At 26.2% G+C, this 72,089-nt stretch overlaps 4 protein-coding genes across 12 annotated transcripts in view; 2 read left to right on the top strand and 2 right to left on the bottom strand.

Annotated features, from left to right (window-relative positions):
• Positions 1 to 25,190: 25,190 nt before the first annotated feature.
• On the bottom strand, positions 25,191 to 32,630 carry LOC129606331 (uncharacterized). Its single transcript, XM_055516597.1, has 6 exons — positions 32,457 to 32,630; positions 27,910 to 29,289; positions 27,719 to 27,851; positions 27,486 to 27,628; positions 27,080 to 27,424; positions 25,191 to 26,027 (listed from the first exon to the last, which is right to left on the bottom strand). The coding sequence occupies exons 2-6, from the start codon at positions 29,264 to 29,266 to the stop codon at positions 25,480 to 25,482; spliced, it is 2,526 nt and encodes an 841-aa protein (XP_055372572.1). The 5' UTR covers positions 29,267 to 29,289; positions 32,457 to 32,630; the 3' UTR covers positions 25,191 to 25,479.
• Positions 32,631 to 36,069: 3,439 nt separating this feature from the next.
• On the top strand, positions 36,070 to 58,820 carry LOC129606265 (protein charlatan). 5 transcript variants are annotated; one of them, XM_055516492.1, is made up of 8 exons: positions 36,073 to 36,273; positions 51,683 to 51,912; positions 51,969 to 52,173; positions 52,243 to 52,426; positions 52,601 to 53,518; positions 53,623 to 53,748; positions 55,227 to 55,484; positions 56,700 to 58,810. In XM_055516492.1, exons 2-8 carry the CDS (start codon positions 51,721 to 51,723, stop codon positions 58,450 to 58,452), a joined length of 3,636 nt encoding a protein of 1,211 aa, XP_055372467.1. In that variant the 5' UTR covers positions 36,073 to 36,273; positions 51,683 to 51,720; the 3' UTR covers positions 58,453 to 58,810. The 5 variants fall into 5 exon arrangements, with proteins under 5 accessions (XP_055372468.1, XP_055372467.1, XP_055372464.1 ...); XM_055516489.1 differs by having other exon boundaries at positions 51,969 to 52,426; positions 56,700 to 58,806; XM_055516491.1 differs by lacking the exon at positions 36,073 to 36,273 and adding an exon at positions 44,243 to 44,265 and having other exon boundaries at positions 51,969 to 52,426; positions 56,700 to 58,806.
• Positions 58,821 to 58,983: 163 nt separating this feature from the next.
• Positions 58,984 to 60,389, bottom strand: LOC129606267 (DNA-directed RNA polymerases I, II, and III subunit RPABC4). The gene is made up of 3 exons (XM_055516494.1): positions 60,166 to 60,389; positions 59,243 to 59,335; positions 58,984 to 59,164 (listed from the first exon to the last, which is right to left on the bottom strand). Exons 1-3 carry the CDS (start codon positions 60,224 to 60,226, stop codon positions 59,142 to 59,144), a joined length of 177 nt encoding a protein of 58 aa, XP_055372469.1. The 5' UTR covers positions 60,227 to 60,389; the 3' UTR covers positions 58,984 to 59,141.
• Positions 60,390 to 69,756: 9,367 nt separating this feature from the next.
• Positions 69,757 to 72,089, top strand: part of LOC129606294 (glycosyltransferase-like domain-containing protein 1-like) — an 8,958-nt gene continuing 6,625 nt past the window's right edge. Inside the window, exons 1-6 of one of the 5 annotated variants that reach the window (XM_055516538.1) lie at positions 69,757 to 69,874; positions 70,011 to 70,366; positions 70,422 to 70,546; positions 70,632 to 71,430; positions 71,481 to 71,594; positions 71,652 to 72,089. The exon at positions 71,652 to 72,089 is cut by the window's right edge and continues 137 nt beyond it. In XM_055516538.1, coding sequence (XP_055372513.1) covers positions 70,474 to 70,546; positions 70,632 to 71,430; positions 71,481 to 71,594; positions 71,652 to 71,778 — 1,113 coding nt within the window. In that variant the 5' untranslated portion in view covers positions 69,757 to 69,874; positions 70,011 to 70,366; positions 70,422 to 70,473 and the 3' untranslated portion in view covers positions 71,779 to 72,089. Of the gene's footprint in view, positions 69,875 to 69,924; positions 70,367 to 70,421; positions 70,547 to 70,631; positions 71,431 to 71,480; positions 71,595 to 71,651 lie in introns of those variants that run through there. The other 4 variants (XM_055516541.1, XR_008696759.1, XM_055516540.1 and 1 more) reach the window with 4 other exon arrangements.

The raw sequence follows: 72,089 nt of genomic DNA, 5'->3' as shown, positions 1-72,089 counted from the left end.
CATGCTTATTGACAATGACGAACTAATTAAAATAAAACTGAAAAGAATAAAGAGAAAAAGCATTTATTCTAATAGACCTTTTTATTGCTGTTAATCATTTCTAATTTTCTTATGCAATTTTCTACATTGTCTAACAAGCAATTCCTTATAAATATTACTTTCAGTCATTACGTGTAAAGTATTCCTTGCATATGATAACAAATTTAATTCAACATTCAAGATATCAAGCAGTTATCACGGGCAAGTGGAACTTTTTAAGACTTGTTATTAAATTTACAAAATTTTCTGCGAAATCACACTAGAATATTTTAAAGCGGAACACTGTATTAAAATATTTTATTAATTACTAAATACCAGTTGAACACTTATTGAATACTAAAATATGAATGTTGAGAATTTCTATATTGAGAATAAAAATTTTTTTATAGCATCTTGTTTCAGGTATAAATTGTCGACATATTTTTTCATAAGCGTGTGAATATATCATGTATAGCATGCAATTGGCAAAATGTTGAATAGGTGAATGTGACGTTTTAAATTTATACTACCACTTGCCAGCAATTAAAAAGGGTTGAGTTAAAAAAAATACAAACGTAGCTATACAAGTGTGCACAAACCTTAAGAAGAACAAGTTTACTTCACCATTCGAATTATCAAAGTATTTAATTTGATCGTACAATTTTAAATGTTCAATGTATGAAGCACACATCAGTGACAAATTTAATACTGTAGTAGATAAACTCAAAACTAAGGTTCCAGAAACGAAAATTTTATTAGGAACTTACTGCCAGATTGACTTTTCAAGTTGATTGTAAGCTTACCAATATATCACAAAACGAGCTCTGTTTGTTCATCTTGTACACACTAACCAAAAACAAAATTATATTTTTTTTCATTTTTTTTTCTGTTTTTAATAAACATTATTGTAATTTTTAGATAAAAAATTTCAATTTCCTTTATATTAGCTGATATGTTGTTAATTTAAGAAGCATCATAAAAATCTCAACACCATCAGATTATGCGCCTTTCACATATTTCTACCAGAAAATCAGTAAAAATAAAATTATATTTTCCTTTTATATTTGAAAAAAAAAGATTCTTTAACTGAGCTTTCCTTTTGTTGTCGTGTCTCTTTTTATTTTTGTAATTCAGAGGAAATGCTTCTTTTCATTTTATGGAATGGCAAAAGATTTTCCATTTTTTCTTTTTTTTATTTTTGCAAAATAAAAGAAAAATTTTTACTTTAACAATTATGCCTTCTCTATTTTTAAATCTAAACTCATTTTTCTATTATAAATTTTGAGTACGTTGTAGTCTCAAAATAGACCAAAACTTGATAATCAAAGGCTTAAGGTAATTAAAGCGATATGCTTATCAAAAAAAAAGCAGAAAATAGAAAATTTACTTAATTAAAACAAAAAAAAATATTTTTAACAATTTAAATTTTCTTCTCCTTCTGTTTTGTACTCCAAAAAGTAGTAAAATTTATGAATTTAAAATCCAGCTATTTGCATTGGAAGATGAAATCAAAGTGTAGAAGAAATTAAATAATTTGGTTAAATAAAAAACCAACGAACGTAATTTTACTCAAATCTTAATAATTTAAATATTCTGAAGTACTTTATAACTTGGAGTTGCTATGCATTTGAAATATTCAAAATTTGACTACGCACAAAAACAGCGGTTACTAGCATTTCAAATCTAAGATTTTATTGTAAATGAGTAGTCTCCCATTTATGTGCAAATTGAATAATGTTAACCAATAAAATTCGAAACTAAATTCTCAAAAAAGCTTTTTCAATTAGAGTTAGGACGAATTTAGAAAAAGAGTCATTTAAGTTTCCGAATATATCATATGAAACTGTTATTGGCCCCGTGTCAATAAAAATTATTTAATTTACATATTAACAAGTTCTTCTTACCTTAAAAACTCCGTGAAGTATCTGAAAAAAGAGTTTACTATGAGGCGGATCGTCGAAAAATTCTGTGTGATCCGACATCCAGCAGATATAAATATTCTGCATTAGCTTTATTTTACACGGTTTTTATTTTATTCTTAATTATATATTTAGAATCAGACTAACAATGGATCACATCCTCTACACATTTGCAGGGAAAATAAAGTCAGTTCGTTAACTAATCGTTAAGCAAAATTTACACTCGCATATTTTAACAAAAATGTTTCAAACAATATTCTGTAACAATTCTGCGAAACCTTTATTTTATTTAATATTAATTATTTTGCAAAAAATTTAGTTTTCCAGAAATTGCACAACTTTCGTTTTGCCTTAATTGATAAAAACTAACGGTATCTATTTGGGAAATTCCTTTCTTATTGAGTAGTAGATTGAAGTCAAGATAAACTCTCACTATTATTATATATCGAAAGTTATTATTAATTATTTGAAAATGCAATCCTTAAATTTTTAAAATTTTAAATAGACGGCATCTCTTTTTTCTCATATTTATGATGATAAAATATTTATATTGTAATAATAGGTATAAATTAATAAGCAAACACAAATGTAATGAAAATTTATATGAATACCCAAATGTAAGTATCCAAGGATATCGTATAAAATACAAGTATGTACAAAAATATAAAATTCACAGGACGCTATTTTTGTCAGTGCTTTTCGTTTTAGGTTTTTTGTTTTTTTAGAGAACAATGAAAAGTAAAAACCAAAAATGCTCCTTGCATTTCAATAATTTCTTTTTTTTTCTTTATTCTATATTTCTTTCGTTAAATTTTCTATATAGGAGAAACAAGCCCAAGTTTATCCTACACAGAAATATTCCGAAAAAAAATTTATTTTCATATTTGCTTTATGAAAAATTACAAAAAAAAAATTATTTAAGATTTCGTTGTTTTTCACAATCTTGTCGGTTCATCCTTTTTTTCCTATTTTTGTTTTTTTTTTATTTTTTTTAAATAAATCCCAAATATAAAAAATTATAAAAGCCTTTTCGAATCGTTATTTTTGTTTTTTTCCTTACCTTTTTTTTTGTGTCCTCCTTTGTTCATAATTTTATTTTAATTTTTCTTTTAAAGCCACGAAAAAACAAAAAAGAATCAGAAAAGAAAACAAAGTTACCAAAAAATACAAAAAAATAACATAAGAGTACAGACGGATGAAAATTCAATCAAAGGTGGGTGAAAAAAGGCGAATATTTCAAGGACAACAAAAAATTGAAATAAGGAAAAAAAGCGAAACAAAGCAAAAATAACCCCGAAAAAAACAATTCGTTTTTTGGCAGTTTTTAAAGATTTGGTTTGGTTGTCGTTCTACAAATTAATATGAAACAAATTTCGTGGTGTTTGTATAAAAATTTTTTTGACAATAATACAAAAATAAAAATAATAGAATTACTAACGTATGTTTTTTATATTTTAAGGTTGCTATCATAAGAGGAAGGCACATTCGTCTTCATATAATTTTAACAATTAAAAAATCAGATACCACCAACTAACGCTGACGTAGGTATAAGGAACAAACAAAAAACCAAAATACAAAATAAGAGAACATCAACTTTTGTTCTCGAGATTTTGGCTAATTACATGAACGTTAAAATTAACAAAAAAAAATATTGTTAAATTGCAACCATTAATCAAAAGGATCCAGAAGTGTCCTTAATAATGATTAAAAACGGAATATAAGTAAGAACAAAAAAAAGGTAAAAAATCTTATATATTATGAACAGATTAATATGGAAAATAATTCTCGCGTATTAAGTGTATTTTTTGCGGTTAATTAACCTGTAAAAATGGATTTTATTTTTTGTTTTCTTTTTTTTTTGCATTTATTTCTATTATATTTCCGTGTGCAACAATATTCACATATATTTATATATTATTCTGCTCCCTGTTAAAATTTGCAATTTTCACCACACTCTTCTTGCTATTACAATTGAATAAAAATATTTAAGGGAAAATATAAAAAAAATTAGGCAAATCATTTCTTTAAACTTATTTTAAAGAATAAATTCAACCAAAAATTTTTAATAATAAATCGAAAAAATTTAAAGATTCGACAAAGAAAAACTTTAAAACATAATTTTTTTAGGCAAATCTTATGCAAGAAAATTAATGTCATGGCAAAATTAGATAAATAATTTGCATTTTAAAGTTTATTAGTTCATATACAAAGCCGATTTTAGCACACTAATTAAACTCATATATATTTTCTTACGGATTTGCTTTTAGTGAAACCATATCGTTGAAATCCGTTATTGACAATTTATATATTATGTACATAGAAATATATGTCAAAACTGTGCACTCTTCTTCGCACTGCCGAACCATATTAACAGAATGAGCTCAGACGAATAAAAAGTAGTGAGGAGAATTTTTGTTTTCTTGCCGTCCTTCAGTACGTGAGTAGGCCTCAAAACTTTCTGAAAAGCGAAAATTTTTCTTCTAATTTTTAAATTTTCTTTTATAACTGGGAAACATAACAGGCAATTCGGTGAACTTTTTTAACGCTCATACGATTCGTCATTTAAAGACCACATCGCTTTCAGGTCATCAAAGACCTTTTTGTTTGGGAAATATTTAATTTCTGAATAGTGCTGCTAAGCGATAATTTCAAGAGGCGATAACTTGAGAGGGGGTGGAGATGGAAAAGAAATTTGTTCTAACGAAATAAAGTATTTATTAGTGTCTACAAGCTGATGATAAAAATTTCAAGCTCCTACAACCTGGGGTCTAGAAGAAAAACGACATCAAAAATTTGGAAAAAAACGGATTTTAGATAACGATAAATTTAAACGGCCATTTTGTTTCTTTAAAGTTTGACTATAGTATACCGCGATAGGAGAAGCAAGCCACTGTCTTTCTGCGTTTACAAAATTTCTAAAATGCTTATGGTTGCATTGCAACAAATAGTTAAAAAATGCCATTTTTAGGGTTTTGGGGGGGTATAACTTTTAGAGGGGGTGAGATAGGTAAAAATTTTGTTCTACGGCAATAAGTCTCTAGTAAAGATCTATGTACATATAAAATTTCAGCTTTCTATCCTCAAGGGTGTAGAAGTTTTGTAAACAAACACACGGACAGACGGACAGACGGACGGAACGACGGACTGAATGAAACTAATAAGCATTTTTTTTTCAAAATTTTTTGGAAAAATGCTAAAAATGAAAATATTGGATAGAAAAAACATTATCGAATATATCGAATAAATTCAATTTTACCTATTCGAATATTTAAAATGTATAAATTTTTCGTAATTCGAATTATTCGAAAGTGGATATTCGATAGTTCTCATTACTAGGAAAAATTTAATTCTAACTAGAATATCTACCATTTTAATCAATATATTTTGACGATTTTTTATAATATTTACATATGTAAATATTAATAAAAGCACATTTATTCATCGAAACCCATCAGTTCCCCTATACACTTTAAATTTATTCTAGTTTTTTTCGATAAAACGCATTTTTTTGGATGTTTTGAATAAATCATATGTTCTTATACCTACCTATAATCAAAAAAATAAAATTAAAACAGGATATGTACCTTCATATGCAAATTAGATTTCCGATAGCACATTAAAATCCGAAAAGTACATACCCTTACGGCATATCAATGTATTCATATATAATATATTAGGTACAAGTATGATCGAAGCATTAATTTGAAAACTGATTAATCCTCTAGTCTAAACATATATGATCCTAATTTTCCATATATGTATATTAATTTCAAAGAAAAAAAATGAAACAAACGAACGAGCAAAAAATAAAAGGTATTGCAATAAAAAAATTTAATGTCTATAATAAGGAAATGATTTTTAAATTAAAATACAAAAAAAAAAGTAAATTGAATACTTCTACAATTCTAAAGCAGATGTTTGAAATCTACATGGATTTTTTTTTTCCTTCTCTGTTATGTCAGAATAAGTTTAGGCTTGTAGGATTTCTGTACACATTTAGTTTTAATACAATTAAAATTTTAATATTTTTTTAAGAAAATCGCATTAATACGAAACGAGCTGAAATTCATAGTCCGAACAAAGTTTATTGCTTATTTAGAATGAAAAAATAAGCATTTAGAACATAATTCTTAAAAGCATTTGAATTTTTAAATTCTACATCTTGCAAAAGTTTTTAAAGGATAAAAAATTTATTAAAAAATTATCAAATGCTCGAGATTGTTTTGTACAAGAAATGCTTTCTTCTTTTTAAAATTTATACAAAATAGAGATTTCCATATTCCTTACGAAAATATTTCCCAATATTCTCGTACAAGTGTCCGGCCACAGGACTGCATTGGTCCTAACAAACCCGTCAACACTATAATTTTCCAGTATCGTGCTATATGTCTAGGAAACAAAATACAAGGTAACCCTATATAGAATGAAAATTAACCGCAATTGCACTTCCCTCGATGTGACTCATCAAAATACGGCTCAAAATCAAGTCCGTTTCTTTGAACTAAACCAGTACATCATAAATTAGAAGAATATAAAGCGGTGAAAGGAAATATAAAGCGGCAACCTTCTTGCAGAAATACAATACATTTGCATCCTTTCTTAAGGCAAACTCTTTTTTTAAATTTAATAGTCTACTTTATAAGCTTTGAAGAGAAAAGATCATATAAGTTTTTTAAAAACTACCGACGCTATCGAATCGTATGGCAAACTCGACATAAAATATTACATAAATACAAAAAACAATCAAAAGCACCACTACGAGCAAAAATGATTCTCAGAAATTTTAAAAAATGAAACGCATAAAGGTAATCTTAGAAACGTTTAAAGATATTATTCTAGAATCAAAAAAAACGTATATGCACTCAAACAAATGCACAAACCATTTACGTATATATAAATTATTTATGCACATAATATGTATATTTTTTTAATTAATAATTTAATTAGAACTGAAATTTTATGTAATTCATCTGAAAAAAAATTTTCAAAAATATTGCAAAATTGAAAATTTAAAAAAAAAAGGACAAGGTACTAGGCCTTTCCTGAATTATTAGAACAAATATATATACGCATGTATTCATTTTACATATACAAATAGGTATACTACAAGTTTCTATATTGGTTATATTCACTTCTTTCTATCTTTCAGTTTTGAATTACTAATCACCAAAATATTCAAATTTTAAATATCAAAATACGATAGCTTTGTCCACAAATACAACTACAAAAATGTATATACTTTTTTAAAAGAAAGTTTTTTATGTAAATAGTGTAAAATACCTAGACGTTGTTTAATAGTGCTATATACATTATTTTATTAAGATATTGAGTTGATAATTCTTAATTTTACTTCTTTATAATTATTACTAACATAAACAGGTTTTTTTGGTAATAACATCATAATTTAAATTTTGCAAAGCACTTCAAATACAATTTACCCAAAGCTATATACTTTTTTAAAACCCTACAGAATATATTTAGTTTTTACCGATCTAACGTATAAAGCTCGCAAAAAATAATATGCTTGTAAAACCAAAATTTACATACATAATATTTGCGATATTTATGAACGCCATTTAGTAGAAATGGTCACTCTAAATAGATAAATATAATATATTTTGTTCTGCATAATAACGTATGAGAGATCGGAATTTTCATTCTGTTTGTTCTTCGAAAAATTTTCCTAAATAATAAAGTATTTCAAGAATAAAGTATGTATAACATTTTTTTTTTAATATTAAGAAATGCAAATATGTAAACAAACATATGTATATATGTACATAGTGTATGTATCAATATAATGTTAGGTATGTATTTATAAATTATAAATTATAATAGTACGTAAAACTGCCATCTATACCCTTATTACCCTGCACAAACACATACGTTCGAACTCGTCTAACTTCGGTGAGTAGAGAGAATAAGAAGTAAGTTTAATAATAACAAACAAAAAAAATATTCAGTAAATTTAATGAACCTTTTGAGTAAGTAGTTAAATAGTCTGAATAACTTTTATAAATATGTATTACAAAAACAAATCAAAAAATACAAAAAACAAAAATAAATAATAAAGTTAAAAAATAAAAATTAGAAATAAAAAAAATTAAAGAAAAATTATTTTCATAACTCATTTGTTTTTTTTTATATCTTTTCGTCGTAATCTGAAATTAAAATCATTTTCTTATGAGTAAATTTATGTAAGCGTATGTACATACATACATTTTTTTGTTTTTGCATATTTTCTACTCCATTAGAATGGGAACCCTTAGTCAAAACTCAATTACCACCCATAACCTGTATTTTTTCTATTCTTGTTTTATTTATATATATATATATATATATATATAAAAAATATAATAAGTAAATGTAGAAAGAAAAAATGTTATAACATGAGAAAAAGTTTCGAAACAGTGGAAAAAAAATTAAACTAACATGCATAATTGCATATTCAAATAAATCATGTATTTTGGGTATTTAAAAATAAAACACACAAATGAAAAAAAGCGAAGTTAAAAAAGTGAAAATAGAAATAAGTAGCAATAGAAAAGAGAGTTAAAATATGAAAATTCATAACGTGAATTATTATTCGAAAAATTAAGCACCCTTAATATATTTTGCAGATTTTTATTTATAAAACAGACGAAAAATAACAAAATAAGAAAGCAAAAATGAAAATTAACCAAAATAAAAAAAAACTTCAAGTTGTTCATGTAATCGTTCACTTTTGTCCTTAAGATTGAACAACAGAAGTTTCATTTTTATATAGTTAAGCAATATTTTGTTATATGAATTGAACCAATTTACAAATGAATACATATACTTCGGTTTTTTATAAGTTCATAAATTTATTCTCAACCATACAGTATGAAAACACAGAAAATTAGGCTCTTCATTAAATAAAAGCACTCTTTTATTCAATAAAAGTTAATGCCATCCAAATTATGTATATAGAGCATTCTATAATATATGAAATTAGCTTTAGTATGCAGGAGGATATATCAAAACAAAAGTTAATCTATGAAATACGGTAAGCTCTTTTATATAAATACATAATACTTAATAATTTCGTTTAAAATTTTAACAACAGAATCAAAATTACAAGCATTTAAGTACTCTAAATCAACAAGCCTTTATACTAATTTTCAAAGAAATTAAACTTAAACTACCAAATGTATTTTCATTTTGTGTGTTTTTTTTAATGTAGGTTACGTTAATAAATTTTGACTTTATTAATATGGTAGTATATTAGGCCGAAATTGAGCCTTTTCATAGCAGAATCATTAAAAATATAAATCAAATTTCTGAATAGGTACACTACAAAAAAAAAACAGTTGATCAGTTTGTATTAGAATATTTAACATTAATAAACAAAAAATAAAATTTTTAAGACTGCTTTATAGAAATTTTAAATAAAATTTCTATTTTAGCACAATTTGATAACAAATGTTTAAGATTTTCAAAAAATTTTTTTTTGTGCAATTTATAAAAAATGTTTTTCGCTAACAAAAATAAAATCAAATACACAACAGTTTAATATGAATTTTTCGCATAACCGAGTTGTATCGTACCAAGTATATAGTTGAATTTAATATAATGTAAGACTTTTTAAACCAATAGATATATAAAATATATACATATATCGTACATGATTGTGTTTGTGAAATTTTTTAAGATATTTATAAAATATATAAAATGATAACTTTATACACTCAACAGACGCTTACTTTTTACATAAATACTTAAATATACATAATTAAGTATATTAATTACTTGATTAATTTGTCGTTGTAAACAATTTCTAAATTCTATATTGCCTCGGTTAAACTTGATAGTTCTTAATTTATAAATATCTCTTCATAAAATTTTATCCCCATTCTATCAAGATTTAATTAAGCACATGGAATTAATTAGTTTTGAAGCAATACCCAAAATTCTGAAACTAAACCAAAACTTCAAACTTAATTTTAATTTTAACTAAGCCCAATTTCCTAATGTATATCGGAAATAGGTTTCAAAATTGTGGATAAGAATACAAAAATTTATTTTTTTTTTTAAATTAAAAGTTAGCTTTGAAAGATTTAATTTATTTTAAGCACGATTTTTCGAATTACACAGTATGATTTTCGATAAAACTGGCCAATTTTCTTTACAATATTTTATTAAATTTAAAAACTAATATTTGGAAATGTTGTTTTATATCACATACAAGTTGAAAACTGTTTCCTTTTATACCCAAAAATGATCAATGTATTCATATTTCCTCACTTTATTAATAGAGAACTAAATAAAAAGAATTGTTTACTAAAATAAAATTAAATTACAAGTACACAAAATATTTACTATTTTATTGATTAAAATGACTTAGTGAATTTACAATAAATCAAAAAATATAACAGTCACATATTCCAATTTAAAAACAAAACCAAATCATGAATATTTATTAGTCTAATTATCAATAAGAATAATAAAAATATCTACCAGCAGAAAATAAAAAACAGCAAAGAAAATAAAATAAAGGATATACAGAATAATTTGAAAATACTATAAAATTCAACCGAACATAGAAACGAAATGCTTTTGTATACATACGAGTATAATATCAATCTTAAGTATTGTAAAATATTAACAAACAAAATTTCACATATTAAATATGTACATGTATAAACGTACATATGTATCTTTAAGGAAATAATATTTATACATGGCCATACATATATAAATATTGTATGAAATAATATTTTTATGTGTAGAACAACCTATACCTTTTGCAACTTTAAAAATAAGGATATTAATATGTGGTTTTTACTTTTTATTTTCTTTTATTTTTATTTTGTAGAACATGCAATAAATTTTATGTTGAAATCAGCTTTCTCTCTATCAAAATATTTTCATTAATATCATTATTATTATTACTTCAAGGATGTGTTCATTTTATAAAATTTTTGTTGAAAAGGTAAAAAAAAAAATTTGAAAATTACTTTCAATATTATTTGACATTCATATCACAATCACATATGCTCTTATTTATGCTTGTTATTATTCTGTACTCTATTGTATTGAATAAAACAGACAATCATATAATGTCGTTACAGTTGTGCTTGTTTACATAATACTTATTTACATCTATGCATTTAAACATGTTAAGGTTACCAAACAAAAAGGTTTCAAGTAATTGTGGTAAAAATTTCAATATTTCCAAAATCTCTTTTAAAAATTCGTAATGATTTTACCTTCAACATAACATTAGAAGTATTGTAATTTATATAGTCTGAATTTTATATATAGCCTGATATGCGTATTATATAGTCTGAATTCAAAACTATGATTAAATATTAAAACTTATTGAGAGCCTGGAAAAATGCAATAATACGCATATATACAAGAGGCTGAGAGTGAACAAAACAACATTACGTTGTTCAAAAATATCCCTGAATTGTGGAAGAGATGCATTTTATAACTCGTCATGAACTTTAAAAAAAGCACTTCAAGAATTAAAATAGCGTTAATAAAAATATTAATCTTAAATTTGACCTTATTACTTAGAAATTATGAATGTTATATTTGAATTGTTGAAGCACTTTTTCATCGTTTCAAAATGTTCCTCTTTATTCATGTTTCTTTCTGTATTCATTTGGCAACTCTAACACATATGTTCAACATGTATGAATTCTTTATAAAACTTTTATCCTTTTATAATTTTCATTTCTCATTTTATTACTTATTTTAATGAAAGCAAAATAATTTCGAGATTCTTTAAAATAAAGAACAACATTTTCTTATATAAGCCAAATTCAAATATGTGTATACACAATTTGAAATGACTAGGGGTAAAATAAAAACTTTACGAAATCACCCAGACGTCAGTTACTTGTTTGTCGAATTGCTTTTCTTTTTTTGCCTCATTTTCTAACTTGAGACGTAATAATAATAGAAATACGTACGAATAATTTTTCATATTAAAATTTAAAAAAAAAATCAAAATTTACTTCTGCTTTTTTTAAATTTTTGAGGTTACAATAATATGTAAGAAAAAAAGAATTGTAGGTACTTATGATGAATCATAAATTATGTACAAGCCCCATGTATAAACCATATAAGTACAGTAAATACGTACACAGCCTACACATATCGTACACAGGGTTTGAAACGAAAAAAATAGAAAATAACATGTATGTGTATGTACGTACATATTATTTGGAATAGCAAAAAAGAAAGAATTGTTCAAAATATCACATGAGATACGAATATGTTTATTTAAATTAAAACATCGTCCTCTCTTCATATACATTTATAAGGACTTTGATATTTTTCATTCTCTGTTTGAATTTTTATATATTGTATATTAAGTATGTAAGTACGTTCATAAGAAGTGTAATGTATTAACTTTACATACATTCATATGTGTGTTATGTTTCTAAGATCTCTAACGTACAAGAGGTGACTTCAGATACGTGCAGCTGGAGTACGTTTTGGTATGAGTTACCAAAAAAAAAAGAAAGGAAATCGGTTTTTCTTTTTTTGTTTTTTTCACTCATATGAATAAAAATTCAAAAGAGGAACTCCACACTCATTCATTCATTCATTTTATTTTTTTTACTCATAATATTTTAAAATTAAAATAAATGTATCTGTACATACATACGTATATGTAAATACACTTGGTTTTTGTTTTTGCCTCATATTCATTTTCTTATTTTATACGAAAACGACCCCAATCTCTTGAAAAATTTCATTCGGAAAAAAAATCCTGCTGTAAAAACTTGCAAGAATTTCTTTCCAGTAAAATAAAATTTAAGAAATAAAAAAAAATTCAAAGACTTTTATTATCCTTATATGCTCAACTTTTTTTAGAAAAGGAACAAAATAAAAAAAATATCCTTTTATTCAATCGGTACTTATTATTCTCATATCATCAGTTTGTCTACATGGGTATTTATTTTACATTTTAATAAAAAAAAACAATTTTACATTATATGTCACATTGAGTATATCGCGCCATCCGCTAACTCCTTATTTTGATGATAACGGTTATTTTTTTCATATAAGAGATCTGTATATGCAGGTATATAAGAGATATTTTATTCAAGTCAGTTATTTCAAACAATAATCTATGGGCATCTTAATAAATCAAGTTGAATTACCAAAATTAATAATTTGTCGGTATATGATTTATCGGTAACAAATGAATTTTGAATCACGAATTAAAATTACAACGTTCTCATAATTAACACAAAAATTTTGTTTTTCGTTTCGTCTATATAAAATTTTTTATAGAAATATTGTAGCTACTTACATATATTATTTTACAACAAAATCCATATATATATATATAATAAAATTTATTACGTCATCCACAAAACTTAAAAACAATTTAATGAAACAAATTGCTTTTAAATTCACGTTAAAACCTCAGAAAGTTTTTATTCAAAATTGACCAAGTTTTATAATTTTCTATGAAAGTGTAATGGCTACTAATGTTAATTTTTTACTGAAGACTAAGATAATTCCATATCCATAATTGTAAGTTGAATAATTTGGAAAATATGCTTTTACCCATATCTATAGTGAACTTAATACTATAGAGATTTTCATAAACACAATAAACCATAATGTGATACATACGCAATATATTTTCAACAGTTATATAAAAACTTTTGCTGTTTTGAACTCGCAGTATTGTGTTCATGAACAAAAAGTGTCTTTAACAAAAAAAAATTATTAATTTTGGGCCAAATAGTGGAAAATTTTATTTCATCCAAAATAAAAATTAAGAAAACCAAAAAAAGAAAACTAAAACAAAAGGAAATTTTGTTATGTTTAAGTACAACAATTAACAAACGAATTCCTAAAAAAAATGCAAAGGCTACTAAAAAAAAGTACAGCTGATTTGACTGCGCTAGCCGTAATAATTAAAATATTTTAATGATAGGTTAGCTATTCATAAACTTGATTAGCAACATTTGTTTATGAACACAAATATGGCGCACTTCTCGCTATATATCGCGATATACTGAGTTTATGAAAAGGTCTTATATATCTCAGAAGCACTAGTTATAAAACGTTTAATATTTTAGTTAACTATATTTATTAAACGTATAAGGACCAATAAGGTGTTGGTCCTGGTCACTCGGCACAAAATAGAATCAAAGTCTCAACTGAACTATTATTATTATAGATTTTCAAGATTTGACAACGCAATTTCCGATTTCAAAACCCATTATACATTACTTTGAAATCTTCTTTATATACTCGTATAATTGAATTCAGCATAAAAAAATTATTCTGCTTGTAAGAAAAGTCCAGGTACAAGAAATAGAAATCGTGCAACTTTACGATCTGCTCATGAGTAACTGTTTATCTGGCAAAACAAATAGATGATGAAATTTTAGTATATTAACCTAAACCGGCATGCGGGCAATTAGACCGGAATATAAAGAAGTTCCGTAACTTTAATATTGCAGTAAAACTATTGCTTTTACACAATTTCCTAGGTGTATGAATCATTACTCCGATTTTTGTCAAGTAAAAAATAAATAATTGTTGTAATTTTACTAGATTTTAATATACATATGTTTATATGTATTAAAAAGTGTATAACAGCCACTTACCATTTTTCTCTCTTAATTTGCAAATAATATCCATATCGTGAAAATTTGAAATTCCTATTTTTCTTCGTCTAAAAGCTACCATCTTTAAACTTTACGATATTCTGTACTTTTGTTTACGTATGCATATGTACATATATATATATATATATATATATATATGTATGTTTATCTCCTTATTCTTTCCTTATAACGCTCCTATATTTCAGGAATTCAAGAATTTCTCCTTCTTCCGCCCGCCAATTTAGTTTTAAATGGAACAATTACGTAAAGCAAACACCAATAAAATTTTTAATGCAAATTGTCAGTTTCCTAAATTTTCATAAAAAATACGTACATTATGTACATATTCTAAATTAAATTTAAATAAAATTAAATTAATAAATTCATGGCCGCCTTTAATTTTAGTATTTCTTTTTATACATATTTATATTTTTTCTACTAATTTGCGTTGATTTACCTTATTCGATGTTTTTTTGACTACTTCTTATTTAGAAAATGAGAATTAATAACCATTCTATCAAATAAAATTATTTTAATAAGAATCGGAAAAAAATTGCAATGAAATTTGATGTCTACATAATAAAAGTAATGTAACTCTATAGAGTATAGATGACTACATCTCATTCATTTGCTGTAGTGCTTTTGGTGCGCGTCTAAAATAAAAATTGTAAAATAATTATGAGTAGATTCAAAATACAATTTAGGATTTAAATATACCCATTTTCGAGCTACAGCCTGTTAAATAGAAAGGTCAACCTCTCAATCAATCAACCATGATTGATTGCTCTTTATTTTCGGTCTTATAATCCATTTAATTTGAGCTATAGTTTTATGTACATACATACATACATATAACGCTCGTCAAAGTCAGAATGTCGGTTCTTTTGGCGCGTTACGATGTGGTCTAAGTCTTGTCAGTTAAACCTGTTAATTGTGTTTACACAAATTCTTTATTAAACTAAACTAAAAAAATATTTGTGAATATTGTTTTAAAATTGAAAGAAAATTCAATTAAAATTTAGGTGTTTCATTTTTTCATAGTTAAATTTTTTTAATAAAATAAATATTAAAATTCTTTTCGGTATTTTAAAAACAAAAATTATGAATATTGTGAAAAAAAACTACAAAGTATATACCATTAGATCAGCACTCAATAAAATATTCAATTTTATTCCCAATAAAGGTCATGACACTAATGAATATCTAAAATATAATAATAATTTATTTGAAACAAACCCAAACAATAAAATATCGAATATTTAAAACAATAGTCGTAAAACTTTTAAGGATTTATGAGAAAAATGTTAAAAATATCCTGGATTTATTAAAATATTTTTGTTTTCCTTTCATATCTAAACTAACCACTTTTCCTTAAATAAAACTTGATGAAGAGAATTCAGATCTCATAATATACATACATACGTATACGATTCTGCCCCTTTAAAATTAAATATCTGTAGACGATAAACAATTGCAAACCCTGAGAAAAAGAAAGAAAACGGAAATATAAAACAAAATATTAAAGAAATTTACAAAAATAAACAATATGATTCCAAAATTTTTCCACTCAATCCTTAACACTAAAACTAAGCTATAGTAAATATTAAACAAAAAGGGGTTATAAGGATATAGAATTTATAAAGAATCATAGTGTGGACATTGTCCAAATTTTAAGATAAGAGAATAACCTCAAAACATAAATCAGAAAGAAATTTCTTAATATCTGCATTCATGAGAGGGTTTTTTTCTAAAAAGGAAAAATGCATAACCACATTTTCTTGTAACTAAGAAAATTTAATAAGACATTCCTTAGGTTAAGGTAAGAAAACAAAATTTTATTTTTATTTCAGAAATTCATTCCATTTACATAGAAAAATTTCATAAGTAACAAAAGTAACATTACATGAATACTATATACGAGTACATACATCTGTACATATGTATTGTAGTATTTACCAAATTGAAAAAGAGCAACACACTAAGTGAAAATTTTGGAAATTAATTTTCCTAATGAATTTGGTTTTTATCCAATATTTTTAATTTGACAGGAGAATATAAAAATTAAAAAAAAAATATTTTAAAAGCCATTTATGAAAATTATTTTAAATTTTTTTTTTTTAAATTTGTTTTCATTTTAAGAATTGAATTTTATTTTATATGTACGTCACAGGTAAAACGAAAAATTAGTAAACTTACAAAACTTACTAAGAACATTTCTTATTCAAACATAAAGGGAAAGTTTAGATAATAAATAGAAAACTATTGTTTTACGTGTGTACGTACATATGTACATCATGATGCACAAGTTAAATCAATGCTTGTATAATTACAAAATTATTTAATATTCTACATATGTATGTAAATCATATTACCACGTGTCCTTCTATTATCTTCCTCATACGATGACTTCATAATCAAATTTATTTAACAATATATTATTCCCCAATTTCACATAAATTACTCAACTGATACAACACAGTCCAAATTATCATAAAAATCTTTAAACGTTCAAATGTTATTTTTGAAAATGATCTTTTCATTTAAGACAAAATTTATTCCCTTCAGAAAGTTCATGTCTTCTTCAAAAACTATTTCTTTCAAATTTGTTTTAAATATTAATTTTAGAAGTTCTATGTGGTTATTTTTAGATAACATGGTTTTCGTACCTTCTCATCACATGACCATACCACCTTAATCTTTTCTCAACAAGTTTTTCCCGAATGTCAGCTACTTTAAAGGTACCGCGTAGTAGTTCGTTTTTAACTTTGTTATCTTAGCATTTTCATTTCGGCAACGTGTAATTTTCGCTCGTGAGCGAGCTGTATTTGAATCTCAGCGCAGATACTAAAATGATGCTGTTATATGTAGTGGTATATTGTCTATTTTAAATGTATTTGTGGGACCAAATAGATGTAGGATTTGTGAACGATAGATAAATATTCGGTTTTCTCTCGGCTGATTTTGAGTTTATTTCCTTCTAACGCTTCACTCCACTAATTTATTTTCTATTATAGACATTTCAAGGGTGTTGCAGCGATCGTAATATTGTTTACGTACCTAGTTGTCTATGTCCACCTTGTATGTTGCGACTGATGTAATCGAGCGCCGTAATAAATAAGAGTGGGCTCAAGACTGATTTTTGATGAAAATCCCCATTTTCCTTCTTCATAATTGAATTCTTCTTCATAATTGAATTATACATCAGATGAAGATGACAGTCTGTGTGTCAGTTTATTGTTAATCTAATGCTAATTTAAAAATTTAACAGCTAAAGGTTTTAAATTTTGTTCATTAACAGACTAGAATAACAAAAATTTAATGAAATTAAAAACTAAGGTCTGCCAACATGAAGAACGGCTTTATAAAGTTGCAGTTAAAATATTCTTGAACAGTTTTACGACAGTTGTTCTAGAAGTTTTCTGAAAATGGATCAAGTAGCCCTATTGAAACTTTTTATAAAAATTACCATCACTCCAAAAAATGATTCGCAAAAGGACCTTAACAAACATCATCGATTAAGAAAAACCCCTTATCTTATATGCGCCGAAATAAATGAAAATTTATTTGCCGAAGCCTAGCTCCTGAAAAAGCTTTATGTAATGATATTATTTTGGTAAAAAACTTTGACATTTCGTCAACCACTGATCTTTGTTGTCTACTTTTTAACAAATATTTCACCCGTTTCAGTTATCTAAAATCTAAACGAAGGTTATTCTTTATACACAATCATTTCAATATTTATGTAACAGTAATATGCCATCTATTTAGTTCTTATTTTATTATAAGTTTAAAAAAAAACTATTTAAAATATAAAAGGTTTACATGTGTTACATCATCAAATCGATTAAATTTTTGATATTTAAATGGTATCAACCCGGTATGAGAGTTGTAATAGCAGTTTCCATTATGTTTGCATTCAATCTAAGCATTTTGACCTAAATTCTAAGGAATGACCTAAACAAAATGACCTCAATTAAAAGGAGAATCTCATTTCTAAATTAGCACCGATTACAAAACAAAATCTGACAAGCTCAATTAAATACTATCCCTTTTTGTGATAAAACAAAAAGAAACACATAAAGGTTAAACAGAACTTTTCCCAATTTCTTATTCTTTTTAATACGTATGTACCATTTCTTTCAAATCACATTTTACCCACCATTTGACTCCTCCATTTCAATTACTTAGCTTCGTTTTGAGATATATTTGTATTATAATATATTTGAAATAATATAAAGAGTTGGGAATACACAACGCTGTAAATTTGAAAAATATAGAAAAAAGCCTTTTCTTCTATTTTTTAAGTTTCTATTTCATTTTCTTTCATTCATTACTTAATGTTCTTAATCCTTGAAGCATATTCAAAGTGTTTAAACATTATCTATTATTATTATTATCGACCACATTACATACAATGAGGAAAGCTATATGAGGGCACTGAATTTCACATTTCGAGTTTCCGCCGGAAATGTGTTTCTCCTAACTAGGAATAAATGAACAATTTTGAGAGAGACGCCTGTTGAGGGTCTGTCCGTATGTCTCTCTCCCTCTCAGTCTGTCTCTCTGTCTGTATGTCTGTCTGCCTCTTATTTTGTCTGTCTACCTCTAAGAATTTTTCAAGGAATTTGGATGGTATAATGTGGCCTAAAAGTTTGAAAGTAGCATTTGAAAAGTGTTTTTGTAATGTGAAACATTATATAAAATTCTGAACTAGACAATACACCTTGCTGTCGGTTATGTGCTGACCACAACAGGTTTTATTTGCTTTTATATGATATATAAATCATAATGAAATTTTTTTCAAAAATTGCATTTAATGGCACTGTTTATGTTAATTTCAACTCACAACAGATTTATATCAAACTGAACTACACATAACATTTATTTTAGCATTTAAAGTCGAACCAAAGAAACTCATTCTGCTCATTTACGTTTTTATTCTTGTACTTTCTCTTTTTTACATGTATGCACCTTATAATAACAACAGCAAGTATGTATTCAACGAAGAAATATTTTAAAGGACTCATACAAATGACAAATTGTTTTGAATTGCATCTTTTGTATAGAGTACTAAAACTTTAACTTGCTTATGCAACTGATAAAAGGCAAAATATTTTAAACTGCTAAAAGATTCAGCTTTTCAACATTCTCCACAATTATCATTATCATACAAATGTGATGTAGACATAAGTATATTATTTTGACTTACTTAGACATGTAAGTATCCATGTGGAATACGTTCTGCACTTGACGAATGAAATATACCTATGTGTGTATTTGAATTTCCTTTCATATATATTGGTAATGTTTTTTAGAGATAATTCTAAACAAAATTCATATTATATGTTAAGAAATTTTTTAGGTATTTTATTTTTGAGAATTAAAATTCGAAATTATGAGACATTATGTCAAATCATTGTTAAATACATATAATAGATTATAGGTTAAATTCAAAAAAAAATGATTATTAAATATCCTTTTGTTTCACGGTTTATATTCTAAAATTGATATAAATTTATTAGATAACAAATTAAGCTTTACAATATTAAAAGACATAATATTGTGGAATACTGTATAATTAGACCCCGTTTGTACTGAAAGTTTATTTATAGTTCGTTCAAATCTGGTATTATTAAACAAAGATTGTTGTATTTTTAAAAATTTAATAAATATTCATTATTGGTGAAAATGTCATAAAATTTCAATAAAATTTTAAAATCAGAAAACTTTGATTTATTACAAGAACAAGTAATCAGCTCTTGAGGCTCTTCGACTTTGGCATTCTAATCTTAACTCATTAATATTTGATTAAGATTTCTAGAAGTTTTAGAATTAATGACTAATAAATGTTTAACATACGGTAGTTGAATAATAATCAGATTACAGAATGTGATTTTTATGCTATTCAGCAAAAATTTTCTTATATAACATTGCACTAATTAATAATACTAATAATATTACTATTCCATGCAATGTGATACTTTAAACGACTGAAAAGCGAAATTTGACTACGATTAAGAAGAGAATAACTTCTGATCGTTGTACTTTTTCTAAGATATACGCTACTTTCGAAAGACTACAAAAGCATTTAGATGAAAATAACATGTCTGAATCTACTATTTTAAGTAATACGTCCTTTTGAAAGTGAAATATTAAGCAAGAAACAGAAGAAAATAATGAAGCGCCAGAATTTCGATTAAAATTCTTGTTATAAATACTTTAAATCGTTTAGGATTTCAGTTCCTTTTAATCTTGCTTTAACAAATTATTGAATCGAAAAGAGTCAAGTGTCACACAAAAATTATATCGATATAACTTGTCTGTCCTAACATAAATAATAACGTACTTAACTTTTGGAATAGCTGAAAACGAAATCCGCACCACAAAAAGAAAGAACCAAAAGCAGACAATAATGCGAAACTACTCAGTATATTTCTCCAACATCATAAAAATTAAAAAAAACACATATCCGTACGCGATACGGTCCTGTATATTGTTCCAAATTTAAAAGTAAAATGTGATGAGCAGAATCAGCTCATAAAAAATTCCTTAAAAAAACAAAAAAACACTTCTTGCTCTTTAATTTTTAGTTTAAACAAAAATTCTGTTCAAACCAAAACTAGTAAAATTTCTCTTGCAAAAAGCAACATCCAGTCATGATTTTGACGCTTTTATATTTGCCTGTACCTACAATATATCTGCTACGCAAATTGACCATTAAAAATTCAGTAATAACTTCAGTAACAACTTTATTTTCAATTATATTAAAAACTATTTTATTAAACTATTAAAATAATATCAGAACAAATATAAAAATACAAGGATAACATACCACATAACAAAAAAAAAAAAAATAAAGAAAAAAAAATTTAATTCATTTTCTTTATTTTATTATAGCATGTTGACCACTTTTAGAAAAGTAACGACCCTTTTTATAGAACCTATAACACTTGTTTAAGTAATAAAGCCCACTATCAATTTGAATAATAATAATTTAGTACGTACTTCCACTTATGTATAATTTACAAAAAAGGGTCTTCTTAGCACTTTTCCAAAAAATTTTTGAAAAAAAGTGCTTATTAGTTTCACTCTGTCCGTCTGTTCGTGTGTCTGTTTACAAAACTTCTACACCCTTGAAGATAGAAAGCCTTTTACTGGAAACTTATTTATGTAGAAGAAAATTTTTACGTATCTCGCCCCCCCCCCTCTAGAAGTTATAACCCCCCAAAACCATAAAAATTCCATTTTTTAACTATTTATTCCAGTGAAATCATAAGCATTTTTCAAATTTTGCAAACGCAGAAAGCCAGGGCCTGCTTCTCGTATCGTGGCATATTATAGTCAAACTTGCGTTTTTTTTTCAAATTTTTGATGTCGTTTTTCTTCTAGACCCCAGGTTGTAGGAACCTGAAATTTCAGCAGCTTTTAGACACTAATAAATACTTTATTTTGTTAGAAGAATTTTTTTTTCCATCTCCACCCTCTCTCAAGTTATCGCCTCTTGTAAATTTGTAAAATTTGAATTTTTCACGCAAGTTTTTTCAAATTTCTATAAACGCAAAAAGCTAACGGTAAATTCCATGACATTAAACACTATTAAAAATCGAGCATTATGTTAACCCCACTTTATATTAATTTTTTCTTTATTTCAAAGACTGCATAAATTGTTCATCCTAAATATATGCAATCCTAGGAATACTTCGTTTATGAATGAAAATAATTTTAATAGTGCGGTAGGTGTAATAAAAGCAATATTTTCATTTGTTGAAGGGAAAAGTGCTCCAATATAAACCATTGGTTTGACCCAACTTTATTAAACTTTACAAATTAGTTGAATCAGTTCATTGCTTTTTGCTGTTTTATAATAGGCGTACAAACTAATTGAAATGTGAAAAACACAAATATAAAGGAAAAAATACGCTATAAAATTTTTATCAAACTTTAGTGTGAAAAAATGCTTTATTATCTAACAAAAAAAACATTCACAAATAATTCCGAAAAGTAAATCCTTATTTAAAGATAAAATAAAATATTCTATCTTTTAAAGCTCTTTAAATATAGAATAAATCCAAAATATATAATTGCTAACACCTTTGGCAATTAAAAAAATCATTTCATATTTTTTCATAGCTTTTCAAAAATTCGTAAAAATTTAATACGAAAATGTTAACGGTTATGTTATAAATGTCATAGAAAACTTTCATAGTTTTAATATACTAAAGAGCAACAAGTAAATTTTTTGCATAACCTAGACTAAATTATAAAGAATTGAAATATGAATTTATTGATATTAAGAGTTTTCGAATTCAAGCAACAAAATTTTCAGCGCTTTTCAAATAAATTTGACCGTTTGCGTGTCTGTTTACAAAAGTTCTACACCTAGAAAGGTAAAATTTTATACAAATAGAGGTTTACTAAAAACTTATTTCTTTAAAAGAAAATTTTATCTATCTATCTCAACCTCTAATTTCAAAGTGCTTCTTCTATAGCAAAAAAATATAGTTGAACATTGAAATGGCAAATTGCATTTCAAATTAACCATTATCTAAAAATCGTGCTAGCGTTCCCAAATGTTTGTTGTCGTTTTCAGCACTTTTCCAAAAAATTTTTTAAAAAAAGTGCTTATTAGTTTCATTTTGTCCGTCTGTCCGTGTATCTGTTTACAAAACCTCTACACCCTTGAAGATAGAAAGCTGAAATTTTACATGTACAAATTTTACATCTTTACTAGAAACTTATTTTCGTAGAACAAAATTTTTACCTATCTCCCCCCCTCTAAAAGTTATACCCCCCCAAAACCCCTTTTTAACTATTTGTTGCAATGAAACCATAAGCATTTTTCAAATTTTGCAAACGCAAAAAGGCAGTGGGTTGCTTCCCCTAGCGCGGTATACTATAGTTAAACTTTAGGAAAACAAAATGCCCGTTCAAATTTACCGTTATCTGAAGTGCTTTTTTTCCAAATTTTTGATTTCGTTTTTCTTCTAAACCCCAGCCTGTAGAAGCTTGATCATCTTACGTAGCTATCATAATCATACCAAATCCGAGACCTATAATTGCTTTTTATCAAACTTAATTAATTCAATTTAATTACAAAACAACTGAAAGAAAAGTTAATTTTCTTTCTCTATACAAAAAATTATTCGAACAATAATGTTTATCTCTACTTTCTAATTTTCTTTATTAAGCTAAACAATGCCTTATACATTTTTCTTAGCAATTTCATTATTGACAAACTCTCGTTATACCATATTCAGCATCCGTAGGTAATTATATGGCTTGTAAAAAGACTAGGAAGCCAATTTTTTTACTTTAGGTCATATTTTCTTTGAACATTTTTAAATTATTTTACGAGTTATTAATATTACGAGAATACGACTTAAAAAATTTCGTATTATTCTATATATAATTAGCAATTATACAGTCGAACATTAAAATTAAATATAAATGTTTTATGCTCCTCTCATTTTTTATTAGATATCAAATTGCTCACTAGATTGCTTACCGGTGGCCTAAATAATATGAGTTCACATTTACTGAAATTAAGTATAGGTAAATCAATATGAATATTTGAGAATCATCTAATAACTTCTGTAATCTTGTCTTAATACTTAATGTAAAAAATTTACTATTATACATTAATAAATAACAAATAACTTTTAAAACCTATATAGCTACAAAAATATCTATTTATTATAAAAAAATATAAACGATTAATTCTAATTTAATCTTATAAAATTAAAATAATTTTTAATATAAAAGATTATAAAAATTTGCAAAGTTTTGGTTACGTGTGCTCTAAATAAAATTGAAAAAGTATTAAAAACTAATATAAAATGTAAAAATTGTAAAAGTAAATCACCTTCACCAAAAATATGTACATATATTATGTTTAAAAAAGTTCACTTTGTTTTCTTCTACAACATAAATGAAAAGTTAAAATCGTTATTATAATAACCAACATTGCAACTGGTATTAAAAATGCGACACTATGCAGTGGATTATAATGATAATTTTCATAACAGCCAAAATTTTTACTTTCTATTAAAAAACCACCATCTTCTTCAAAACAATTAAAATCCACATCCGACTTAGCAAACTTGTCAAAATCATCACGCTTTATAATTCTAATTGAGATGTACAGTGATGGACAAGCATGAAAATTATAATAACCTGAACACAAATCTTTAACATTAATGTCAAATATTTCTGATCTGTTAACAATATTGCATAAAATACTTGTAGTACTAGTATTCGAATCCAATAATTTCGAACTTTGTAAAAATCTTGAAGTACAAACATTTAATGTTGTTAAATTTAAAGCCATTATGGTTAATTTTCGAGAGTTCTCTAATTTATAAAAATATCTTGATGCAATTCTGTATTGATAGAAATTATTAGATTTTCCACACTTCTTCAAAACAAATTTGGGTAATAGATGTTTATCTTTGGCACACGAACCATAAAACATTGAATGTGATACTATAAAATAAATTTCGTTTTTATAAAATAATCTAGATTAGATGAAATGGGCTCCTTTTAAAGAACATTTAAATAAAATAACGCTGAAGTGATAAGTAAAATTAATAATAATGTGTTTTCTCATTAAATTTATTTATTTCGTTCTCTCATATAAAATAATATATAATATGTATGTATAATATAAAATAATTAAAACTTAAAATTAAACTTTAAAAACAAAAAATAAGATGCATTTTTGTGGTTGAATATTTCAAATTTTTTACTTGTATGTTTTTCTTTAAATTTATTTGTCATTTTCTGAAAAAAAATTATTTTATGAAGTTAAAAAAGGAAAAACAATTTCTACATAGTTTAAATAAAACTATTAAATTTCTTTTTAATCTTCTTTCTTTTCAAAATAATTTTCGCTAAATATAATTAGTGAAACATTAAAAAAGCAATATTCATTAAAATTAAGAACGATAGCTTATTACCAAAAAATATGAAAATAAAATAATTAATAAATAACCATTTTTAAGTAAACGATCTACACCGCTATGACAAGTTAAATGTTCTGATGTTATTTTAAATGGAATGTCATTTGGATTCTTACAATCTGGGTCTGGTAACAAATTTCCATTTCCTACATCTTCACTTGCTTCTACTGATATATAGTATGGATCACATTTATTAATTTCATAAAAATCATAACATGGATTCCTCAAATCCAATTCAAATGCATTTGTAATGATTTGTTTACAGTCCAAATCATCAGGTTTATCGATTGTTACATTAGATCTTGGATTTTCTCTTCGACGTGTCACACAAACTGTAATAGTTGATGTACCTGCTGGTGATTGAATTTTCAATTTACGATTACCGTTTTCACTAAAGAAATAGTTTGGTATTAATCGATAATATTTTGTAGAACCAGGTGAAACGCATTGCTTTAATGATATTATACCAGTTTCTGAACTATCCCAGGTAACTCCACAACGTGGATTAATAATACGACGAGATACTGAAAGATAAACAGATTTTATTTATTTTTATTTTATAAATTTTTCCCAAATTATACAAAAGATTTTGTCCAATTTTTAATTTTGTCAAATTAGATAATTCAAACTATGAGCCAAAAATATAAATTGCTCCTGCTGAACTAGAAAATTGAAACAATGACAAAAAGGTGCCTAAGTCGCCTTAGCATATCTAGTAAAATTTGGAGAATTCTAGTCAAATTCAAAAGAGTAATACACATTTCAAATTATTTTTATTGCAACGCTTATCACATTTACTTTTAAAAACATAAAAATTGAAAAGTTGTAAAGTGAGTATAATCAAAGAAATATTCATGCAACCTTAATTAAATTTACTTTAAAAATGTCTTTGAAATTTTTGAACTTAATTAACTCGAAACTAACAATTAGGACTAAGGTTAATTTTCCTTCCCCACATGCATATTATATACGTATGTGTTTTTTTTTATGATTAGGAATACTTGAATGTTTAGCAAATTTTTATTTTTGATACGAATACAAAAGAAAAATATGTACGTACATTATTTCTACAATGTAATGCCAGTTTTCGGGTTATGGTACTTCGTGAACATAGAAATATTTTCTAATGCACATAACAATACAATATTTTCATATACTAAGAAAACGGAAGCATTTTTCTCTTGTTAGAACAAATTAATTTTAATTTTCAACAAAAATTTTCGAACATTTAAATACATATTAATTAAAATAAAAAATTTCATTAAATGAAATACGATTTATATTATTATTTACCGTACATTGGAAAAAATCATTGGAAAAAATTTGTTTATCCAAAAATGTTTGGATGGTTTCTTGAATTAAAAATTATATACTATTTTTTAGCTTCTTAAAATTTCAATCAAATCAAAATTAATTGAAAAATACCCTATTTATAAAAAATGATTATATCTTCTTTAATTAGAAAAAGATTATATTTAAAGTGTGGCTTGCAAATTTATATAAATTTAACCATTTTCACTAATTTATTTTAAAAGGAGCTCATTTGATTTTAATTTTACTAAATTTTTATACTTACATTCTTTAATTCTATCAATAATTGGTTTAGCAACTGAAACGGGATCACTTGAACTTTGAGCTGGTATTAAATCCTTTTTTTTATCGATAACAAATCTTTCAAATCGTGCTACAGGTCCTTGTGAAAAAAATAATATTCTAACATCAGGCACAATGTCCCTTAATATTTGCAATCTTTCCCATGCTGAATTTGAATCACCTTCATTAATACCACTAGTATATGGAATAATAAGGCCAACTAAAGAACTTCCACCCGCAGATGAATTACCTTTTTCGTAGTTTAAATAGTCGCTTGTTACATTCAACAGTTTTGTGAAAACTTTAGACAAGCTAATACCTTGACGTCCTAAAATTCAAAAGCATAATATTTCCATATTTAATTCATTAATTTTAAAATTTTAATTTACGTCTTTGATAATCTTCAGCATTCCAAGATTCAAATACAGTCGAAAGGTCAGAGGTTGTTGATGATATATTATTAGCTTCACTAGCATCGAACATTGCTACACTTGATGCTTTTACATTCAAATTAATTTGAGTCAATATGTATCTAAATATTGATTTAAATTTATTAAAGTTTGTTTATACGATTTTGGAATATTTATTTAATTATATTTGTTATGTTATGTCTGCTATTTACCCGACCAAATCTTTAATTTCTTTATAGGGCCAAGCCGTATCAATAAAAATAATTAAATCAGTTGATATTTCAGTGTCAATCAAATTTGGATTTGGTGTACTTGATTCGCATGATACATCATTCAAAGATTCAGCTATAAATATAATAATTTTAAAAGCAAATCGTGCATTAAAACAGGAAAATTTACTTACAAACATATTTTAATAACGCATTTACAGCTAAATCAGAGAGCTGACCGAAGCCATCATCTTTTATTGTGACACGTGCGACGAAATCTTGTAAAAGTTTGGCAAATGCTGCTGTTTGTTTTTTCAGTTCATCTGGTTTTACCATTGCAAAAGACTTTTTGCGATCACATGCTTTTATACCACTATCTAATACACCTTTTTGTGAATAGTACATTTCTAATACTTGACTTAATTTTAAATTTGGAGCTTTGCCTTGCCACTCTTTAATATTTTGTGCTATTATTAAACCATCAATTCCACCACGAATTTCAGCATCAGTCATTTCATATTTTTCCCGTTGGGTTAAGAAATACCACTTTGGTAAAGCGCTACTATTCCAAGCTCCAGGTGCACCAATATTTATGTTATTTGGATTGGGAGCAACTTGACGCAATAAGACTTCTGCTAAATCGCCAGATAGTGTTGAAGCCCATCTATTATCAACATAAAAGTTTTGCTGGTTAGAACGCCTCTTTCCACCCATCAACAAACTGAGTGGTACCTTTTGATTCTGCAAACCAGTTGCAATACCACTTATTACATTTCCCGGAGAAATAGTACCCCAAATAGTTTTAACAACCCCATTTTCAACAGGGCATTCGGATATATCTCCAGCAGCAAAGTTAATTGTATCAACGTGTTCTTTTGTGTCTACATTGGTATCATCGTACTCATCTCCATAATCTTCATTTTCATCCATCCGAAGTTTGTCGCTATTTCTTGGTTCCCTTTCCCATTCATTATCGTCTAAATCTCCAAAAGCAACTTTTTTTAAATATTTTGATTGTTGAATTTCTCTCGGGACTCGAAGTGCTCTATAATTTGCCAACTTATTACATACTTGTCCTTCATCACCTCGTCGATAATAATTTACTGAAGACGACAACATTGAATGTAACGTACAGCGTTCAACAGCTGATAATGTTACATTTGGAAAATTTACAGCATTTCCAGGCAATAATTTTTTCAATATCAAGTGATGTTTACCCCATTGGTATTCTGATGCACTATATGGCAGAACAACACTGCTAGCACTGACATCTTTTTGCTGAACAATACCATCCTGACGAAAACGGTGAAGTAAGCTTACTGATAGCTGAGATATGCTTTCAGTTGATCCTGGAGCGTTTTCAACTTTACGTATTAATTCGATTAATGTCTCAATCGTATGTGGTAATAAATTATCTTTAATTGATAGATACGGATCTAGATAACATTCTATTAAACCTGGTGCAATTTTGCGTTCAGCATTTTCTTGAGCTTTTGAAGAACTGAATAACACTGTTAGTAACACCAAAAATTTTGAACTTGCCCAATACATTTTAAAGTAAACCTAAATTGATACTTTTGAAAATAAAAAAAAAGAATTATGTATTCTAATTTACAATAAAGAAATGTATTTCATTTAATTTAAATTAAATTACAGGGAACCTATATTATAAAATCAGTTTGCAAAAATCAAATGTTAAATAAAATTATAGCATAGTAGACTAATTAATATAAGAACAAAGAGATAATACATTAGTAAACTTCAATATTAGCGTATGTGATTATGCTCGTTATTTGTAGTTCATAAATTTTTCACTTAAATGTTTTTTTGGTCTTTATATGTGAATTGCTACAATGCGGTACATAGAACTGCATAACTTTTTGTTTCTCTTAATTATGAATGAAGCTCGTCTTATTCTATTTTAGGTTCTTTCAATTTTCATATTTTATGCTCTATATTTGAGGAAACTTTTGCTGAATCAATTTTAAATTTGACTTATTCTATATTTTTCCTATTTTTCCTCCTTATTTCACTATTCTTAATATTCTTTCTTGCCATTTGTAAATGCATACATATACATATATATGCCAAATATTTAAATTTAATTTATTATTTAAACAATTTTAATAAAATAAATAAACAAACTAAAAAATATGTTAACCCTGTTTTACATTATTCGTATTAAATGCTTGCTTTTTTATTGATTTAACATAGTTTAGCACCACAAAAAAAATTATTTTAGGATTTATTTGTGTATCCGTGAATTCTTTCCAACTAAAAAAAAAGGCAAGCGAAAGTTGGGACTTTTGCTCTTTAAAAGTCAATTTTCTGAAGCTTATATCTGTTTTAAAGGATCAAAGTTAAATTAAAAATAATTTTTATACATAATTTGTGATAAAAAAGTAAGTTTTTTAATTTTTATTATCATGATTAAACAATATGTTGGGTATATTGACTAAGTATTTTTGATTTTTAGCAATTTGGACAATTATTTGACTTACTGAATGCGGTATTATTAACGTTCTCTCTTGAATATTAAGTTAAAATATAGAAATTATAATCAACTTGAATGTAGAATCATTCGCGATCTACTTTCCCCGATATGTAAAAAATTTTTATTATATATTGTTTTAACAAAAGTTTTCATGAAATTAGGAAACTTCCTGCTAATTGAAGTTATATCTAATAATTTAGTACGTTTTCGAAATTCGGTAAAGAGTTACGTTCATAAACATGACACTTAAACTGAAAGTAAGTCCTATTTTAAATTAAGTACAAATTTTTGATAAGATTTTTACTTATGCACAAATAAATTTTAAAAACAACTGCCTGTGTTAACTCAATTTGGTCTATCTCTGTTGAAATCACATTTAATTATTGATAATCAAATACAGATGAAATTAAAATCCAATTAAAAAATCAAACTTGGGCAAAAACCATTTTCAATATCAGTCAAAAGTGTTCAACAAATATTTTATTAATCCTGATAAATAAATGACAAAATACGATACGAAATAAGTGACAAAATATAAATAAGAATATTTGAAAACTATATGGAGTTAAAAAAAAACTTCCATATTGTAATCTTATTCTTATCTAATCAAATCACATTTTAATATTTATTTTTAAAATTGTTTTCTCGACATTATTCTTTTTCATTGTGTCTAAATGAAATTTATTAAGTTAAATTCAATTATTTACACCTGAAATATTTTTTTCTAAGTAACAACACCTTAAATGAATTGGAGTGCCTACAATTAAACGAATTATATTTTTAATACAAAATAGCTATGTTGGAATTGTAAAAAAAAAACTGATATTTCAGTTCAATATAACCACATAATTGGTTTCTTACTTAAATAAATATATAAGTTAAATTTTACCTAAATTATAAAAAAAAATTACCCCAATGTAATTTATTTACTCTAAATTGACATGATAATTGGGAAAAATTTATTAGAAAAAACTATCTAGATTTAATTTTTAATTATTCGTTTAATATCGAAGCGGAAAAAGTAATTTTTTAATATACCTTACATTTTAGTTCCTATGCAATGAATATGAATAATTAGCTTAATGTTAACTTGTATTATTGATCAACAAAATTTTAACAGCTCTATTACTCTGAAAACTATTTTTATTTAAAATTTAATTAATGAATTAATTAATACTTTTTTCTATACTATAAGAATTTTGTCAACTTGAAACAATTTAATTTATTAGCTAATACAAAAGCCCTTTACATCTCAAATATAAAAAACAAATTTACAATTTAAAGTAAAATTACAGCTACATTTAGAAGAAAAAGAGGAAAAGTGTGCTTTCTTGCGAAAAGGATAAACTTACAATTTTCTTTATTGTGCACATAAAAACAAAAAAATTAAAATTTTTATGCAACTTCTCTACCATTTCAAATTAAATTCAATCATATTAAACTGAAAATCAACAGCGGTAAGAGAATATTTTATATTGTCAATATTGACCTACAGTACAATGTATTAAACTATATAGTCATTTCTTTTTAACATTGACATATGTATGTACATCGGTAATGTTAATTTTCAAATATCGTAATTGCAAAAATTTTTTATGTACAAATTTTTCCTCGCAGCAATTAAAGGTTTCTTTTTTTTAAGTAAACAGTCGTTGGAATCCTCGTATGCAGTAATTTTAAAAGTGTAAATTATTTTTTATTTAATAAACTTTTTTAATATCAAACATAATCCAATATTTTTAAACTATATTTAGTGATAGTGCTTTAAAAAATTTTCAAGCTTTCTAAAGTTTAGCTGCATTTTCTTCACAAAATAAAATTCCACAAATTTCTTAACAAAAAGTATATTTAATCGGAATCTAAACACTTTTTTTTTCGATTTATTATCACAATATTTTGGTGATAAGATATGTAATCACACATATTATTTTATTGAAAATGAATAACTTTTGGATATAACAGGTTAAATTTTTTCAGTAAATTTGATAACAGGTGAAAAAATTAATTTTTCAATATAATTTTCGTTCTTAAATTTTAAATAAAAAAATATAAATAAAATAATAAATTTTTTTCAGTTCAGTTTGATTTTAGTAAATTATTTATATTTCAATAAACCCTGCTCTTTTTTTTTCTCTAAAAGTAAAATTTTTTTCGGCATATCGCCTTTGTTCTATGGTCTTCTCAAATGGCAACCATTATTAAATTTAGCATTATATAATAATCTTTTGAATATTTTGTACTATTTACCGTTAAGTGATTTAAAGTCGTTTATTACTTCTTATGAAAATTTGAAAAAAAAAATTTATTATTTAGAAAATTAATTGTTATATAAAATCCAATATTTTATCATATTTTTAAAATTTAAAAAATTTTAGTTTTTTAGTAATTCTTTATCGTTTTTAACGTTTTCGCTTTTAAATTAAAACTGTCTGACCATACTTACTTAATATTTTATTTTAGTACAAAATCAATGATATGAGCAACTCTAGTATAGAGAGAATCTTTAATCTTATCATTTATTAAGCAGGTTATACTCTCCAATTTACTAAACAATAGATAAGATAACAATAATTATATGAGATATGTATGGCATGCACATAATTAAATAATCTTTGGAAACGCTAAAAAAACGACGAGAAACAACAAGTGAAAGAGGGAATAATTTACAATACATAGATAATTTGAAGAAAATAAGTACAACATTGTTTTTATTTTCGTGATGACTAATAATTTAACAAGTTTTTATTGATTTGATCTATATATGTATATGTATATAATTGGTGGCACATGCTATGACTCATAAATCTCTAATCAAAAAGTTTCTTTCATATGAAAATATAGGTTTAGCACCTTATCCTTATTTAATGAGATTATTATTATAATGTTAGTGTTTGTCCAGTGTAAAAATAAACATAATTGTTATGTACAACCGCTGTTACCTATCCACAATAAACGCATTTTCAAATTCGTAATTATTCTTCATTGACTCATATTTTAAGAAAAATAATTGAAATATAACTTCCGAAGTGATTCAAACCATGGCTTTACAATTTACAGGTGTTGCAGGATAAGTATTTATTAAATTACTTTATGTTCTATTTACACAATATTATTTTAATGTTCTATTGATTTATTTCATTTCTATCAATTTATTGAAATTTGAACTAAATTTTATTGAAATTGACTGATTTTTCTCAGAACCTTACCCTAATGTAATCTTGTAAAGGGTCCTGGATCTTTCTTAAAATGATCATAGGTTTTTAAGTTTTATTTTCCACCTATATTTTATGTTAAAAAAAAATCACTATTTGGTCAGCCATCTATTAGGAAAAAATAGCGTTACTGTCGAAAACTAACTCAGCGGAAAAGAAATTTGATGTACATAATTACATAGAACTCTGCAACCGACCGATAGATGGTACTGTTTGACAAAAAAAAATTTATAATTATTTAGACCTTTTATTTCATTGTGAAAAAATAAACTTATTTGTTTTCTACATATTCTACAAAATTTTTTTTTATTTTGTTTTCATAAGATAATTTAAAAAATTTTGAATTTCAAAAAAATTCAAATATTTATATTTATAGTTCCTTTAGTTCATTTTTGGTAATTATAATTTTATTTTATAAAATTACTCAAATTTAAATTCGCTCATATCCGAAATTAAAAATAATTATTTTAATCACAAACCATATTTATCCATTTTTTTGTGTTGCTCGCATCTAAAATAAAATTATTGAAATATTGTGTAAATTGGTGTATATTTAAATCGGCGCCACCTGACACCATTTTAATATATTTTCCCAGAAATAAGTAAGAAATATTTAATTTTAAAATTTTTTTGTTAGATTCGCTACGTACACCGAAATCTAATTTTTCAGAAACTGAAAATTAAAAAGGTTTTGGGCACAAAAGTTGCAGCTAGCATTTTTTACAGCGGCGCAGCATAACTGAACATTAAAAAGAAATGTCTGCTAAAATTATCCGTTACCTAAGCCCGTTCCTTTTTAGGTTTTTTATACCGGATTTCTTCTATTGTAGAAGTCTGGAATTTTTCTAGCTTTTAGATACTAATAAAAAATTTTTTTGCAACTCCAGCCCCCTCGCATCTTTAGAAAAAAATGTTGAAAATCAAATCATATGAATTGAATAATATGATTTCATTACATATTTATTATTAGTATGTGGTGATGAGTCTTTCTAACAAAAATATTTGCATTTGTGTTTATGTTTTTCATAAATATACCCACACATAAAAACGGCTTTTTATCAAAATTTTTTAAGGGAAATTTTTAGTTTTCAGTTTTTTAAAAAGAATATTGGTTCAAGTCATCAATTATAATTTTAACCTTGGGTTTTTGTACCTACTTAAATATTTTCATATAATTTGTAACTTTCAGTATCAGTACATTTTTGTTAAGCACTGAAAAGTAAAAAATTTCCCATCCAAAAAACTGAAAAGGTGAAAAATAGAAAAATAAAATGTTCAGGTTTTTTTGTATGAATTTCTAAGTCTATATAGTGAGCTTAATCTACAATAATTACCTTAGGCGTCATAAAATCGAATGGTCTTTCATCTGCCACCAATATCTAAGCTTAAAAGTGTTCTTAAATATCTAAAAATGATAGTGCCAAAACTTAAACTTCACGATAAAATTGTTTCTGATATAATGCTCAGATATCTTTTTGGCCATTGGACAGTTCTTTTTTTCGTTTAAATTTTTTTTTTGTTATTTTGGATAAAATCATATAATGTTTATTAGATTTTAAACTTTTAAATTTGCCTGGTATAAAACTTGAAAAAACTTGAAAAATAGAAAGCAGTGACGTCATTTATCGCAAAGAAAAAGAAATTCTAATTTCAAAAAAACAAATAAACAAAAGGGAAAAATTGAAAAAAATTTAAAAAACTTTATAAAACACATAACAAACTCAAATTTCCAAATATTTACCAATACATACATAAGAAGAACATATGTTTTGGCTGCTGAAAGTTTTTAAAACACTAAATTTTACTTTATAAAACTTGAAAAAATTTTAAAAACTAGGAAAATTCCAACGTCATCATTTTAACTCATTTTCTCAAAAAGTACTCGTATTGTACCAAACACTTAGTATGGCAAAACTTTTTAGAGTTTTTTTAAGTTTTATAAACTTTCTTCTAAACATAAACGTCTTTCTGACAGACGTAAAATTTAGCACCGATTTAATACAACTTTAGATTAAGAATTAACCGTCACTACACTTTCACACAAAACACCATTCAGCCCTTTAAAATCAAATAAAAAGATGTAGTGGAATAAATACAAATTTTATTACGCGAAACAATTTACATAAAACAATGTTCCTACAGATGAACAACCATTTATTTTTCTTTTTTTTTTCATTTTTAAACTTCTCAAAACATTTCTGGAATGAAAACATCTTTTTCAAATAGATCCATTTGAAAGTTTCGCCCCCAATATTTTCTTTTTAATGTAAAATTAATAAATACGAGTATTTCATCAGCACCGGCGAAGATTTTAAGCTTTTTAATCTTTTGCAAACAGAAAAGTCTTCCTTTGTGTTGAGCTTTTCATTCTGCACAACGCTAAAAAATTGTTTTTATGTTTGTTTTTTGCTTAAGAAATCTGCATAAATGAAAAGGTAAGTAACTTTATTGATTTATTTCCAATTTATAATGTACAATTGTCAAGTATAGAAGTAAGAGTTTTATTTGTATCGTCCAGTTCTATATATTTTTTTTTGAATAATAAAAATAATTAAAAAAAAAATAAAAAATCTATTTAATTTATTTTTCAATAAGCTAAATGAAAATTTTTCTAAGAAGATATTGAAAATAAGTGAATAAATAAATTATTTTGTAATAAAATGAGTTTGAATAAAAATAATTCATATCGGATTTCTGAAATCTTGGATTATATATTTAATAAAATTTAATTAAAATATTAAAATGAATAAATGTATGTAAATATTATAAATTTATTACTCACCAGGTTCCTTCAAATAAAAGTTTAATTACCTATAACTTAAAAAACTAAGTACAACAAAATGCAATTAATGGTAAGTGTTTATAAACCAAAAAAAAAATATATATATATACATATATATATATGTAAATATACCTGTATTTTGTAAACAATATCAATCAGAGTATACAAACAAATTGGGAGTCCATTTAAAATTTTAGGAATACAATTTATAGCTTTGATTTTAAAATCGATATTTTGAATTTTTTGTTTTTTTCTTTTTTCTTTTTCATTGTTTTAAAACAGTCACCCACCCCTTTGAACGATTTTATAAATACATATTTTTGTTTCAATTCGATGATTATAAAATTATAAAAGTTGTTAAAAAATTTCTGTATATGTATGGAATTTCAATTGTTATATTATGTAGATAGAAATGTGAAAGTAAATGCCCCTCTTTATTTGTTCTTAAAGTTTTGGAAAAAACACACGATACCTACATAAAAAGCAGTAAACAAAACAATTAAATGCAGTTCAAGTTATATATACATATTATAGGTAATTCACTTACATATTTTACGTACAAAGTTAAAAAGAGCAACAAAAGGATCTGAGAAAAAAAACATAAAGTGCAAAATAGAAAGAGATAAAACAATGAATAGTAAAAAAAGAAAAGGATAGAAATATTAAATTAAATATAATAATAAAAAGTAAACTACTTTACATTTTAGTAAATCAGGAAAAAATAATGTTAAATGTCCCCCTCTCAGTTTTCTACACTCATCACAATTTTACTCTTGAAACATCTTCATTATATACACATAAATTTTATGGAATGCCTGGGCAATTTTAAATTTTTTATTTCGATTTTACTATCAATATCATTTATTTAATTACATACATACATATGTACATACATAATAAATTTATAATATTATATAGTCAATTAAAAATATATGTACATATATATATATATATATATATATATACATATTGTATACGTATGTATATAAAAGCAATAAAACATTAAAAATTTTGTATTACACACGCCCCAATTTTTATGGGGAAAAATAGGGGATGATTGTTTATTTATTTTATTAATTTATTTATGACGCATAGTAAAAGTGATGGCTAACAAGCTTTGATACCTGTTTCTACTTTTCAAAAATGTAATATACTCGTATGCATAAAAAAGGTTTTTTAACTTTTTTTCATGCCAAAACTTTCTTATATATAAAAATTTTTATAAAGTTATTCACTTTTGTTGTTATGTAACAGTTTAAAAGCTAAAATATATATGTATATATTCTGTGTTTTTCATTCTTAACCACAATATATCAATTTGACTCTTATATAATAAGCAGATAAAGTTGAAGAAAATAAATTATCACCTTTCTCCTACCGCAATTAAATATTTGATTAAGAATATTTTTACATTTTATTAAGAACATTATTAGGAATATTTTTAAAAGTACTCATATAAGACAAGCTTAATTATTATGAATTATTATGAATGAATTTTATTGCAATTATTCTTTATTTAACTTTTACATACAAGTTAAATAAAGAATAATGAGTCAGGATCTTAATTAATTTTTATGCTATTGTAGTTTCAATAGTTTCATAGTTTAGTGGAACTACACTAAAGTCCATCTAAGCTAAGACATAGAGGGTTTTCTTACAACCAGGCTTCGAAAAAAGAACTACATTGGAAATTAAAGTTCTAAGACGCACACGCTAAACAGAATGAAAATATTTTTTTTTAAGTTTAACGTAATCTGCAAATTCTGAAACTTCCAAATAATTAGTTGTTCGAAAATGACTTAAATGAAATTGTTTCGAAAATTAAAAAAACTTATAAATAAGTCTGAATTTGATAATTTGAAAATAAAAATTTTTAAATTTATAAGAAACCTCATCCGGTAGCGAAAATTTAAACTATATGCCTGCGCGCCATTTCTGAAACTTCTTTAATACGGAATGAGTTTGATAGCTGTGTTTAAAAAAAGCTTATGTAAATTAGAATTAAACAACTATGATTTTCAACTTTCATTAAAACATTTCATCATAGAAATATTTGAGCATTGCAACCATAATTTAATTCCCCAATCCCACTGTCAATCACAATGATCACTGTTTTGACCCATTCAACCAATATATGAAAATAAAAAATTAAAATTTTAAACTGAAATCGAATTAAAAACGTAACAAAACAAAATAACACAAATGTTTTTGAATGTTAACTCCGATTTTTAGTTTTACATTTCCTAGGAATTGGGTTGTCCGTCCACTAATCCGATTCCGTATTAAGAAAACGTCTTCAACTTTTAAAATATAAAGCAAAAAGATTAATAAAAATATATTATTATTCCTTTTAATTGATCCTCTTATTATTTAATTATTCTCATTACAATTTATTTCTGTATTACAGTTAATTTTCCAGATCCCTATTCCATATTCCCCTGCAGGCTAGCATATCTTTTTAATTAATTCCCTTTGACACGATTCCGATTAACACAAATTCCTTATTGTGTTGAACATGCCACTGCTTTCAATTCTACAATAGATGATTAATTTGTCCCAATAACTTTTGAAATTAAAAATAAAACTTAATTTTTTACCTTTTTTCTCAAATTTATTTTTCATTTAATATTCTAATAGGAAATAGAAGAAATCTGAACTGTAAGCTTTTTTAAAGTAACAAAAAAAGGCATATATGTAGATATATTATTTATTTTAGGCAATTTCTTTAGTTTTCTTATTCAACTCTTAAGATATTCTTGTTTTCTCTTAAGCATATGAAACCCTTACAATTACTTTAATTACAAAATAATGATGGTTTATATTAAAAAATTAAAATATGTATAAGGTTTACAAAGAGATAAGAAGGAAAAAGTAATGGCCAATTTTTTCGTTCTCTCTCGTGTATTAGCACAATATATATGTATGTAAGTATGTATAGTATTTCGTAACCTAAATTGTTAAAAAGAAATATGCACAGATTCATTTACTTCTATTTTATAATAAAAATTGTAGTACCCCCACTTCTACTATACTAAAACGTGCTTTATGATATTATATTATAAAAATTTCTCACCTTATTTTTCTATCCATTGTTTTATCAACACATTTATTCTTTTCATGTTCTTGTCTTTCTTCCTTTTTGTTTTTATTCATAAAATCGATACTTTATAGCAAAATTAATATAGATATATACATATTTATCAAATGTGAAAAACACAGCCATAGACAATACAAACATACAAATTAATTTTAACAACTGAATACATATACATTTTCAAATTTTTTTATTTACAAGCATTTAAAATAATAATAAAGTAAATCAAAATTAAGTAACCATTCTTCAAAATTTTGGCGAGGTAAAATTTAATTTTTAATTATTTATTCCAATTTCATTTGGAAAAAGGACTACCCAAATTAAACAAAAATATCTGAATACCTCAAATGAGCAAAGATTTTAATGCTCCTGAATAAAAGCAAAAATTTAGTTTAATTAAATTTGTATGTTATATTATTATAACTTATAATATAACATACCTAAGAGAACGAATAGCACCATTACACTATTTTGAAAGCTAAATTTAACACAATATCCCACTGAAAAATAAATTAATCAAAAGATTGTAGTTTTCAAGAGGCAAATCCTTTGAAAAAAGGAAAAAATTTTTGTATACATCGCAATTATATTTGCAACAGCTTAAAATATAGAAAATTTTCTTCACAATATTATTTTGCATACAAGATAGTTTTCATGTTTTCAAAATAATGTGTTTGTAATTTTAAAAACATTATGACTGTCTCTCACTTGAACAAAAAATATACACAGCCTTACGAAAGGACCAAATTTTGAAACTTAATATTACTTTAGTTTCCGAAGTCGGAACAAGATTTTTATACTATACTTAAACTCTATGGAATAAAATAAAGAACACAATACTTAAATATCAGTAAATAAAAATATTTTTGCAAGTATATTGTTAGTAAGAAGTTTCTTGTGCTTGAATTGAAAACATAAAAAGATCTGGGTAACGAGATTTAAAATTAAATTTATTAACAACTTTATTTAAAATGTCAGAAGGGATTCCATAAACTGAAAAATAACACGCCTTTTACCTAATTCCAGTAAGTCAATTATTTTAAACCTGTGCTCATAAAGAAGAAAGATGATGGGGTCTTTCCAAAGACTAGGACGTAGTGTAAACCTCACAAAAAATTTTTGAATAAACTCAATCCGGCAAATATATACTGCGAAACATATATTGAAGATTATGCCAAACAAGGCACGAGTCGAAGTATTTTAAAACATAGAAATAATTAAACTTCTTAAACCAGCGTTTAATGAATCCCAATATGAAGCTTGTTTTACCTATAATATTATTATTGTAGTTTATAAATGACAATTCCTTATGAAAACAAACTTGTAGGTCCATACATATCGACCCTATATTGATCACCTATATAGATTCCAATTATTTTTAGGTTATATTACTTGTGCAACTTTGTTAATGTACCTTTTTTTGATGATTTTTATGTCGTCAACATAAATCAACAGAAAAATTTGATACCTTTTAGCACACATTTTCACACAAAACTGAAAAAAAATACATTTATTATTTTTACTTACATATTTTTTTACTTACATATATTATATCATTAAATATTTTATTTTATAAATTACCTCAATATATATATGCCCGTTAAGCCCATTATAACTCGGACTACTATCTTATTTATGCTGTATGAAAACCGGCTTAAAGGCCGTAATATATGTGTATACTATTAAGTTTATTTTATGTAAAAAAAAGTTTGCTATCTCTTCAAGTTATTACAACTACTGTCCTGGTATATATAAGGCCACTAGAGAGAGCAACTCCAATTTCCCTTTTATGATTTTTGAAAAAATGTATAAAGTTTATATGAAGAAAAAACAAGTAAAAACGTTTTGTTGAAACGAATTATACCCTGCCCTGCACCTTGAGAATCTGAGTATGAAAACTTGATTTTGAAATATTTAGAATTAGCTTTAAGGGTTGTATGGCAGTTTCCACAAAACTTTCACGGATCAGACCTTTCCACAAAAATTTCACGGATATGTCTGAACTATAATTGAACCCATGTTTGCCAAGTCTCATGAATCTAACTTTCTTATTTTTCCAAATATTTAAAATTAGCTTTTGCAATTATATGACAGCTACCCGAACCTGTCAAGTCATTCCAAAAAGACTTCAAGAATATGTGTGACCTATAATTGGACACATAACTACCAAATCTCATGAACCTAACTAACCCATTTTGGAACGCATGTAAACTTTAATTGGACGCACGTATAAGAGACGAGTTTTTCAAGTGGTTGCAAATCCATACCAAAGTTAATATCCTTAATAATAAAGCTCACGTTGTACAAAATTAATTATTCCATAAAAAAAAATAAATTTTTTTTTAAATTGACATATACATATATTTACATATATGTATATGTATGTATCTATTGATGAGAAATAAAATAAATTTGGCTCAAACCAATGGTTTGTATTGTAGCACTTTTTCCTTCAACAAGTGAAAATACTGCTTTTTAAATACAGGCTATGTACACCTACCAAACTATTAAAATTATTTTCATTCATATACGAAACTATTCGTAGGGCTGCATATATTTAGGATGAACGATTTATCCAGTCTTTGAAAAAAAGCAAAAATTAATACAAAGAGGGGTTAACATAATGCTCAATTTTAAGGGTTAATTGCATGAGTTAAGAAAAATAATTATACTTTTTAATGTCATGGAATTTACCGTTAGCTTCTTGTGTTTATAGAAATTTGAAAAAGGTTGCCCTTTCGAAAATATAGGGTGTCGAAAATTCAAATCTTACAAATTTCAAGAGGCGATAACTTGAGAGGGGGTGGAGATGGAAAAAAATTTTTTTCTAACAAAATAAACTATTTATTAGTGTCTAACAATTGTCATTTTAGGGTTTAACTATAGTATGTCGCGATAGGAGAAGCAAACCACTGCCTTTCTGCGTTTGCAAAATTTGAAAAATACATGGTTTCATTGCAACAAGTAGTTAAAAAATCTTTGGAAAAGTGCTAAAAAATTATAACATTATTTTTAGAAATACGATTAAAGTACACAAGCGTTTAGATATTTAACAACGGTTTACAATATAACAAATTAGAAAGCGGTACATCTCTTGAAATCCCACCACTGACTCCAAATTTATTGTATGTACATATATATATATAAATGTTCTTACCACCTTCTGAATATCATCTTTCCCTTCTATTTTAGTTCTTTCTATTTACCAATTTTACAGAAAAAATAATACTCGAAATGAAAAGAATTAAGAAGAAACGGAGCATAAAAAAATCCAAAAAGCAAAAGCCTTTCCACATGTTCAAATTTTTTTTTTCGATCGCATTTTTGCTTTTTTTATGACCTGTTAACGGCAACATGCATACATACACCGTGCTAGCTTAGAAAGGACCCTTAAATAAAAACTGAAATTCTTTTTTTTTTTTGTAATTTTTCACATTGGTATGTAGCAATGAACATACAATGTATATATATAAAATATTTTTGTATATTGAATACAAGTACATTGTGATGTGATCAAAACTGTGAACAAAAACATAACCCCCTTAGAATTTCAAATATATATCTATGTATCTATGTATGTACTAAAGTAAAGAATATTGAAAAAATAATTTTTCTTTGAAGTAAAAAGATTCAAACTTCAGAGTCTTTTAGAGTTCATTTCATTTTAAATATTTCTACCCTATTTTGGCACCATACACTTACTATCGCTAATGCGATATGCAGGTAAAGTTTATATAAACAGTTTTAAGTCCCAATATGAACATTCTTACGCACATATGAATATTATGAATGTGTATGTTTATGCCATTCCATGTAAGGTAAATTAAAAAAAGAACGGAAAATAAATTAAGAAAATATATTTAGAGAATATTACTTCTCAAGTTAAAGGCTAGAGCTCACCCTCATCCTCATATCCTAGTTATGTTAGTGCTATTTGTTTTATCTTTTATTTTCTTTGTTCTCTCTGAGTTTCTTTTACAGTATCGTTTAATTTGTTGTTGCTTGTGTTTTTTCCAGTTTGCATACAAAATAATTTTTTTGCCTGTTTGCCTGCCTGCTTGATCATCATTATCTTCTGCCTTCCTGTGTTCAGTGTTGGGTTGTTGTGGGTTGCTTTTCTTGCTTGTTGCATGCAAGTATACTATAGTTAATCGAAGCCGGTTGTTGTTTTGTTATATTTTTGTTGTTTTTGCTTTTCTTTTTATTAATACATACATACATATTTACTACATTCTTATACAGTTTTATTTAGTTGGTCTTTTTTATGGTAAAAGTTGATTATATTGTTATATTATTTTTAAAATTACGGCGGGTGGGTTTCTTAACACATGTACGCACATTTATATTTATTTTTTTACTGTAGGTACGTACATATTTTAAATTTATGTATGTTGTATTGTATATCTAGCTAACGTTGAAGATATTAATGTAATAGTGCTTTATTATAAGTATTAAATCTTTCGGTCGACGGTCGGTGGGTTTGAATTGTATTACTGATACACCACCACAACCAGTCTTAAAGAATATTTTGTTGTGAACAGAAGTGGAAAAATTGTGAGACAGAAAAATTCATATTTTTAGAAAGAATATTAGAAAAAAGATTTTAAACTTATTTATGTGTAATATCAACAAATAAAGAAGAAAAATAATAATAATAAGGAGCAAACATTTTGCATTAAAAATATAATTAATTACCGAAATTATTAAAACAATGAAGTAGTGATGAAATTAGATTAGAATTTAAGTAGTGGGTATTTATCTAAAAGCAAAATTTTTAATAGCCTGATTGATATACCAGAAAATACAAAAACATAGTTTCTGAAAAAGAAAATATTGGATACCTACATATGAATATTTTCAATTTAATCGAAATAAAGCTATACTTTGGTTACATATACATCAATTAAACATAAAGGTTCATCAAAATATCATCATAGGAATACATATTATTAAACATATCATCAGAAGGTAATACTTGTATAAAATAAGCAATTATAATTTGTCACAAGTATGAGTATCCTATTTAAGAACTAATGTTATTTGCATGTACATATATGTATATATGTACATGCATATACGCATAAATATATTTAAATGCTTTGAATTAGTGTGCCCCAAATCGGTGTTTAGAAAGCATTAAATAAATGGATATGTTGTTATTGCATAACGGTTAGGTTTGTAATATTCCTAGATGCATACTTGAGCTTACACTTCTTCTAAATTTAAATGAGATTAATTTTAGAACAGGTATTACATAAATTTATAAATTGAAATAAAATACGATTTCAAAAACTTACGACACAATTTCGATTCACATTCACTTTAAAATTTTGAAAAAGTTTTTAAATACTTAAGGTATAAAATGTTATTAATTTTTGATACAATTCGATTAATTATATACTCCCTTCATTTCATAGTACACCAATTAAATGATTTTTTATACAAATGGATTTCTCCTTTCCCCGCATAAAAAAATTAAAGAAGAGTTGGCGAAAAATTAATTGGCGACTGTTTTACAATTATATTACTAAGCAGTAAGTTACTCACTCAAGAAAGCATATCACTTTTTACCTAACAAATTACTTTTACACTTATCAGTCAGTGTCAATTAAAACTAAAAATTTAATCAACTTTGTTTATTTTTTTCCTTTTGGAGTTTGCAAATAATATCATACTTGTAAATAAAATGAACCAGGATTGAAAGAATACCTAATAATTAAACCAAATGCATTTCATATTATACAAATTGTGAATTGTTCTGCCAAATGAAATAGATTTCTTTACCTGTAGTTTTATTAAACAACCTACAATTTACCCTTGCTCTTTTCATACTTGTATACATATGTACATACCCTAACACCATATTCAATAACCTTAATGTGTTATTGATAACGGCTAGACATGAATGTAGATTAGGTAAAATTAGTAAATTTTATTTTTTTACTTTTTAAATAATGATACTCCATAACCAACCTTATTTTGGTGTTTTTAACATCAATCCATTTCTTAATTTTAAAATTCTTAATATATACATATATATGTATATACAACATAAAAATATGTGCACGTTATGACTTGTGTACATTTTATAAACGTGATGAAATGATCACCATATGTATCTTGTGGATGTGTATGTACACATTTTTTTTATATACACTGCCCGGTGGGCTACCCAACATTTTATTAAAATTAATACCTTTTTTAAGGTGATACTAATTTATAGGTTTTACCTAAATTTTTGATCATCCTACACATTTTTAACTTTTATATATAAATGTATAGCATATTTAAGGTATCGTAAATATTTATTATACAATATTTGTAATATATACCTATATTCTTATAGATACATTTTCCCATTATACATATATGAATGTACGTGCATTCTTATGTGTACATATACAATTCCGCATTTTTAGTTTATCAAGTTAGCCTTTTCTTAATAAAAGAAATTTCGTTATTAAAATCGACGGATGCAAATATGTACAACTGTTTTAGGTGCACTTCCAACTTTGCAAGTTTCCCAGTCACATGTATGTATACATTTTTATGGATCTACTTTTAACAGAAATTTTATACAAAAAAGAAGATTACTAAATATTGTTGACCTTGAATCCAAAACGCAGTAATACACAATTCAGCTATTTACAGTTATGTTATTACATTTTGGAAGTTAAAGAGTATTTCTATTTGCAATATTTAAGTTTCTACCTTTTAAGCTGTTAAGATGCTTGTTGTTTAGGTTTTTGCTAATGACATGAAATATTTTGGATATTGTTAATGAAGTAAAGAGCCTAGGTGTCATTTGTGATAAACATTTGTCATATTCGTGTAATAATATCGATTGAACACACTTTATGTAAAATATATGAACACCTCATTATGTAAAATATATTTACATATAGAATTCAGCTTAAAAAATTTTGTTAAATATATCTTACGTCAATTTGATTCGAGACTTATTTTGTTCTTATGAAGATAATTGCATATTCATAGATTTGGAAAGTCATGTTCTTAGAAGAGAGCGCACGTGTTTAACTTTAGCTTTTTATGTTTCAAAAGAAAAAAATTAAATGCTCTATTTGCTAAGTAAAAAATTTTCTCTAAGATGTCCAGTGAATGGAATTAATTTTTTTATTTCTATTGGACTTTCCATTTTTTTATTCCAGCAGAAATCAAAAATGAGTAGTACTTTAAAGTAATTTACAATATTAAATTGTTGTGTAACTAAAACAAATGTATGTATGTACCAGGTAACAAGTTCTATCACTATGCTCTTAAAATATATATACAATGTATATTTACTAATGTTAAGTTCAATTATGTTAGCTTAATTCCACACTTTATTTATAATTCTAACAAAGCTAATTTTTATAACGGCTGTATGGTATTATAACTACTTCAATTATAACATAAATCATAAATTTTATCATAATTACGTAGTTCTCTAAAAGATAAACAAAAATTAACAAAGAAATACTTACCTTTTGAAATGTATTTATAACGTGGCGAACGCAATGTCGCATTGGAAATGGGTTAGACAAAAATTTTTATTAGGTGATGATCAGAGCTCATTTTTCTATGTGTTTTCAATCGATTTTCACAACCATAGTTTTAAGTTTATCCAAAAATTTCTGAAGACTTTACAAATGTTTTATAGCATTATCTAAATCGCTTTTAAAACCATACTAAATATTGTGAGAGTCACAAAGAATACTCAAAAATTTTGCAAAAATAGTAAAAAAAAAAATATCTCTATCGTAATACTTTGAAAACATAAACATTAAGAATTGTTTTTGTAATTTTTTCCGATTGCAAAATTTCGAAAAAGCTTCAGTTTGGTGGCCTGATAGATATATGTACATATGTATATGTATGGCATTAATTTTATGATGTAAAACACTTTACATATGTATGTCTTACGTTGTATAAAAACATTTGGTCTAATAGCAATTTCATATAATATATCAGACAATGGTTGCTTAAATCTACAACTAAACATCTTGCCAAAAAGGCGTTATTAAATAATTAATATTAAAAGTTAATTAGAGGGAGTAGAAAAATCATGATATACATAATGAGCAGACTAGAACCAAAAACAATGGAAGACTGTAAGCATAAAGACAGTCAATATACCTAAATGTGATTAACATGTGATGCTTGCTTGTTTCTTTTAATTTAATTTTCAAATTTAATGTATAAATACAATGAATATGAAGGCAATTAAAGAATAAAATGAAGCCAAATAGATTAATTATTTCTTTTAGATTATAATACGAAAATAATGCAGCTAAAATTAAATTTTCTTTTAAATTGCATTTATTGCGAAATACATAAGCTTTTTATGGGTATGTGCGTAAACAATTACATAGTAAGCCAAATGTAAAAATAAAGCGTGAATAAAGTGTTCATAAACTTACTCAATTCATTATCATTTCACTTATTAATTAATATATGTACATATGTACATGGTAGTATGTTTATCACAAGCATAATTTACATTATTCAATTTTTCCCTTTACTCATAATTTCACAGTGTAAAAAAATACTAGTGTAATTTTTTTTATCATTTATTTTTCTTTTTTTTTGAGATTTTGTTCAACAAGTAGGTATACAAGCATAAATATACATACATACTATGTTTAGGATTGCATTTTCCTTCTTCTAATTTAAAATAACAACAAACCCAGAAAAATCACAACAAAACTGAGATAAATAATAAAAAAAATTAACAAAGCAAAAAGAAATTCATCCCATCCCAAATTCATATGATAAGAAAAACAGAATATGTACCAGATTTGTGTACTACTAACTTCAAAACCTAAAAGCAAAAAATTCCAAAAATAAAAACCCAACAAAGCAAAAACCTAAAAAGGAAGAAATCAACAAAAAAAACCGTTCTTCGTCTACGTACACACATATCATTCGTATACCCATTGTATAATATTGAGTACATATAATATTATTGTTGTACATATTATTATAGGCGTTTAAGAAAAAAAGTTGGTTGCCGGTAGACAGAGCAATAAAATGCATGCATCAAAATCAGACCCTCTTTCATAGGAAAATATTAAATATTACATATACAATCTACTTATATTTGGATGTATGTATGCATATAAATTTTCTGTTTTGATATTGTATTTAACTATACATACCTTGACATAACAAAAATATCAAAAAAAGATATGTCTGTCAGCCGTGATACATACGCATATGTAAACATAAAATTTGTGAGCAATACATAAATTCACGTACCCTAAATTAATCTGAATGTTTAATTTTTTAATCATTTTTTCAATACATACAAATAATTTTGATATGTACATGTACATATACCCTACAATATTAATTTTTTAATATGTACATGTAAGTATTTCTACATATATATATCTAACGTCAGATTTCTTAAATAGTTGGTTTATAGTTACATACATACGTACACAGGAGTACAGGATGCGTCCATGTACATGACATCATAATCTTATGAATTTATAAATAACCAGGAGACGTTGCACAGCACAACAGACGTACATCCTTGTTCATATAAGGTATGCATACATTCATGTGCACAAACGTACATATATAGTGTACAGGGTGATTCAGTAAGGTATACAACAACATACAAAATGTTAACGGTTTTTAGAGTGATATTGGAATAAGAATCAAACATGATGACATTTTTTTGGTTTTTAGCACTTTTCCAAAATATTTTTGTAAAAAGGTCCTTATTACTTTCACTCTGTCCGCCCGTCCGTTCGTGGACATGTTTACAAAACTTCTACACCCTTGTGGATAGAAAGCTGAAATTTAATATGTACATACATCTTTACTTGAAATTTATTTCCGTAGAAGAAAATTTTTACCTATCTCTTCCCCTCTAGAAGTTATACCCCCCAAATTCAGTGGCTTGCTTCTCCTATCGCGGCATACTACAGTTAACTTTAAAAGCACAAAATGGACATTCAAATTTACTGGTATAGTGTTATCTAAAATCCGTTTTTTCCAAATTTTTGATGTGGTTTTTTTTTTCTAGATCCCAGGTTGTAGGAGAATGAAATTTAGCAACTTTTATGTACTGATAAATAGTTTATTTCGTTAGAAGAAAATTTTTTTCCATATTGATATTTGTAAAAATTGAATTTTTGACGCCTTATATTTCCGAAACCGCAAGCTTTTTTAAATTTCTACAAACGCAAAAAGCTAGCGGTAAATTCCATGACATTAAAAAATATAATTAATTTTCTTAACTCATGCAATTAACCCTTAAAATTGAGCATTATGTTAACCCTTCTTTAAATTAATTTTTATTTGGAGTATACATAGATTGTTTTTAAAAACCGTATTTTCACTTGTTTCTACAATACAAACCATTGGTTTGATCCAACTTTATTTACATTTTATTATTGTCTTTTAAATCTTGACATAGAAATGGTTTTTGTGTTATATCTCCTGTACCATAAAAGACTTTTTAATGTATAATGATTTAAATTAAAACTGGCGGAAAAGCCAAAATTTCATAAAAAAAAATTCGAAGTTTCAAAAAATTTCGCACAAAGTTATTAGGTTGGAAAAAAATATAAGAAGGAAAAAATTAAATTTTTTCCAAATGCTATTTATACCGAAAGTACATAATCAAGTAACATGTTTATTTTAAGCCCTTTACTAGGCCTTTTAGAAACTGTTTGTTTGAAGCCCTTACCTTTTTCAGAACAGAAGTTATATTCAAATAAATATGGATAAGTAGAAAATTTTAAAAATTCGTTAAAATCCGTATATCTCGGAAACCCTTGAGACTTCGCACTTAGTCCGGAACAAGAGTTTTACCCATTTTCGACCCTCTAACCAATGGTATATGCGTTGTTGTATACGTTTCTGAGTCACCCTGTATATAATTTCACTCAACATATTTTATTATTTCTTGAAGTTACCCTAGGGAAAATGAAAAAGAGGATTGGTAGTAAAAAGTTTACATTCGCGAATTAATGCCGGCTTTTGGACGTGCTGTAGTCTATGGGGAGAAATTTTTATTCCAAAATTAAAAAGATAAAATTTCTTTACACTATTTAAAGCTGGAACCTGAAGTTATTAAGCTACACAATGCGTTTATATTTGTAAAGTAGATTTTACAGAAATAAAGTATTAATAATAAAGAAAATAATAATAATTATTAATGCAAAATTTTAACATATCCATAGTCAATTATATGTATATGTACATGTTCAACTTATTTTTAAAATATTTGACTTAAAAACATTTACTTGCATTCTCATTAGAAGCTACTTTTATTTATTTATGAAAGTAATATGCATATAACAGTTCTGAAGGGAAAATAAAATGAATGCCCGAAACTGGGACAGTTCTGAACCTTAACTTCTTAGTTAAGCTGACATCGAAGTTATCTCGAAAAAATTTCAACCTGGCACAATGTGTTTAAAAGACAAATGTGGCAGATTGTAAAATTTATAAAATGGTTGGCGTTGTAACGATAATACAACGTATTATTTTCACAATTAGGTGAAAATAATATGTTGGTAAATAAATACTTAAGGTGTCATGAAATGGGTTGCAAACATTTGCTCAAATGTTTTCCAATCATAACCCAATCTAAAATGTTTATCACATTTCGTCTCTCTTTTATTTTATCTTATCAAGATTATTTTAAATTTGAAAACGGATCAACATGTACTATAACGGATCGACTTATACATTTGCACATACGTGTATATGTTTTTATTTCAGATCAATATTTCTCAGCGCTACAGATAGGTAAATTTGTAATACCTTCCGAACATAGCTTGTTCGGGTTTTGCATATATATATATATGTATATCTACAAAATGTAGTATTACTTCAACAGATATTGTATGAAACACGACACTTTCGTCTTCTTAGGGAAAAGCAACATATCTCACACATTTTTAAATTTTCATGAACAATAAAAACCTAATTTAAAGAAACTCTTTGCGCTACGATCAATATTAGGGAAAAGATTGGTAACAAAAATCGATCTTGTATGATTTGATAAAATAAATGAGTAGTTGGTAGTGACATAGCTCATTTTTAAGGTTCTTTTACCTTATTTTTATAAATGTAAGAGTATATGTGTATGTAAGTATATTACGATTTTGTTACACGATGAAGAAAATAAAAATGCACATACATACATATAATGAAAAAAATATGATTTTTTCATTGTTTTACTTCATTATTCAGAAGAAAAATTTTCCAAATATGCACATATAAATATTAAAACCATTTAGTTTTTCCTATATTCTATATTTCTGGATCAACTCAAATTTTTTTTTGTAAAAGCACACATATTATATTATATTACTTACATACATATGTATGTAATTTATTGTTTTTTATTTTTATTTTCAAGAATTTCATAAAATTGCAAATTTATTTTAATGCAAAATTATGGCAACATTAATACCAACAAATCAGCCTTCAAATGTAGAGGCTGTCTACGAAGACATGTTCAAGGAAATAACACGCAAATTATACGGTGAAGAAACTGGAAATGGTTTGCACACGTTAGGCACACCTGTCGCACATGTTGCAACAACTGGGCCTACAGCGCCAGAGGGCGAAAGATCTTTCACGACTCTGGTAACAAAACAAATTATATTACGATTTAAAAGATTGACTTAAAAATTAAATTTTAGATATCAGATCGTAACTTAAACACTATTGATTATGAACAACAGCAACAACAACAATCACAACAGCAGCAAACCCAAATTACTCAACATAATAATGGACTAATAGAAACGGCTTCAACGACAAACCCGCCTAACTTCAAAAGTGAAGATCATTTAACAACCGCTTTTGGATTGGCTGCCTTAATGCAGAATGGATTTCATCCAGCAAGTAATCTAATACCAAAAGTTATAAATACTACAGGTGCTAATTCAACAAACTCAACAATTCAATCGACAGTATCAGTCAATAATGGTAACAATAACAGTGACAGCTCAACAACGGAAGTCGGAAATAATAATGATCAACAGCCTCAGCAACATCAAAGTTGGAATAATCCCAATGATCACTTGCTTCAACAATGGCAAACTGATACCAAGCCTGTTACTTTTCACACTCCAATAGTTTCACCAAAAAATCCCAAGTAAGTTAAGATAGTTTTAAATTTCGTTATAATTATGTAAATATGTATGCACTTCATTATTTTTAATTGAAGAATTCACTTTTAACACATTATAGAGTTTGTGCTCAAATTTTTTCATTTTGCACATTAAAATTTAATAAAAATAATTTTATTTCGTTTTTACAATTCTTTTAGATTAAACAAAAATAAAAATTCAATCCAAGATATTCAATTTCAAGCAGGAACCTCATCGCAACCTAACACTCAAGTGATTCCTCTACCAAAAAAAAACAAAAATAACATACAAAACACCGTATCAAATCAACAATCTCAGCAACCACCAGTCCAAAAACGATATAGTTGCACTCATTGTCCATATTCAACAGATCGGCGTGATTTATATACCAGACATGAAAATATTCATAAAGATGAGAAACCTTTCCAATGTTATGCTTGCCTTAAGCAATTTAACCGCGCCGATCATGTTAAAAAGCATTTCCTACGTATGCACCGTGAGTTAACCTACGATATAAGCAAAACGAGGCGAAACGTTAATAATAATGCATCAAATAACAATACAGCTGTTGATAATAACAATTGTACAAATAATACAAATATAAATACATCTCCATCACCATTGGTTGATCAAAAGCCTATAAATTTATTTAATTCAGAATTAAGAAATGTAACAAACAATAGTTCTTTAACTGAACACTTCCTAAATACTCAAAGAGTTCTACATCAAGCCTCAAGCTCAAGTATAGCACAGACAATAGAAAGCGTTGCTACAGCAACTGAATCACAGATCCAAATCCAGGTAAAACAAGAAAAAATTTCCAATGATGAAAAATCGCCCAGTAAAATAAAACCCCAAAGAGAAAAACGATTTACATGCTGCTACTGTCCTTGGTCTGGTGCTGATAAGTGGGGTCTAAAAAGACATCTAAATACTCATACAAAGCCGTTTGTTTGCATGTTATGTGATTACAAAGCTGCGAGATCAGAACGTCTAGCAACACATGTTCTTAAAGTGCATAACAAAAAAGCATGTAATAAGTGCTCATTTTTAGCTGATACACAAGAAGAATTTCAAACACATTTGAATGAAGTTCAGTAAGTAATTGAAACGATAAAAATTTTAATCTAAAAATCTAAAAAACACTTACATAGCTACATTAAAAATTTAAATGTACTTTCAATTTATAAAATTTTTGTAGTCCGCATGATAATCGACCATCTAGAAGTAGTAGTAATAACTCTAATGTTCTACGAGCAATAAGTTCGAATACCAACAACAATAACAATCAAATTAACAATTTTAATAACACTAACAGTTCTTTCGGGTAATTTAATATTCATCTGTTTTTATTCAAATGCATGAACAAATGCTTTCTTTTTTTTTTATTTTTCAATTTAGATTTTTTTAGCAATTTAATATTTGTGTAATAAATAAAAATTAAACTTTAATATCCACGTGCTATATGAACTAACATTGGTATTAATAAAAATTTATAAAAAAAATTGTATTTGAATATTGATTAAGAAAAAGTCAATATTTCTTCTAAATTATTTTCGCTCAACGATTAGAATTGCGAAGGGCGTGAAAAAAATATTAGATTAAAATTTACATTAACAATTTCCGTACGTCGGTACTACTTAGTAAAGTCATAATGTATCAAAAAAAAACTAATTTTATAATAATAATTTTTATCGAAATAAAAAGTAATTTTAAATTTGTAGTTTTTTAAAATAATTATACAATTATAAATTTTATACACTGGGTCAAACCAATGTATGTAATGTAGCATTTTTCTTTTTAAAAAGTGAAAACACTGCTTCTAAAAGCAACCTATGCACCACATTATTAAAATTACTTTCTTTCATATACGAATATAATATTTCAAAAATTGCATTTATTTAGGATGATTAATGTATGCAATCTTTGAAATAAAACAAAAAAAAACAAATTTAAAGTGGCATTAACACAATTCTCGAATTTAAGAATTAATTGCGTGACTTTAGAAAAAATAATTATATTTTTTATATGGCATGGCATTTACCATTAGTTTTCTGCTTTTTTGGAAAACCCTTGTGATTTCGGAAATAAGAAGCTACTAAAAATACAAATTTTACAAATTTCGAGTGGCGATAACTTGACAGGACGTGGAGGAAAAAATTTTTCTTCCAACGACCATAACGAAATAAAAAATTTCTCAGTGTCTAAAAGCTGCTAAAATTTTAGACTCCTGCAACCTGTGATCTAAAAGAAACGATATCAAAAATTTGGAAAAAACGGATTTAAGATAACAGTCAATTTTAACGACCATTTTGTTTTTTTTAAATACAAATATGGTATGCCGTGGTAGAAGAAGCCAACCATCAGTTTTCTGCGTTTGCAAAATTTAAAAAACGTTTCTGGTTTTGCCTCAATAATTACTTAAACAATTTTTAGAACTTTGGGGGCTATAGCTTTTACGGACGATAAAAATTTTCTACGGAAATAAGTTTCTAGTAAAGATCTATGTATAATGAAATTTAAGCTGTCTAACTTCTAGGTTGTAGAAGTTTTGTAAATATGTCCAGGGATGGAAAGACGGACAGGGAAAAACTAATAAGCCTTTTTTCCCAAAAAATTTTTGAAAAGAATAAAAAGTAATTTTTTCTATCGCGTTGTTCATATAATCACGTATCTACTCTTATTTTTAATAAATCACAATTTATTTATAAAAAATTTTGAATTTAAAATTTCCTTAAGAATATATTAATACATTAATACATTTTTTTCTTATGTGTATAAAATTAAATAAATTCTTAACGATAGAAATGTTCAAAATAACGGAATTTATAGTAGTAACATCAATAATAGTAACGAGTTAAATGGTATGAATAACATACAAAGTTTAATCACGAATCCAACAACAATGGCAGGATGGCGCATAGGTCCAAACGGCTCACTAATACCACCTTCCCACTTAACTGAACCAAATGGTTTAAATAGCAATCCAAGCCAAAAACGCGGAGCGGAGAGACTCTTTTCATATCTAGAAGCTGATGGTAGTGATCCAGAAGACTATGCTCGGTATTTGAAAAAATCATACATATTATATACAGCTTTTTATTTTTTATATTTCTCACTCTTTTTATTTTGCACGTTATTTATAGAGTAAATTTTATTTTATGTTGAATGACTTTAAAATAGGCTTGGGTTTTGACTGACTTCTTCACTGTTGATAAGCCTTTACTTGACAGTATTTAATAATCTGCCAACAAAACGTGAATTCAACCAGATCAAAAAATGTAATCTTTATAATAAGCTAATTTAAATTTACATTAAATTACAAAACATTGATGTTAAATAATGCACTTTTTTAAACCGGTAAATAGACTTTGAAATAATTTCAAAGTGAAGCTACCTCATTTTGATTTACCTGTCATTCCATTAACAATTTCTCTTGCCTTATTTTAGATTCTGAATTACTTGTAACGGAACTGTAGAAAATGTTCAACCATAGAATGAATACATAGTAATCACTAAAAAAAAAAAAAATTACATTCTTATTAAAAATTAGTGTTACCATCTGGATTTTGCTTATTACGATTAGGTTTGTTAGTCATTCACAGCTTCAAGTTAAAAACAAAAATAAAAGCAACTTCTTGTTTTAATATTTCGTAAATTTGAGTCAATAATGATCTAAATTATTATTGTAACGTATTTTTTCGAAGTTAGTGAGGTTAATCTTATATTCGATATGTAGAAACGATAATTATGCTAAGAAATAACTAAATTAAGTAAGGCTTTCAAATACAGCGAAGTGAAGCATACGTAATAACATAAATGCGGTAAAAAACTTTTGGTCCAGCTTGTCATTGACGTTTTTTGTTAACCTTAGCAAAAAAATTGAATGTATGGTCAAATAGTTTTTTTGAAAATTCAACAAAAATTAACATTTTAAGTTAATTTGTGTTAAGTTTGCATAATAATATTTAATTACAATGGGTATATGTAATTAAATATTATTATGCAAATCCTTTCTTTTTTTTACTTTCATTTTTTTACTTTATCAATTTTTACTTAATCCTTTCATGCATATACTAACATAATTACATAATGTACAATATTGGTGTGTTATTATATTTTTATTTTATATACCTCTGCATACAAATTAATTCACTTTTTACTTTACATAGCTTATTATTTTTTTTTATTTACTAAAACTTTCATTGTTACATTAACATAACACAATAATTGTTCAAGTTCTGAATCTAATTGAGACATTTTCCTATTACTTTTTAGCCAACTCAAAATGGAAGCAATTAGTCGAAATACAACCTCAGTCGCTCAGGATTTTCATAATGCGGGAGGCGTTGTTAATCGTAATTATAAAAAGTACATCCAAAAAAATAATGTTTGTCATAAATTAGAAGAGAATAATACCAACAGCATAAGCATGGATAACAATGTTAATTCTCAAGAAACCACATTTAATTTGCAGCATCAAATGAATCTTAACAATTTGAATGAACAACCAAATATAACAAGCAATAACAATTGCTTTATAAATAAAATTAAAAACTCAAATGAACATGATTTCAAAATTGATAGCTTTGATTCGGTAATAATGGCAAAAAAATTCAACGAATTATCCAGTGAACAAAAGAAGGCGATGCTTGATCAGTTAAATAAATCGCCTCCCGCATTTTTATTAAGTAATTGCACGAATTTGACTAATTATAAAGAACAAAGCAGTACGGTATTGAATTTAAGCAAAACAAATAACAGCAGTGTAACTATTAATACAAGCCCCGTTAAAACTCAACCACATCGCCTTGAAATAAATCAAAACAATAAAGAAAACACAAACTCAATATTTGCTAATATGGAGTACCAAAATTTGAACAAATTAAATATACAATTCCAAAACTATATCAAAAATATCATAAATAAATATTATGCTGAAACACCGCTTTTATATTCAGCGTCGTCATTATCACCAACACCTTCATCATCATCATTATCAACAGTAGCAGCGTCCACTTCAGTAAGCAGTTTAGGAAAAAGTCCCAACAAAAATTTAACGAATTCTTTAAATGAGAATATTCAATCAGGTAATAAAACCGAAACAGAAAATTACATTGAATATTTAAAAAACAAAGAAGATATTACATTAATAGTTCAACCAAAGAAAGCAAAATTCGCAACGAAAATTATAAATAATGAACCCGAAAAACCAAGCATTGAAATATTATTAGCACCAAAAAAGAAAATTAATGAGCTATATGTTAATTCAAATATTTGTAATAATATTATCACGTCTGATAAATTATCGGAAGAAGTTACAAATTTAGAATTCAACCAAGACAAGAAACAAACCTCGCTTAGCATTACACAAAATAAGACAGCTTCGAAATTACAAAATATATATCAAAATATTAAGAAATTACCAAAAGTTGAAATTGTTTCAAACAAAACAAATAAATTATCATGTCGAAATAGCGAAATAAAATCTCCTGTAAAATTTCGACAAAATAGTAAAAAAGCATGTAATTCCATCAGAAAACGAAAACAGGCTCAACCAAAAAAGTTTTTATACACTAAAGACAATGGAACAGTTGAGTCTGAACACAAGTTTCCCATCACTTTTACTGCAATTGGACAACCATTAGAATTATTTAAAAAGAATATTCAAAAACTTAATAATATTGGGGTCAAAAAGTGGAAGGTTTCAAAAATTTATGATCCAAAACAAGTTATAAATAGAATGTCAAAATTACGTGATAGACACATGCGAAAATTAGTGGACGAAAAACGCATTTGTGTTTTATGTAACGGAAATCAAATAGCTAAACCAAAATATCAGCAAAATTTCTCGTCAAACTTTCAAAATGAAATAATTTTCCCCTACCATACAAAGCGATCACTTCGCCTTCATAGAATGTGGAAACATACAAACTGGATGCTTGGAACACCTAACATCAAATGCAGCAAATGTAAAAAATGTTTTATAAAAAAATATAGCTTACGGATACATAACATGTTAACGCACTAAAAACTTAAAAAAAACATGTGCCCTTGTTTACAATACAAACAAAATCATACAATAAAAACCCATTTAATGTTAAAAACCAAAAATGAGACATTAGTTTAAGGCAAAAGAAAGAAGAGTTAAGGAAAAACAAAAGCTTTTTGTAGATCTCAAATATTCTATAAGATTCACAGTATATCAGATATAAATTCTTCTTATACTTCTTATTTAGATTTTACATTGCCTATTTTGTATATTTAATATTATACATGTATGTATGTACATATATGTATCATTCATAATTGCCTAAAAATTGGTTTAAAAATTTTCGTTTATTTAAGTGCCTACTTTCAAGTTACTTGATATTATTTCACTGTCAAATTTGATTATAGAATATATTTTTCTTTGGTACCTGATTTTGTTCAAATTTTGATTGTTTTTCTCTTATACTGATTTTTAAATGTATTGAAACAAATTTCTTTTTTACTTTAATAACGCATACAAACATGTGACATTAGAATTTTAAGTAAAACAAAAGTAAATTAAAATGCCAGATTGATGTAATACTTACTTATAATAGAAATGTAATTAAAAATTGAAAACTGCTATTTTAATTATAAATATATTAGTAAATTTTATTTTAGATTCCCAACTATAAGTTCACTCAATTAAAAATAAATGTTAATCAATGTTTTCAAAATAAGACCAACACTTTATCGAGCATCGAATACAACCACTAAAAAAGAAAACATAATATGCAATTCTATATTGAATGTAAAAAATATTTTTAATTTGATAATAATTTTGGACTTACATCTTTTGGTTCTTTTTTTATACATAATACGGTAACCACATTCTCGACAACGAATTGGATCACGAGGCCTCATTTCATTTTCGTGATGACATTCTGTTAATAAGAATTAAAAACTAAGATATTTTGCTGCAAAATATTTCATTTAATTTATTCAGTACTTCCCTTATTCAAAAAGTTTAAATGCTTTTTTTCTACTCTTATACTCTGAACTAATAATACAATATATCCTGCCTAAAAATCTCAATATTAATAGAAGTAGAACGATTCGGAGCCTTTCGAATAAACCAAAGCAAAACAAAATTTATAAAAGAAAATATACTTTCCTTAAAAATCTTTCATTCTCTTCATAATAAAAAATTACATGATCTTTGAGATTCTTTCAAAATATTGAAAATTTTGAACAAGCTAATTTTTTTTTAAATGAAGAATTATGAAAAGACTTATTTTAAGCAACAGGCAACCTGACCTGTTGTAGACATTTGTTGGCTGGGATAATTGCAAATACTGAATTGTTATAATTTCATTTCTTTTCTTTGACAAGACATGTTTTCATCGAAAAATTAATTTTTCCGCATTAATACAAACTAGAGTTGATAATAGAGTTGATAAATATTAGTTTATATTACGTTTATCTTCATGTAATGATTTTATTTTCTCCAATTTAAAATTTTACATCTATTGCCTCCCCTGGGTTTTTATTCACCAACTTATTTTTATAAGTAATAAGCAATTTTTATGAATTTAGTATGCAAACTTCGCACTAATTTGAAAAATACAAGAGAACCACCACAAGAAATCAATTAAAGTTAGGGCACACAATTTTTAATTGCATTGTATTAAGTTTTAAAATTTAGGAAAAACAAATAAATTTAAAACCAAGGGAAATCTTATCAAATTTCAAAAAGCAATATTTTTTTATTCACCTCCGCAAACATATACCATGGCTGTTTTCAATACCGTATCCTTAGTACTCGGTTCCGACATTTTATTTATATTGTTTAAAATTTCTGTAATAGTTTTTTATTATTTAACACTTTTTAAAGGTGTCTGAAATTTATGTTATTTGTTTGTATGCAAGCTTTAAAGTTTTTCTTCCAGATAGCTTTTTCTTTTATTCTACTAAAAACAGAATCCAGACAGGCAGCAATGCGATAAAAATGTCAGAATAGACAAGAGCAGGTAAAAGTCAGAAATAGTGCTGCCACATTAGACCAATTGCGTTACATTTTTTGTGTCAGTGATCCATTTTTTCTATTAAAAAATATTTTGGTTTAACGGCTCATTTATAAAATTTTGAAAAAAAAATTTAATTTTTCTCTTTTCCAAAATTGTTTATATAAACTTTAAGTATAAAAATGTAACCAGATTCTGAAATTTTGTAATAAGATTGTATATTTAATTTTAATGATGTACTATATATGCCTTTTCCATATAAGATTGTGCTTATAGTTATAAAGTATGCTGAAAATGTTGCAAAACCTTTCGCACGAACATAATGTTATAATTCATATTGTAACTTGCATACATGTATGTTTTGTTAAAGATTTTACTCCAAATCTGAAATCATATCCTGAAAATTATTGGATTATTGATACAATAAACCAACAAAATTGGATTATTGATACAATAAAACACCAATGCGACCTTATGTAAAATTTGAAAAAAAAACATTGAAAATTGAGTTAAATTTGAAATTAGACTACAAGAGTTTTGAATTTATTTGAAACAAGAGTTTTACTTTTAAAATTAAGGATATTTTTAATTTTGAGCCTTTTTGCTTAAATTTTAGCCATTAATTTCTTCACGAATGGCAGTCTTGGTCAGAACAAGCAAGAACATCCTATGTAACCCAGCATTTACAAATACAAGTTACTTGCAAGCAAGTTTGTATAATATTAATTGTCAATTAGTTTTTCGAAATGTCAAATTACTTGCTATTATGACGTAGGCGTTTAGCAAGTTAATTTTTGAAAATGTCTTTGAGAAGAAAACAACTAGCAATATATATAATTGTTTATAAATTTTAGAAACCATAAGTTTGCTAAGTTTAATTTTTTAAAAACAAAATTCAAAAATTTTAAATTAAAAAAAAAAATCAAAACAACAAATTTTTTTTTGTGAATTTCTCAATATGTCAAATTACTTGCTCAAATTACTGGCAGCAAAATTTTCTTGCAAGTTGAACTGCAAGTAAACAAGCAAGTAGAAATATTTCAATGGGTTAGTAAAATTTTTGTATATATTGCAACTTTCTTGCAAGTTTGTACGTGTAAATGCTGGGTAAATAACATGTAAACAAATGTGTTCACAACATCTAATACATTAAAAAAGGTAAAGTCTCGGGATTCTACTCCGATAAAACAATAATTTCAATTAGATTTCTTAGAACACTTTAAAAAAAAAAAAAAAAAAAAAAAACAATTATAATTTTTTTAGTGATAACATTTACCACTTTGTAAATGTCGAGCAAAGTATGCATTTTGGGGATCAGAACAGTGTTGTTAATTTTACTACAATTGTAGTTTGTTACTAGATTTTGATATTTTGTACTACCTTACTAAGCCATTTTTACTACTTTTTTTGCATTTATACTAGAAAATGTCATTATTTGCATTCTTTTATGAAAATGCAATTTTTATTGTTGCTACAAAAGCCAATTGCACAACAAAAAAATTTAGGTTCGTATTACAAAATGTATTACCAAAGTATATCTACTAACAAGTAGTTCGACTCTCCGTTTACATCACACTAATGCAATCACTCACCAATTTTGTATACAAAAAATTCCCTTAGTTAAAAGAGTTAAGCAGTATAACTTGTTATTTTCATTTTCATACACATAAGAATTTTTGGGAGAGGGAAAGAGTACGCAATAGATGTCAACCTGTTTTTTTATAATGTATTTTGAAAGGCGACACTTTATTATTTGCTCGTATATAAAGTATAGAGAAAAATATTAAGAATTTTAAAAGCGACACAATATTTTCTGTAATTAATTCCAGTACAAGGTGGCAAAAAATGTGTATTCATATTATAAAAGCGAAACGGAAAAAAAAGTGTTTAAAAAAAATTATTATAACTTATATGAAAAATAAATTTTAAAAAGACGGATAATATTAAAAAAAATTTTAAGTAGTTGTGAAAAAAAAAAATTTTTTATAATAATGGGTAAACATTATTTGAAGGGTTTGGGATGTAATATTGTGTGTGAGGCAAAAAAGCCGAGACGAAAATCTCATTTGTTGCCTGATAATTTGAAGATATGTAGAGAGCTTTGTTCTTTTAAATGAATTCATAAAGCAATCAGTATGCATACACCTTTTTTTCTTTATAAATTACTTTATTTCTATGTCACTACCTGTTACTGTGTATCTACTGTACCAGGTACATGCATGTGTACATTCATACATGAAATTTCAAACTCTTTTGCTTTCATACATTCGAATTTTTTACCTAACTTTAAAAAATGAAAAATAAATTTTGTTATTATCAAAACAAAAACAACAAAATTTTTACCTAACTTAATTTAATTTTACTTCAGTTCAATGTTTTTGATACACTCGTTTGTTTACAATATTTTGTTTCTTTCTTGCCTACACAACTCTTATTACCATCTATTTCTAAAAAAAATGGAATATTTTAAGAATTTGAAAGCAAGATGCAAATGAAAACTAACGGAATGGAACGTGTCGAATTACTTATTAGTAGATATACTTTGATGTATTACTAAAAACCAAACTGATGCTACTTGTGTAGTGGCATACCCCCTTCGACTCTGAAATATTTAACTTTAAAAATATTTTAAATTATAAAATTGTTTTAAAATTTAAATTTTAAAAATATTTTTAAATTATAACATATTTATTGTGTATTTCTAACAAAAATATTTGTTTTATTAATTCCTATGTATTCGTGATACTAAGGAAAACCTATTTGTTCCTTCAAAAATTTTGTGATTAAACCATCACTAATCATTATTGTCACAAAAATAAAAAAAATTACTCAGTTAAAATTGCTCTTTCATTTGTTTAGATCTAGGACCAGTTTAATAAAGTGGCAGTACAAAAAAAAATTTCCATCCAAAATTGAAAAACAACTGAGTTCCCGTTGCTAAATTATTGCTAACTAGGGCTCATTTTTTTGTGATAAGTAGAGTGTTTTGTGAAAATAAAAATTAAAATAAGAAAAAGCTTATAACCAAAATCAATAAACTAAAATGATTGAAAAGTAATACTTAAAAAAGTGAAATATTTACATACAGGAACATGTTCATTAAAAACGAAATTTGTAGACAATTTTCTTTACACATGTAAGTAGATATCCATATATTATATAATACGGACATATGTATAACGACCAAGTTCGTATTTGGAGATTTCCATTTTAAACTTCAAATGATTTGGACCATTAACGAACCAGTATTCCATCGACGTAGTTTTATGTAAAACATGATTGCAAAATATCAATAGCTTAAATTAGGTAAACATGCTGCCAGCAGCGCATGATTCTGCGGCTCGTCACGATATTTGTGAAATTTAATTCTTATAACTTTGTTACAAATCGACGGCTCCAAATAGAACTATTCTAAGAACACTTACAGTGAAATTCTTCTCAGCTTCTGTTAATGCTCTATAACCATGCGTATGCACCTACAAATTTTTGTAACCTAGCTTTAATAAAAATTCCACAAATACAAACCTTTTATTGTAAGTTGTTTAATAGGCTTTCAAATATTGCGTTTACACTTGCAGAAGCTAAGTTTCTTGAACATTATTCTAAAGTGATTTACATTAATAAGATATCGTTAAACTTTTATTATTATGTTTACTAACTTTTATACTGCTCGAAAAAATACAAGTTTTAACTAAAGGTGCAAAAATAATCACAAAATATTAAGTTTTTGTAAAAAAAATTACAATGTTTTCATACAAAATGGATTTGTCCTAACTCTTCTTACGTTTGAAAACATTGCTTTTCATGATATTCTACTTATATATACAATAATAAGCATAATATAATATTTTACAGTAAATGTTGCTAATCGACTTGAACTAATATCGCACAGGATTTGTGGAATATTTTTTATTGTAAGTATAAATACACTAAGCTATTGATATTTTGCAAAAATGTTATTTACTTCGCGGCTGTATATCGACTTACAACGTAAATGCCATTTTTTAGATCAGTAAGAAAGTGTTGAAACCAAAGTGAAGGTTCTGTTGATATTGAAACACTTGATTCAAATTTACAATTGAAACCGAAATGCTGTGCTATTCTTTAGTAAAAGAAAAATTTAGGGATGTGGAAATTACTAAATTTTATAATTATTTACCTATAAATCAATTAAGCATATTTTTGCGATGTTCGGAAGTACATATTTGTGTGAACAATTGTTTTCGATATTATAAAATAATAAAACGGCTAAAAGATCAAGATTAACAGATCAACATGTTCAATCAATATTAAAAATATCAAAAATTACAACTGCGAATTAAGTTCAACCAAATTAACGTTTTTTTGTTACTAATTCGAAGATTTAAAAACAGAAAAACGTTGCCAAATTTCTTTAAAAAAATTATTTTATATTTTTTTGTGTACTATTTGTATGTTTTATATTTTCTTATGTTGACCATAAAAATCATAAACTCCTATAATGTACAAGCCAACTTAATATTTTTGAGCATGTGTGTATCCAAAGTTTTTACTTCAGAAAAAAGACTATGCATTTCTTTAGTACACATATATATAAATTTCGTACGGGAAGGTACGGTAAAAAATTTTATTTGTTATTTAAAATTTAAACTTAGTGAATAATTATATTAATTTTTGTGTTATTAAATAAGATAAAGATTTATAATTTATATTAATTAAATTTTGTCTTTTGTTCATAATATTTATTATAAAACAAAGATGAATTTGGAAAAAATAGTACTTAAATTTATTTAAAAAGAAAAAATTACTTAATAAATTAGTAAGATTTGGTGTAATTTTTAAAGTTTCTATTGTTATCATATTTAGATAAAATATAATAATACATTATATAATATTTAATAATTATATAATGTATTATTATATTTTTTATTAATATTTTGATTACGTCCATATAAATGGGTGTTGTGTCATATAAATACCCGGAGCGTGTTGCGTCGAGGGATGTAGAAACAATAGTATACAAGACAAGAACACCATAAATGCTATACTTACATTAGTTTGCCAAAGAACGAGATCATCAATAATAAATGGATATAAACATTAAGAAAAAGAAATTCGACACCAACGAAATATTTTTATTTTGTAAGTACTTTATAATAATATATAATTTAATCAATTACCTACTAATGTTAAGATTTGAATAACTTAAATAAGTATGTAATTTAATCTCTAATAAAAGAACATTTAAAAAATTTGTGAATTTAGTTGAATACATGTGTAGGTACATTTATGTCATAAAATTTACTGGTTTTCTTATCAAATATTACTAGTTTTAAGAAAAATGGATTAAAAATTTTATTTTTTATGTAAATATAATATATGTATATTATGTAGTTTTTCTAAGAATTTTATTATGTATTTACTATTTTAGTTTTAACTAAATATTTTGCAGTTAAAACCAAAATAGTGAATATTTGTTACCTGTAATTTATTATAATGCAATTTGTTGACTGTAATAAGTAACTAGTTTGTAAGAACAAGAAATTTTATTTTGTTAATGTTTAAACGAAATAAAATAATTTCTGCATATATTTTGTATTTAATTGTTTTTTATTTTCCAAACGTCCCCAATCACCATGAACATTTCTAATTTATTTGAAATTACCTTAATATAAGAATATTATTCTTAACAAAAAGTATGATGATCAATTTTGAATACACCATATGTAAGTATTAGTAAATTGTGTATAAATTGTGTATTAATTGAGTCTTGAGAATAAAGATAGCTGCGTAAAAATTAAACACTCATATTCCGTTAGTCGCATCACTTGAGCCGATTAGTTGTTATTCAAACATTTTGAGTTTTTCAGCATAAAATCATTCTAAAAGTTGAAATCTTATACTGAAAACCAAAATACTTTTCAATAATATCTTCAATAATACCCCATCACTTCGAGTAATGCGGCTAACAAAATATGAGTGGAAATTTGAGTATAATTAGTAGTTTAAGTTTGTGCGGCACGACGCAATGTTCGGAAACCCTAAAATTGTCCGCGATGATAAATTAGTTTTTTTTACATACCTACCTTAAATAAACAAAAAGGAAAAAAGTTAACAAAATATAGTATCTGTGATTCTCATTTCGGAAAGAAAATTGTTTTTTGACAATTTTATGGCAGCGGTCCATTCCAACAATATTTTTAAATTTAAATCCATTGGGGACCTAAGTACAATTTTTTTTTTTAATTTTTTTTTTTTTTTTTTATATGTTCTGACCAAAATATACTTATTGACTAATAAGCCTTTATCGCTAATAAATATATAACGACTTAAAAACTATTATTGAGCCAGTTCATGTGGCTTCGTCCTTTTTAAGCGGCGTACTTCATTGCCAGTGAGTATCAGTTTCTTCGCTTCCTCATTTTGATGGTTCGTTAGTCTTTCTTCATGTTTAGAGGCAAATCTTTTGATTTCAGTCTCAACACTACTAATTTTAAGGTCCCTATGTAGGTCTTTATTGCGAACATACCATGGTGCGCCAACAATCTGCCTAAGGATCTTGTTTTGAAATCATTGAACAATTTCCACATTCGTTTTTTTCGCACAACCTCAGAGTTGGATTCCGTAAATCCATATTGGTTTTAGCACCTGTTTACAAATTAGGATTTTATTGTGGATAGACAGTTCGGAATTACTGCCCAACAGCCAATTTAGTTTTCTTGCTTTTATATTTAGTTGCTCCTTTTTCATTTTTATGTGCTCTTTCCATCTTAACTTCGCATCCAGAGTCATACCCAGATATTTTGCAGAATTCGAATATGGTATTGTTTTAAAATCTATTGTGATCGGAAGTGTTGAAATGTTTTTGTTTGTGAAGTTCACATGTGCGTATTGAGACTCATTTAGTTTTATGCGCCATTTCTTTGCCCAGCGTACAACGTCATCCACTGCAGCTTGTGCCTTTTCAGTTGATGAATTGACATTGTCAGCTACTGCTAGCAGTGCGGTATCGTCCGCAAATGTGGTTGTGGTGACCTGACCCCCCACAGGTAAGTCTCTCGTGTATAAAGAGTATAGTAAAGGACCAAGGACGCTGCCCTGTGGAACACCAGCACTTATGTTTTCTAATTCAGAATTCTTCCCGCCATATCGTACACGGAATTCTCTGTTCGTCAAGTATGAGTTTAGTATTTCATAATACTGAAATGGGGGGTCACGATGAATTTTGAATTTCAGGCCTTCCAGCCAGACCTTATCGAAGGCTTGCGATACGTCAAGAAAGACTCCAGTACAAACTTGTTTTGCTTCGAGAGCTGATTTAATTTCATTGGTTACCCGATATACTTGCTGAATAGTCATATGACCATCCCGGAATCCAAATTGATGTGAAGGTATTAGATTTCTAGGAGCTAATCTTCTGTACAACAGTTTTTCAAAGATTTCTGACATAATTGGCAGCAGCGATATAGGTCTGTACGACGAGGGGATTTGCCTGTTTTTAATATTACTATGATTTCTGCAATTTTCCATATTCTAGGAACGTACATTAACTTAAAGCAGGAGTTTATAATTTATTTGAATCTCAATAACGTGATGTGGGGTAGGTTCTTCATGAGTTCACCAGTGATGAGATCGAAGCCCGGAGATTTTTTGTTACTGATGTTATTAATTTCAGATTTGAGCTCGGCTAATGTTGTTAACGGAACTTCTACCAGGTCGTTTTTATAAAATTAATGCAAATAAATATGTTAATGATATTAAAAAGTATTTATATTTTTATTTAAATCCACGAAACTTTTTTGTTGTCTACAAATATATTCTTAACGTCAGGACTGTAAAGCTTTAAAAGCTTTACATTTAACTTGTACATGAAGCTTTAAAAACTTCGGCTATCAAAAATTTAAAACTGAATTTTCTAAAACACCATATCACAACCAGTGTTTCTGTTTTGACACCTTTCTGCAAAAATTTGCACTTTTTAAGATCTTGTGCACCTTTTTTTTGTTGTGCACTTTTTTTTAATCCCAGAAAAAAGTTATACTATTACGATTACCAAACAAATATGTATTACAAAACTGATTTTTGCAATACTTACATATAAGTTTTCAGAAGAATATATCAACATAAGCGACGCGTTTTATTTCGCTTTAATACTGCATTGTTTACACGATTTATATTATGTTTATGACTTATGAGTTTTTAACGAAAACATCGAGTCTAAAATTTTGATTTGAACTTTGATTTAATTTACTGACGCTGACTGGTTGACTTTACAAAACTGAACTTTATTTCTTTTAAAAATATAAAAACACAAAGTAAAGCTAGATTCATTGGTTCGTCGCTTTTGCGACGAGCTGATGTATTTTGTATGAAAATTTGAATTTTTAACATTTTCTTTATTTTTAGTACAGCTTTTTTTCGCCCTCTCAAAAAGTTGAAACAACTCCAACTTTAGTACCGAAGTTTTTTAAAGCGTCAAATTTGCGTATACTGAACTATTGCAATCTGCAAATAATTCTTGCCAAAAAAGTAATAAATGCACCATAATAAAAAAAAACATCAGCTTTTTTCAGACGAACGAATGAACAATCAAGAGAAAAAATACAAATAGTTCAGCTACAAATGGCGACTACAAATAGCTCAGCTCAAAAACGACGAACAAATGAATCCAGTTTAAATTGTAAGTTATTTTACGAGATGTTCTTCAAAAATTTTTAAGTTTTCACAGTAGTCAGATTTTTGAAATAAATAAAGTAAAATTTTGAAAAAAAAAATAAAGAAAATTTGACATTCCATACTAAAAACTTTTGAAGAATATCCTATAGCGTCTTGTCATACGTCTTACAGAAAGTGGGTGATAATCTTTGAATAAATTTTTGAAAATAAAGGTAATTATTGCATTATTTTTTCTTACAAGGAACTAAAATAAAAAAAAATATTAATATTTTATTTAACTCGGCTTAATTTCACAAAGCTATTGCAAAAGTAAAATCTTGCAGTTTTTTTGCACCTTTAAAAAAGTAAAATCTTGCAGTGGTCCAACGGGAAAAAGAATTTTCATTTAAAAAAAAACAAAACCAAACCGAAAACTTGAAAAAAATTTTAAAAGTTTTATAAATATGTGATCAACGTCAAATTTCAAAGTACTTATCAAACAATAACAAATTTTTTGGTTATACCAAAAACCGAAAATTTGGATTTTGGATTATATGTGGAACTTAGAAAAAACCATTTTTGAACCCATTTTGATTAACATAACCAAAAAAATCATATGTTTTGACAGCTGTAAAAATTTGAAAAGTTTTTAAAATACTAAATTTTACTTTACCAAACTTGAAAAACTTTTTAAACATCGAGAAAATGAGAACGTCATCATTTTCTCTCGTTTTTGTTAAGCCAGACGTAATATAATTATGAAATAGTATAATTTTTTGACAAGTCGTATTAGTTTTAACATAATATACTTTGACGTTGCCGAAAGTAACTCAGTCATTTTTTAATTGAGCTATTTTAAAACTAAAAAATTTTAAACGATATGCTTATTATTTATTGAAATTTTACTGAGTTATTATTTATTAAAATTTTACTGAGTTATTTTTTAATTTTTGTTTCCTAGAGAAAGGCCCAGTGAAAATACATATTTATTCGAAATTAGCAGCAGAATCACTTAAAAATAATTGATGAATCACTCTAGTATCTTAGCCACGGCTGGCAGAATGTTTTTTTGTATTGTCAAGATCTAAAGAAAAGAAAAACGTTATATAATCTACCGCCAATTTTTTTATAGTACATATTTAAATACGGCAGCCTCAATGCAAACAGATCGAACGTCATCTGCACCTGAGATAATGTGAATAGAACATGAATAGATGTGGGTATAGCTTTACATAACAAATATGTATATCTGTCCGTCGTAATATTATATGTACATACCACGGATGACAGGCATACAGATATTTTTGTTATGTCAAGGTACATACTAATATTTTGATAAGAGAATAATGAACTCTTACTTTATGTATTTAAGATTGTAAATATCTACACACATATAAAATTGACTTCGAAAATTTTACAATAACATGGCTAGAATTTTAGTAATTGAGCCTTATTATGGTGGAAGCCACAAACAGCTCTTAGACACAATTTTAGAAGGTAAATATGTACCTTTTAGATTATAACTTTCCCTCAGTATCTGTTGAAATTTAAATTAGTTGTATTTCTATTTTTAAAATTTCAGGCATTAATCCAATAGAATACGAAGTATTTAGCTTACCAGCTAAAAAATGGCATTGGCGACAACGGACAAGTGCCCTATACTTTTCACAAATGATTCCTATAGAACATCAATATTTAATATTATTTACAAGCTCGGTCTTAAATTTAGCTGAACTACTAGGCGTCCGTCCTGATTTGGTAAAGTGCAAAAAACTAGTTTACTTCCATGAAAATCAGCTGGTGTACCCCGTACGGGAAGTAAAAGAACGTGATTGTCAGTATGGCTTAAATCAGATTATGACTTGTCTGGCAGCAGATGAAGTGATTTTTAACTCAAATTTTAATCGTACATCATTTTTAAATAATATAACACCTTTTTTAAATATTCAGTCAGATTTTAAACTCAAAAATCTAAAAGAAAAAATATCTCCAAAATGTGAGGTGTTATATTTTCCTATTAAATTTCATCGTATGCCAACTCGTAACGTGACAGGATCAAATGGCCAAAACGGTTTAGTAAGTTATGAAGAAATATCACCTTCTCTACATTTAATTTGGCCTCATCGCTGGGAACATGATAAAAATCCACAATTATTAACAGAAGTTCTACTAGAATTGCAAAAAAGGCAAGTTGATTTCAAAGCAACTATCTGTGGCGAAAATTTTGTAACGATTCCCGAATGTTTTGAAGGTATAAAAGAAAAATTGGGCCCAAAGTTAATTAATTTTGGATTTCTACCAAGAGATGATTATGTAAAAGCCCTGATGACGGGAGACATAGTCATTTCCACAGCTGGGCACGAGTTTTATGGAGTTTCCATGTACGTTCGAATAATTAGTTAAAAAATTTATTGAACCTAATTCTTTTAAGGTTGGAAGCGGCATATTGTGGTTGTATGCCTATTGCACCAAATAAATTAGTGTATCCAGAAATATATCCTTCCGAAAATTTATACAATACATCAAATCAACTTATAAAAATGTTGTAAGTAAGAATGCTATGCAATGAATAAGCAATTTACTGTATTCCCTTATTTTGCAGATACAATTGGTGTAAAAATCCGAGTTTGTTTCGAAAACACAGAAATAAATATTTTGAAACATTTCAGTTTAACAAATTTTCAGCACAAGAGTTAATACCAAAATATATGGAAAAATTTAAAATATAATTAAAAATTTAATCTAAGATATTTTATACTTTGTTAAGTTTTAGCAAAAGGTAGGAACTTCAGTTTTCATGTTAAGTAGATTTTCATTTGTATCACTTCGTATATTAAAAAATTGAAATTTTGCTAAATCCAAAAAGAAATAGCTCAAAATTTAAATATTTATGTACATACCTACATATTTTACATTTAAAGCCATTCAACAAACATAATGGTACTAATGCCACATACATATATCTCTTAGGCCCCCAAGCTGAAAATATTTTCCGAAATTTTAAATCGGAAAAAATACAAAAACAATTCTTAATGTTTTA

Source organism: Condylostylus longicornis, unplaced genomic scaffold (genome assembly GCF_029603195.1).
Source record: "Condylostylus longicornis isolate FDR11 unplaced genomic scaffold, ASM2960319v2 ptg000018l, whole genome shotgun sequence".
In the NCBI taxonomy this organism is placed as follows: Eukaryota; Metazoa; Arthropoda; class Insecta; order Diptera; family Dolichopodidae; genus Condylostylus; species Condylostylus longicornis.
The sequence above is the reverse complement of the archived record's forward strand: the minus strand, read 5'-3'. Positions and strand labels throughout refer to the sequence as shown.

What these genes read in the sequence shown, in the direction of transcription:
- LOC129606331 (XM_055516597.1), bottom strand. Translation starts at nt 29,266, where the DNA reads ATGTATTGGGCAAGTTCAAAATTTTTGGTGTTACTAACAGTGTTATTC. An exon ending in TGCGTTATTAAAATATGTTT is followed by an intron (nt 27,852 to 27,909) that starts GTAAGTAAATTT and finishes TTATATTTATAG; the next exon opens with CTGAATCTTTGAATGATGTA. An exon ending in GAAATTAAAGATTTGGTCGG is followed by an intron (nt 27,629 to 27,718) that starts GTAAATAGCAGA and finishes ATCAATATTTAG; the next exon opens with ATACATATTGACTCAAATTA.
- LOC129606265 (XM_055516489.1), top strand. Translation starts at nt 51,721, where the DNA reads ATGGCAACATTAATACCAACAAATCAGCCTTCAAATGTAGAGGCTGTC. An exon ending in GTTTCACCAAAAAATCCCAA is followed by an intron (nt 52,427 to 52,600) that starts GTAAGTTAAGAT and finishes CAATTCTTTTAG; the next exon opens with ATTAAACAAAAATAAAAATT. An exon ending in ACACATTTGAATGAAGTTCA is followed by an intron (nt 53,519 to 53,622) that starts GTAAGTAATTGA and finishes AAATTTTTGTAG; the next exon opens with TCCGCATGATAATCGACCAT.
- LOC129606267 (XM_055516494.1), bottom strand. Translation starts at nt 60,226, where the DNA reads ATGTCGGAACCGAGTACTAAGGATACGGTATTGAAAACAGCCATGGTA. An exon ending in CATGGTATATGTTTGCGGAG is followed by an intron (nt 59,336 to 60,165) that starts GTGAATAAAAAA and finishes TCTTATTAACAG; the next exon opens with AATGTCATCACGAAAATGAA. An exon ending in TAAAAAAAGAACCAAAAGAT is followed by an intron (nt 59,165 to 59,242) that starts GTAAGTCCAAAA and finishes TTTCTTTTTTAG; the next exon opens with TGGTTGTATTCGATGCTCGA.